At 37.1% G+C, this 72,089-nt stretch overlaps 1 protein-coding gene across 9 annotated transcripts; it reads left to right on the top strand.

Moving 5' to 3' along the window:
- Positions 1–18,168: 18,168 nt before the first annotated feature.
- On the top strand, positions 18,169–71,325 carry PSPC1 (paraspeckle component 1). 9 transcript variants are annotated; one of them, XR_009728617.1, is made up of 10 exons: positions 18,477–19,024; positions 20,892–21,193; positions 23,992–24,087; positions 25,063–25,259; positions 28,757–28,841; positions 29,867–29,975; positions 45,649–45,706; positions 49,745–49,914; positions 70,517–71,069; positions 71,130–71,316. XR_009728617.1 is itself a non-coding variant. In XM_061374396.1 (9 exons), the coding sequence occupies exons 1-9, from the start codon at positions 18,392–18,394 to the stop codon at positions 53,521–53,523; spliced, it is 1,836 nt and encodes a 611-aa protein (XP_061230380.1). In that variant the 5' UTR covers positions 18,169–18,391; the 3' UTR covers positions 53,524–53,810. The 9 variants fall into 9 exon arrangements, 4 of the variants coding, with proteins under 4 accessions (XP_061230380.1, XP_061230381.1, XP_061230383.1 ...); XM_061374396.1 differs by lacking the exons at positions 70,517–71,069; positions 71,130–71,316 and adding an exon at positions 53,338–53,810 and having other exon boundaries at positions 18,169–19,024; XR_009728619.1 differs by lacking the exon at positions 45,649–45,706 and having other exon boundaries at positions 18,489–19,024; positions 71,130–71,318.
- Positions 71,326–72,089: the final 764 nt, after the last annotated feature.

The following is a 72,089-nucleotide window of genomic DNA, read 5'->3' as shown; positions in this document are numbered from 1 at the left end:
AAAATAGTCTTAAGTGTTCTAAACAAAGAACTAGAAATAGCGAAATTATAAGGCCCATGAACAAGAATTCCCTTAACAGACCATAATTGACAATGGCTCAGTTCACATATGAAGAGTTCCAGCTGCTTTTCAGGGAAATGGTATCAAAGTGACACATCAGCCTCTTACCCTCCTGACATGAATGGATTAGTGAAATGATTCATTCAGCTATTTGAGAAAGCAATCTGTGCTCCATTCCTGCATGGCATTAAGCTAGCTAGGCTCAAGCTAGTTAACAACACAATAATCTTCTGTCTCTGGAAAAACACTCTACCACTACTCTTTATATGACTTAATTTAAGACCTCACCAGGATGTCCTAATCCTTAATGTACAGAAGGACACTGAAAATAAATATTATGACTGAAGAGTCACAGCTAAAATCATCTGAGCAAGCAGTTTTAGTGTTTAAAAAAAGAAACATACTTCTGGGGCAATTTGGAAAGGTGCAGTAATTAGGACAAAGACTGGTCCTCTGCTTCACTAAGCTGAAGTCTCACAGAACTAACTAGGTTGTGGAGAAGACATGGAATGCTTAGGCTGAAAGGGATCTCTCAGCTCATGTAGCCCATCACTTTATCCCAATGCAAAATGAATTACATCTTTGTCATTCCTGACTTGCTCTTTAAAACTTCAGTTAGCTTGTTTTAAAGCAACCTCTAATTCTTAACTAATCTGAGCTTAACTTGAATAATATATTAAGACTTAAAGTCATTTTAAACACAGTCATTTAGAATAGTTGTATTTAAGTGGAGGGGTGAGGCAAGGGGGTGTTCATCTTATAAGCATCAGGTGAAGACTGAAGATTCATGACTGCATATACTAACCATAAAGGTGAAAGGCTTCTGGTTATTTTAAGATATTCTCATCATCCTGGAAGTTCCTATACTGCAAAGACCCAGAGGCTTCCCTACTCCTTTTTATTCTAGAGTGTGTATCAGCAAGTTCTCAGCCTCAAAGGCCTGTCTGACAAATCCCAAAGCCATACATTTTTTTGGCATTTTCTGGTAGCCCTTGAAGTAGCCTATGGACTCAGGTATGGGTCTCCCATTGGCTTTGCTGTGGCTACCTTCCTGCCATCCTGGCAAGAACAACGACAGACTCTTATCTACTCCCAGAAAGGCCTCAGGGGATGACTCCTCTCAGGAACAATGAAGTGACTACAGGAATCCCCATCTCCCTGCAGAAAAAAATCAGGTGCAGGAAGAGGTATGCATAGATAGTACTTCGAAGTAGCCAAGATATGCATGTCTGAGTGTGAAAGAAGCTATCTGAGACTTCCTTTGCCTGTTCACAATGTTCTTCACAATGTGGTATTTGCCGCTTACTTACTAGGAGATTAAACACCTCAATCAGTCCTACTTGATTTATGACTGCAGTATTTCTTCCACAACCAGTAAACTAGAAATTTGCTTTTTAAGTTTTAAATACAAGTCATAGATTTTTATTTAAATACACTCTTCCAGGAGGCAGACAGCAGGCTCAGGGATATAATATCTATGCTTTAATCCTACCATGTTATTTGGTAGGCTAAGAATGGTATAGTAAGATAGATATTGAATAAGCAGCTGTATTTTCAGAAATGACACCTGATAGTTCCTAACAGGTAGCTGTTCATTACTATTGCCCTAAATCAAACTATGTATTTAGAAAATTAAACATGGGCAGAAGATACTAATTTTAGATCTCCATTAGAAAACCAACACAATTTTAAGGATCTATAATGTAACTGTACAATCAGTTTACAGCACACCAAAAAAAAGTCTCCTGCACAATGAAATTAAACAATGGACTTTCTATGTGACACATTCTATTGTGAGAATGACAATTTACCTGAAACTGTCACTATTTAAGTGATTTTCACAGTGTGCTAGCTCAGAATTCTTCTTGTTAACAATCTTTATGCAGTGCAGCTGGAATTGTACTCAGGTGCTTTAATAAATAAAATAATAAATCCTGTAGTTGTTTTACGAAGACATGCTTCCTCTGCTTGATTGATAGGAACAGACTATAAGGCCATAGTTGCACAAGGCTGTCAGCCTCTTCTGGTATATCTAGTAGTATTGGATCAAAAATATTGCAGCCACGTGAGGCAAAGTCCTGAGCTCATACAAACTCACCATGTAACTTCAAGTGTATGTAAAAAATTAGAAGGTTAACTCAGCCCTAGAGGATGTGGTATTGGATCAGGTATTATCTCACCACAGTACTTTAGACTTCTTGCTGAATCAAGCATCTTTTGTCCTCCTGTAGACAGTATGAAAAAGGATAGCCACTGTTAAAAGAGGCATAAACACTGTCTGAAGCGTATCACACTGGTAGTGTGATGGAAATACAGTGCTGTATTCATTCTTGATCTAGATTAAATCTGTACTGAAAGGTGATCCAGCATGTACAAATTTGGAACCAGATCCTGAGGCTTCTCCTGATCAGGAGAGGTATTCCAGTAAATGTCCAGGATGCTTACTGCACTCATCATTCCGTACAGTTTTACTTAATTACAGGCTCTGTTCAGGTAAAACATCCCATTCATTATTTTTCCAGGAGTTTTAAGAGTGGAAGGCAAGGTAAGATAGAAATAGATCATTGTGAACTAGTGGATATTGAGATCCAGATTCTACAAGGTATTTCCCTATCAGATTATAGTGGTTATAGTTCTATGTAACTCGAATATTTTGGGTTAAAGCAATTTTAAAACACGTATCAATGTTGCACAGCACAAGGATTTTTTTATCCATCATCTGGAATTCAGAGCTAGTCTGTCCAACTCTTCAAGTAAAACAAATTTACTAAAATAAAACAATAAAGGACTAAAACCAGAATTTAGATGGAAGCTTAATTATGCTGACAACAGTTCTACAACTGTACCAGTACCATTTCTATACGTAAGATTGAACTAATCGAGTTGCTATTTGACTACAGTAAACCCCAATGTATTCTAGTGAAATAATAAACAGGAAATCGGGAGCCATGTCCCAGCTTCAGCTGCGTAAATGGAGATTTAATATTCTGCCATTTAACAGTCAATTAAGTAACCACAGTTACTTAATTCAGTCAAGCTCTAGGAGGTGAGTAGAACTGGATCTGTAACAGTAACTGAGAATAAATGTGAAACTTTGAAAACCACATTGTCTGGAACACCAGGTATTTGTGATACTAGGTAGTATACCAGACTGTCTTTGTGGGTAGTTTTGTGACTAGTTCTCAAGGGGATCCACACAGATCTTTAAACCTGCTTTTAACCTGCTGAATAGAGACAAACACAGTCAGGACACATACTCCCATAAAAACGTCATTTGGCAGCAGCTCTGGTTTCCAAGAGCAGCAGTTAAGCGGGCTGATGGATATTCTTCCTTCATCATTATTTCACTGTGTAGCACAACTAGCTGACTCTGTAGTGATGATCTCTGAACCACCTTTCATTTTAATCCCTGTCATTCTACATCAAATAACTGTGCATATCAAGAAGACCTATGTAATCTGTGAAGGTATTTCCTCACTGAGACTTCATTCAAACTTGATGTCTCTGTACTATTCATCCATTTGTTTAGGCTACCTGGAGAGCAACTTCTGCAGTTCTCTCTTTCCACAAGTTTAGAAGAAGAAAAGTAGTTGCCTTTGATGGCCTTACTGAACTCTTTGTATGATGTGAGCCTTTTCCTGACTTCTACAATGTGCTTTGTTTTCCTTTTTGTACTATTTCTTCCTCTGATCCTCAAACATTTGTTGGAAGGAAGAGATTCATACCAGAATATGGAATATATATTTTTAATTCTTAACCAAAAATTTTATCACACTCTCAAAACAATTTGCATCTGAGGATGCTAGGGTAGTCTTCCCTGAAGTAATTCTGAAATATACAAAGAATGTTTTATAACAGTAAATACAGTGCTTCTCACAGGCAGCTCTTCTCTAGGTTAAACATTCGCACTGTCTGGATGGACCTCACTCTGTGTTCACAGATTTATGTGTGTTTTTCAAATACAGTATCACCCATTTTGCACAGTATGGTCTTCTGAAAGTTCACTTGGCAAGGAACAGTTCTTGCTAAGTATGAAGTGTGAAATCTGGCAATAAAATTTTAAATTAAACCCAGCACTTTCCAGCCTACATTCTGGCAACTGCTGTCTTTCTAAAAAAGTAGCAATTTCTAGCCAGTATTATATGTAGTGGTGTAAGGGGGTGTAACTGAATGCTCATGCTTCTGCATTGCGTAATACAAAATATTGTTTAATAAGTTATAAGATCTCATAATGCAATCTTCAGTACTGGTGTTTTTAATATATAATTCCAATGGTATCGTGAATTACTTAATGTAATGGTTTACACTGAATATCACTTAACATTGTCACTTAGTCCTACTGTCTCAATGACTTCATAAACATCTTAATACCTGTTCCAAACTGTTTACATTTTAAGACAGTACAGTTTAACTTTATTCAGTCTTTTAATGCACTAATTAATATTGGGCTTAAAATGAGTTTCACGACATCAGTACATCAATCTATATCTACTGTAAAATATATTGTAATTACTGTTTTAAATTATATATAGAAAGTGTATAAAAGAGTGTATATTCACCTAATATATGATTGATTAGACTTCAGAAAGAAGCAATTAGTTGAGGATATATATATCCTGAGGATATATACACCTGATGGTGTATATATATATATATGTAAAAAAAATACATACACACATATACACATACATAAGGATATATAAATACCTGAGGGTGTATATCTACCCAAAACATTCCACGTAGCTTTTCCAGCATACACATTGCTTTTCTCCTCTGCTTTCAGAATTAGCTTGAAGCAATCTTAAAAAAACCAACCAACCAACCCAATAGCATAAAGTTAGCTATTTGGATAAATACTTCTACAGAACATTTAATATATTTCTTTACAGGTTATTTAAAAAATCAGTTTGTGCTATAATAATTTTTGAAGATAGGTAGTATTTTTTTATCTATCCCTTACTTCACCCAAATAGTCTCATTAGCTAAAAACTAATGAAGTGGTGAACATCTAGCACATCAGAACTCATACTGTCTTTGAAACTTCAGAAATTTGATTAGCTTGCATTATCTTCTACTTTTAAAATTGTGGTAGAATTTATGCAAGTATTTTGACAAATAAGGCTATAAACACAAGCCATTCTGTTGGGTCACATTAGTAAGTGGAACCTAAAAACTGTAATAGCTGAAGGTCCAAACTGCAAGTGCCCTTATTGATTATAAACTTGATAATATATTTTCCTTTGTAAGTTGTTCTGGTGAGTTGCACTTTAAAAAAAATCAACAGGGTACTTCCAAGCGGTATCATTAAATTAATAAACCCAAATTACTTGCTTAACCCTTCTACGAGGCACCTGGCCTTAGAGCCACTTCCACCACCTCTTATTCAGAACAACATACGGGCACTGAGCTACCGGGTATGACAACACAACCATGGATGGGTGAGGTTGCAACACCTCTGTTAAGGTTATGTTGAATGTTCCCTGTAATAAAAGTTAAATTGAAACAGGGAGATGACACTACCTTTCAAATGTATTGGCCATTAGAGAAAGATCCTAAGAGTAAATACACATTGGGGCGTCCCAGCCAAGACACCATGAAGGCAAGTGATGCTCAGTCCTGTGGGCAGAGGGGATCCCATGTGGGGAGACAGCCCTCAGCCCTGATGTGTCCAGGCAGGAACAGATTTATTAGTGCAGAGTTAAACTTCCTCACCGTATCGATAAAATCAAAATACACTTCTGAAGATTTGTGTCCTCTCTTCTTGAATACAGATGACTCTCTAAATGAATTTCATAGCCTAGAAGTTAAAACGGATTGTAGCTAAAGTTTTCTATTCTGTGTACAGACTTACTCTCCTAATTTTTGTCCTCCTATGGAAACAAGGCAGATTTTTACGATTCCTGCACTGTTGAGACCTACCAGGACCCCCAGAATCGCATCCCTACAGTGTTAACTCGGGGCTGTGCTTTGTTTAGTATCATTCATTTTCCTGTATTCCCAAACGCAAAGGCTCACCCTCTGCGAAGGCCGATGCCGCCGGACACGCCGCAACCAGAGCCCTCTTTAAAAATGGCGGCCAGTGCACACAATTCTCAAGAGGAGCGACGCCATCATCGCCCCCAGGCCGCCATTTTGAGCGCGGCGGCGGCTTTCTGACCAGCGGGTGGGACGGGCCTTCCGGGGCGGCCAGGGCAGTGGGGCGGTGAGCTCAGCCAACAACAGAAACCGGCTGAGAAGTGGCAGAAAAACCCGCACCGGCCCCACTGGGAGGAATGGGAGGTGCTGGCACTGTGGAAAGGATCAGTTATTCATGAGATTCCTCACAGACGGCTCTATGTGCCAGCCTCTGCTGAATGCTGCTGAATAGGGGGAAAAAGTAATAATTAAAAAAGAAATTAGATCATTAGATCATCAGTGCTAAATAAGCATTTTTTAAAGACAGACAATCTACGGTAGATCAGTTACTAAAACGATGGTAAGAGATTAGAGTAAGAAACATGCAATGCTCTTCAAAGCTACATGGATGTAGAATAAAGGAGAGAATTACCATATACATAACAAAAAGTGTGTTTGTAGTACACAGAGTACTGCATGTAAGCAATTCACACTTGGAAAACCTAAGTAGTCCTTATAGCAGTGCAGTTAGATCTATTGCTGTTTGCCTAGCCCAGCTCCATCTCCAAGCTCGCTCTGCTGCCCACACTAATGGCACCTCCAATTTTTGTGCTGATTGCAACGTATTTTCCTTTTAACACTGTTAATCCTTCTGTCTTTTATGGGAACATTCACTGCTTTCTGGGGTGGCAGGTACTAGTGTACAGCCCATGCCAGAGATAGTAGCTTCATTCCTGAGTGTATTTTGATATTTTTAGTGTCTCCTTATCCTCTAAGCACTCTGTCTTCGTCATCTCCCACTAGCAGCAGAAACACAAAGAAGTGAGGGTGATGTTGCCCTCCTGTCAGATGAAGACTTTTCATCCTTTAAGTGCACTTGCTCTGCCAGCTGATAGATGTTTGTTCCGTGCATTGGTCATGCACCTTCCTTATTCTTTCCTTCCGCATCAGGGCAGATTACATTGCATTTGGTTCTCTGTCATGCATGTTCTAGACTTGGCCTTACCTGTGTTCTCCAGTTACATGCCTTTAGTTCTGCATTTTGTCCCTATTAGTGACCTGTATCTATGTCTTCCTCCAAGGATAGGTATGACAATGCAGCTTCGACACATGACTTTTGACACTCTTCAATGTAACAAAGTGATGGTTTGACTCACCAAATGCTTAATTGTGTGTAATAACTTTAGGTCTTTGACTATAGCAGAGAGTCTCCTTTGTCTTATCTTCTTTTAATTCAAATGTCTTCATGGTTCTTTTGCTGTCTTATTGAATATAGAGAATCAATTCTCTAGTCAATCCACTGGTTACCAAATCAAAGCTAATGCTTAGTCCCTGAAAGGATGCATCTTGATAGTACAAAATGCCCTAACAGTGCTCCAGTTCTCTGCTTAACTTTTGATACTCAGTTTTGCAGCTGTCTTTATGGCCAATTTTGCCTGTTCTGAAATTCTGTTTGGTGTAAAATCATTTAAATTCTGCTGCAATGCATGGTAGTACCTTGCCCGAGTGTGGCCACTAGCCAGGTTTAAGACTTCACTGAAGCTTGACGTGTCTTAGAAGGTGTGTGCACATGTCTGAGGAGGCTTTCCTCGCTGTGTTTTGCATCCCATCACACGCAGCATAGTATGTTAGGATGGGGCTAGTTTGAGAAGAAGTATCTCTGATGTTCTGGTCACGGTTCTTCCTTGAGTATCCACTACGTAAGTCCATCTCCAAAAAGCTGAATTAGTGACTTTTTGTGACTATATAGTTTCACTTTATTTTGACTATGTCCAAAGGAATTGGACACAGGACTTTGAAGGTTCCAGGACCCTGGAATGTCACTGGGCTCCAGGTGCTTGTGCATTGTCATGTTTTTTTCAAAGCTCACACTTTTTCCCATACACACTGACCAAGGCATTCATCCCTAGCTTGCAGGCACATACCCTTAGCTGTGCTAAAGCACGTGTGTGTCCCACACTGCAAACACTGCTGCTGGTTGGTTTTGCATGTGGGCTGCTTTGTACAGCAGGATGCCACTTTGTGAGACATGAGACGATCACATGAGCTGATTTTCAGAGGTGAAGTAGGAGTATCTGGTGCCCTTTTTTTTTTTTAATTTTATTTTTTATTTTATCTTTTCCAGTCCTGTTCCTACAAGCAGTACACTCATCTTTTGCCTGATAAAAAAAAAATGACCAGCGTCCCAGTTTGTCTCAGAACTGAACACCTAATGAACATCTCTTGCTTTGGGGATTTGTCCTGCTCACATTTTTGCCATAAGTGGGATTCTGTGTGTGATAATATGCTATTAATCCTTGGAATTTATACTTGAGGAATTCCTTACATTTGAGGATTCATAGTGTTTAAAAGTTAATTCATATTACATTACCCTTGTGAGACAAGTAAACATTTCCCCCAGTGCATAAATTGAGATATTAAGATAAAAGACTTTGTAGAATGTATGTTTCATAGTACCTCTATAAAAATGGCCTTGTTTCTGAAGATAGTAAGTACTTACAGCTTCCACTGATTTTAGCATCTAGCTTTTGTCACCTGCTTTTTGAAAATACTGACTTAAATAAATGGGCCTGGGTCACAGGATGACGTGTTAAATGTGTTCACGGGAAGTATCTGCCTGACATTCAAACAGACATCTGGTCTGACATTCAAACAGAAACCCTATTGTAGTTCCCTTTACAGTCTTTAATATTAGGAAAAACATACCAGTCTTATCTAGAAGCTGGCAAGATGCAATGTTCTATGTTAAATAAATTTCTGTGTGAGAGTACAATTCCTAATGGATTTCTTCATTGCTGGGCAACAAAGCAATCTTGCTATGATGCTACAGATTTAACTAGTGACTTGCAGTAACTGTCATAGAGTATAAATACTGCCATAAGGACATGTAGGAGCATCTTAATCTGCCCTATAACTAATAAATCACTGATGCAAGGAAGTGCTCAGGGCAATAGTTCCTTGCTACTGGGATTAAATGGGATCCCAACAGAAGTAGGATCTGCCTGGCTACATGAGGGTTGTCTTTTAAGTGTAAGAGGCTTTCTTTGGGACCAGGCTATCACTGCAAGGCTGCCTGACCTTCAGGCATGTAAAACAGTTTATTGTATTTATTTGTTGAATGAGCTAAACTGCCCTTTCATTTATTTTGGGATTAAATCTTGCTTGAGGGATTACCTAGGGAGCCTGTAACCTTCTTTATTCTGGTCTGAAAAGGGATAAAATGGACTATACTGGACTATTACATGGACTATAACTTTTGGGGAAAAAGTGGGTCTACATTTAACGTTTTCACTAGGCTACAAGTTTATGGTTTATTTTACTATCATGATTCAGTGTGTTACATGCCTGCCTGGTAGCTGAGCTATGTCCTTGCCAAGATAACTTCACCTTAATCTCAAGAAGAGCTGGGAGTAAGAAATAATGTGCTCATGTCTCATTTACTCCAGTTCAGCCTACTATTTTAGCTCAAGTTCACTTTGATAAGCAGTGTACCAGAAACCTGGCAAGACTTTGAAGAGAGATGGCTGCCACAGGGATAGAACAATTTTAAACTGCACCAAGATCTGCTAGGTTCCTCCTCAAATTTCTCATGTGTGGTTATTACAGGGAGAAACTCTTTGTCATGATCACACAGATGGATACCTCCAAATTCCAGATATCAAAGGAGACAGTAGTTTAGGGACTGTTTCTTCCCTCCCCTCAGGGAAGATGAAGCTTCTAACAGATGCTCTTTGAGACCAGGATGAAATGTGATACCACATTTACCAGTGCTTGTTTAAAAAACCCTTCACTTGCTCTTCTTTTCCCGCTCCTTTGTTCTTTTATCTGGATTAATTCGGCCATCCTGCAGCTGAGTAATGCGTTAGAAAAAACCCTGCAGTAAGAAATAAGACAGGGACAGTAAGAAATGTCAAGGGAAAGAATGGAGCAGAGGCTCTACATGCCAGTGTAAGCGGTGCTGCCTGGCTTAGCCACACTCACAAGATTCCCAGAGTTTTGAAAAATAATAAAAATAGATCAAACGTTTGAAATGTGATCTGTGTGTGGTATAATTGTAGACATGCACCTGAATTAACAACTATTGAATAGCAACTATAGCAAGTTGAAAACAGCTTAATACCACATTACATAACGTGAAATGAAACAATTTTCTGATAGCAATTGTAATTTAGCAACTTTAAGATTACACAACTTGCCTTTTTTTTTTTTTTTTACATTAAAACTGTACATCTGCTACCTGTATCTACTTTCTAGACAGGTCAGCATGGTTCTCTTAAACATCTGGCATCAAATACCTGCCAAAGACAGTACAATGAAATAGACAGGCTTCAAGGTTTCTGTTATGGCAGTTCCTGAATTTCTGTGTGCTACACCACAGACATATCACATCCTACTTTAAAAATAATTAAATAAAAATCAAAATTAAATATTAAAATAAGTCTCAAACCAATGTTTCAATTGACCTAGTTTGTTAATTATTTGATAATTTTGATTAGGTAAAATTTTTAAGTTACTCAGTTTTCAGGTTGCTAAAATATTTTGACCTATAGAAAATGCTTAAAGACTGTAAGTACTATTTCTTGTCTAGCTGTAAGAGTAATTGACAGATATGAGTTAAATCAAAGAGGTTTAGGTAGAAGTATTAGATAAACTACTGAAAATTGAGTTTACACATACCTAATTCTGTTTAAACTCCTTCCCTTGCCAAACACAAAACCAAATCCTAGACCTGGAAAGCAAAAATACAGACCAAGGAGAAATATCTCATGCTTTTCTAGATCACAGTCTATTGCAAGAGTTCTTAAATTGTTCAGATTATAGAATATTTTCAGCTGCAGTGGCATTGTGAAAGAGAAGTCAGTTCACAGAGAAACAGCCTTATGCCCCAATCTGAGAGGAAAATCAGAAGAAGAAATTCCTGTACAAAGATGAATCATGTAAGAATATTCAGGAACGACATTAGCCTAATAGGAGAAGATACAAATAGTCAAGTGCAAGAAATACATTTCCCCCCAGACTGTAAAAGAGATCATCCGGAGTAAAAGACAACCACCCATTGGCCATCTGTCGCACCCTACTGGGCATCAAGTGAATTGTCCCTTGAATCCTTTAAAAGCCAGAATTCTCTCTGTAGTGATACTGGCTCTTCAGAATTTTAAATTCTCCTGTTAAAAGCCTTTCATGGAATAGGTAGATTTTTTTCACCTCTTCCAGAATGGGTGAATAATAAGTTATAAGTATTTGTACATTTCACTACAGGTTTTATGAGTTAAAACCAGTATTCTACTGCACTTGTTTTAGTAAGATGCTTACCCTTAGCAGAGAATATCTGATTTGTATAACACAAACTCTTCCACTTATGTATTTCACAATGAAAATCTCTGCTTTAGAGACAGGGTTAAATATGTGCTCTTTTGAATTTTGTCATACTAATAGGTTTGCATGAAAAACATATGGCTACCAAAACTGTACAGGTCACTTTTACTTCTATGGGTGCATGTTTAGTCAACCAAACCCTTAACAAGTGCTTAGTTATGCAACCCTGTAGGAAGCAATGCTATGTGTAATAAATATTTAAAGCCATATACAATTACTTATATAGAATTATTTTTCAAGGTTTCTCTGTCTAAATTCTCTTACAAGAGTCAAGATGTCAGTATAATAACCTAGAACGTTCTAGATATTGGAGCTTTTTGGGAATTGTGTGAATGGTATCTATCAATGGAGTTTCAGAGGTCAAGGATCTCTGATAAGGGAGAGGTAAACTGAAGAAGTTGAGTCTGGTGTTACATTTGAACTAGAAATCTCTACCTCTTAGATAGGTTTGGAGCAGGTTTAGATAACATTAATAATGATTTTAAAATACAGTATTGTTGCCAAATAATTGTCATACAAAAATATATTTTTTGCCCTGGTTTCCAGGTGATATCAAGGCATGCTTGTCCCCTGCTCTGGCAGGATGCAGGCCTTCCCTGGTACCATAGCCATCCAGGCTTCAGCCTCCACTGCTCATTCTAAACCAAAGTTGACAAATGGTGAAGTTCTGTAATGGCTGAAACCGAAACATCAACTCTTATGTCATTCACCTTCTCCCTGCTGTTGGCCACTTACACATGCTCACCCTTGTGTTGGATCAGGTGCTCATCAGACCCTTTTTTTAGCTGATTCAATTTACTAATCCAGCAGAAAATTAGTTCAGTAGAGAAGTGTAGAGTTTTCTGTTGGTTAATGAGCTAACTGGATTATGGAAAGGTCTGCTGAGCATGGAAGCCAGCACAAGGAGAGGGACACTCTATGGCCAAGGCTGAGAGGAAAGTAAGGGAGAAGCAGTAGAGGAGGGAAGGGAGCATGTTTACCCATTTTGGTGACAATGAGCTATTAGATCAGCTTAGTTGCTTGTGCACCCTGTGTGCAGACTATGAATCCATCACTTTAATATGGGAAACAATTCATAGGAAACTCATTCAAACTTCAGCTTCTTTCTTGCCTGCTAATGCAGTGGAATCTCTTGCTCAAAATCAGTACAACAGAGAACTGAAAAGCACTGCCCACTAGAGAAGCAATAGAGAAGAATAGAGAAGCAACAGAGAAGCATTGAAAAGAATTGCCCACTATCTCCCAAAAAGTCTTCAAAAAAGAAACTGAGATAGCCAGTGCTTGGAACTCCATTACCTCCATTATCAGTGATCCAATTGCCAGGCATGTCTCCTGTTTATCTAGCTCTCAAGAATTACATGTTAACAGCATCTTCAGCCTGTTTCACACATTTACTATGATACTTATCTTTTGGACCAATGGCTGTTTATCACATCTTGTTAGTGTGATGACACAGCCTTCTCCTACTTTCTGAATCTACACTCTAGATGTGGCAGGTTAGCGCTTCCCTACTCCCTGTACATGAATTCACAGTGTAACCGAGGAGAGGTGTCAGCTCTGCATCAGGACCTGTGCTATTTAATAGAGTTTGTCCTCAACGGTTGGTAGCCTGCTCATCTTCAAATCTGTGCTCTTCCCTTACTCATGTGATCCCAACAACAAATTCTTCCTGCATCATAAATGGTGTCACTAGTACTGAGGAAGAAAATACCTGATGGGTGTAGGGTTAAGTACTTTGAAGTCTCTTAGTACTGTATTGATGGTATGGCTCAATTCTGAGCAATTGCACTGCAAAGATAGTTTCCCTGACCTTAGTGTGTGGTTATTTGGATGGTAGCTGCTGTGTAGAGGCCATAACCACAAAGAGACTGGTGGTAGATCATTTTCATGGTGTGAAAAAATGTAATGAAGAATAGCAGGCAGCTCTGTGATTTCGTAGTGCAGTTTTTATCAGCTCATATCAGGGTTAAAGCACTAGAGACCGGTTAAAGTTTGTTCACATGCATCGTGTAACATTAGGACTTCAGAGGAAGAGAGAGGCTTCATGGGGCTAGAGAAAGACAAGTACACCCAATGAAGACTGCAAATGAGGCGGCCTATGGGTCCTGTGGGCTATTTTGGTTGGGCTAATTGTCCAGCTTGATGGCAAATTGCAACTACAAACTGAGTTTGTGTTAAACTGCTTGGAAGCAAATGGCCTGAATAAAACATGTTTGTGGCACTACTTACTTTCAGGGCTAGGAGCTCAGCCCTTCTGAGTCTCTCCCAGTCACTTTAACTGTTCCACACAAACTGCTGCTTCCTTCTAACCTAACCCCAGGCTGTAACTGCCTGTCAGGAAGCTCTACTGTCTGATGTGCTGACAGTACACCAAAGGGTTCTTTGGAGATAAATTAAGGACTGAATATATTTGGGGAATGCTTTTTTAAGGCTTTAACTTCCAGCTTGCCTTAGTAGTTAACAGTCACTCTTTTAAAGAACAGGCAAAGACAGTATGCTGAAAAATATTAAAAATGAAGTGTATTGTATGCATTGGTTATATTTGTGGGGAAAGTAATTTTGGAAAAGTTAGGTTAACTTCTGTCAAGCCTAAATGCCCATCTGACAAGTATACTTTCACAAATACATTCTCATGCTTTCAGTCCTTGTTTCCTTGAGATTATTGTTGTTTTAAAGAACACTGACTTCTCATACTTGGTTAATATAATTAAAAAAATCTATACCAGGCATGTAGGTGAATGTGTATTAGGTTAGGTTTTACAGATTATTTTACAAATGTGATTCATATACATTTCTCTCCATGTAAAAACAATGACTCTATCTTATTGGATTAGGATAATATTGAGGAGACTAGAGAAAAGAACCTTGCCCACCAGGTTTAAAAGTAGAAAATCCAAGCCATTCTGTCCATCTGGGACCAGAGAAATAATTCTATTGTAGGTTTTCTGTCTTTATTTTCACTTGATTTATTCTATTAAATTCTAGTGATAATTCTAGTATTTATCACCAGATGGCACTGCAATGACATTATCTTCTTACCATTCGTAACGCCCAAGTAGTAGCATAATGAGGTCATCCTCAGACAATGACAAAGTATGCATCACTGCTTCGGATTGCATTAAGCACCTACTTCTCCACACCGTGATGTCTGTACCGTCAGGGTTGCTGGCACAGCTATGACAGCTAGTGCTTTGAATACTCTTTGCCAATTTAACCTTGTAAGAAAAGAGAGACCAAAACCTATTCTAAATTTAATTTGTCCAGACACTGCCATTAGTAATACTGCCAGCAAATGCTGTCAGGAGATGAAGAGCAGCAGCAGCTCCCACCTGTGTCAGATCCTGCAAAGAGGTGTGCCTCAGTTCCCTGGCTTTGCATTTCTTAATAGGATCCCAGCCTCAGGCCATCAGCCACTGCCTACTGCATTCCCTTTTTCAGTGAGGAATTTCATGCTTTCCCATATGGCAATTCTCATCCGAAATGGAACATTCCCCTCCATCCTTACTTAATGCTAGTTTTAGTGCTTCCTGGTATATTCTGTCATGATCTACCACTGTAGCTTGTTACAAGTACTGATCCTAACTGTGATTCATTGCAGATTCTAGGAAGGCAAATAAACCTGGGAGTCCAAAGACGTCTTGAGCGGTAAACTACAATTGCCTATGCTGAGAAGCTGACTTCAGCACTAATACAACTGTTACCCTGAGAGTGCTGTTATCCAAGCAATCACTTTGAAGTTCTTCAAGGGCAAACACAAATAGTTCAGGATTTTTATTTGCAGATCAAGAGGTGTACTGTTTACAAGTCTGAAGCACAAAAAAGCTGTCATGACTTAAAGGTCTGAGGCCTCCCTGATTTTAAGCAGCATCCTGTTATTTGGTATGGAAGTAATGCTGTGATACAGAAAATAACTAGAGCAGTTGCTTCTGACTGTGTCTCATACGGCACAAGGTTGGGTGGTGTATGCTTTGGAAGTACACCCAAATTTCTTGGTAGTGCTAGCACTTTGGCATACACCAAACAGAACCTTTCTCTGTAGCTGACAAAAATGAAAAATACTAGTGTCTTTTACAGTTCTGCTCCTCTTTTCTGCGACTAAAGTGTTCTTGTCCTTACGCGAATAGTGATTGTACTACAGACAACCATGAATGTGCAGAATACTGTATTTATGAATATTGTATTTAAAGACACCACCACTTGCAAGATCATTAATCCAAGGCTACATGAGTCAAAAAAGGGAGTCTAGTAACACACATGAGGGTGGTATACTACTAATACAAGAAGTTGTGACCCCTTCAAGGTCTTAAAATAAATTCCAGGCCAAACCAAACTTTGTTAGTATAAAATTAGGGTTGTCCATTGCAGCCTTTTGAATATCAAGTTTAATAAATTCAGGCTTCCAAAGAAAAACCTTCAAGAATTAAGAGTAAAACCAAATCACTATGTGATCATAACTATTATTCCCCCAGTCTTCTGAAATTGCTTTCATGTAGTTCAACTGCAAACGAAGTATTAAACATAATACTAAACCCATGGAGAATGGCTGGAACAGTCTAGCAGAACTCTTCCCATGAATGTAAGTTGCAATTAGCAAGTCATAAAAATTTAAGTGCATGTTTATAACAGAAGGAAAGCATTGGAACAAGAACTTCAAGCAGCTCATTTTGTCTCCTTTCAAAATGTTTAGTTTGTTATTTGGTGTCAGTGGCAAGCTGTAGCAATCATCAGGCCACTAAGACTCCCAGCAGTTAGGCAGGAGATGAACTGCCTGGTGGTGTTCTGATGAATGAGTAAAATGTGAAATGATATATTGTGATTGGAAGTTATATTGGAAGTGATTTACAATAGCAGGTATTAGGGGATTTTTGTACATTACCCTAAAATGTTTGACTGTGGTGCATCTGCAAATAGCTCCTGCTCAACAAAGTTTAAAACCAGGGCAAGTATGTGCATTATGGCTATACTGTGAGTATAACTAACGAAGGTAAGCTATAGATGCATAAACATGCAGAATATTTTGTTTATTTTCTTCAGATATACTAATAATTTTCTCATTTCTGGAAGTTGGAATTTTATTAATCTCTTTTACTGGACTATCATTTACTACTGAAATGCTGCTACAACAAAGGAAAGGTAAAAATAATATGGAATTTGTAAACACTCCTTGCTCCTCCTATTGATTATTTTATACTACACAGGAAATCATGGTTGTATATTTAAATGGTTGTAGCTTTTATTTCTAACCTGATTTAAACTGTGTCGGAAAACCATAGCAATTTTATTACACAGCACTGGAAATACATTGACTACTACTATTGATCTCCTTTTTCCCATCTACTGAGGTTCACTCTACAGTGTATAGTCACATGATTGCTAACATATACTGCACTCCAGTTACATGCTTTCCAGTTTAAAAAATCTATTGGTTTGCTGTAAATTGTTGATTCATTTTTTTTGTCTTAACAGCAGTTACTGAATCCTAAATATACTACAACTCATAGCTCTTGGGCAGTTGAGGTGATTAAGCTTTAGTGGTCCCATACTGCTGCTCTAGTACCTCCCTCGTGTTCCTACACTGCCTGAATTCTTGCCTTTGCTGGGAGTAAATACCCCTCCGCTACCAGCTGTATTTTGTGATTTTCAGCAATTTAAATCTCGGTTTAGTTTGATGCCTTACACGCAGGAGTGTGTTGGGAAAGGGGTGGCTGATAAAGTAATTAATGCTGTCTGGGAACTTAACGTTTTCTCCATTCTGGTACAAACTCAGAATCAGGACAAAAGGGACCGAGATTTTTCTTGTGCCTCAGGTGGAAAAACAAGACAGAAGGACAGAGCAACCTAAAATATTCCCCAGTGGACAAGGAAATCCCTGAGCAGTGGATTCACCCGTTGTAGGAACAACCTTTTCCTGAGAAACCATGAGAGTGGACTTTTTCAGTGTTGTATAAGAAAACAGTAATTTTCTCCTGAAGCCTTGCTCTATTGTCCAGAAGTTCTGCTGTGTAATGCAAAGCTACATGGGCTCCTGAGGCCCTCAGACTACTATAGCAGTAACAGACGAACCGATTATCCGTTTTCTCCCTTCTCGAAGGGAGGAGGGGGAAGGGGGATTCTATGAGGCCTCAGGCAGACTGATGAGCTCTTTGTCTGAGAAACCATGTGCCAGTTGAATTGCTGGTTGAAGCACAGAGATCAAAACAACGAACTGGGCGTCTAGCAGGCAAGAGAGAAAACATAGTCTTATGCTGCAGATAAGACATGTGGTCCAACATACAAGAAGGGGTGCCCAAGGAAGGAAATGTTTGACTTTGCACCTCTAAGAAGAAAGTAATCACCTTCATAGTGAAAGCTGTTGCCGTGTAAGAAATTGTTCTGTGAGTAGCAGATGTAACAAGGTCTCTCCCCACTCAGCTGTATCTCCATATCTCACTCGGTGAACGATCTCCCCGTTCTGCCTGCAGGTCCTTCCTCCACTCCCGTGCCATTCCGCAGACCTCAGGCCTTCCCCATCCGCCCTCCAGCAGCCGCCTCAGCCGACCAGAACCAGACACTGCACCAGGGACTTGCCACTCGTCAGGTCGCACCGCCTGGGGACGAACTGTGGCAAACCTTGCGGGACCCGAACACTTCCGAGAACTCTAATACAATATAGCTGCGGGAGGGCCAACCACCGACGGAGTCGAGCTACCAGGGTGCAGCAGGGGATCTTCTGGGCGGGTTATCCGCTCAAGCAGTGCAGCTCACTGGTACGCGACAGATAGGCCGATCTCTCCCGGCTTGAAGCAGGGCGGCCTCTATGCCAGAACCGAAGGAGATCACCACCTGACAAACGCCAGACGCCATGGGAACCCACTGCGGCCCCGCGGCCGCACAAAACAACACATGCACACACCCCTCCCCACGCCAGCAGCGAGCCGCGGCAGGGAGAGCAACGCGCACGGCAGTGGGCGGGGCGTGCCTCAGGGACGTTACAACTCGCCGAGGTTGGCGGCGGCGCCATTTTGAACTGGCTGAGGGTCGGGGGCGGTGGTGGCTGGAGGGAGCTCCGCGTTCCCCGAGAAAGCCAGCGAGGAGGGAGCGAGTTCTGAATATGGCAGCGAACAGGAACTTGAAGCAAGTGCGGATCGAGAATAGCTCCCCAGCGGCGCCGCTGGGCATGGTGGGGGGCGGTGGTGGCGGCAGCGGCAACCTGAAGGGATTGCGGGGCCTAGAAACAGAAAGTGAGGCAGCGGCGGCCATGGCGCTAGTGCCGAGCAAAGAAGGTGGAGATGAAGAGCAGGAGGTTGGGTTCACCATCGACATCAAAAGCTTCCTCAAACCTGGTGAGAAGAGCTACACGCAACGCTGCAGGCTTTTCGTGGGGAATCTGCCTACCGATATCACAGAGGAAGATTTCAAGCGCCTCTTCGAACGCTATGGGGAGCCTAGCGAGGTCTTCATCAACAGGGACCGTGGCTTTGGCTTCATTCGCCTGGTGAGGATTCGCGTGAGCCGCTATGGCTTCCCCGTAACCCAGGGGCTGCCTTTGCAAGTGGGAGAATTCTGCCCGTTATTCCCCCTTCCTACACCCCCCAACCACTCCCCGCCTTTCCTTGGCGGACGGCTTTAAAAAAAAAAAAAAGCAAGGGTCCTTCATTTTCTCTCCTTGCTGCTAGAGCCGTTTCCTCGCCTCCTCTTCCTTCTCCCCCTCCCCTATTTGCCTCCGTATATTCAAGCTTGAGGCCTGCATTGCTAGCAGCCTTCCCAGCCCCTCGGGTTCGGGTCCCCACCTCACTGCGTGGTATCCGGCTGGTTTAAGGGCTCCTCCGCCGGTTACCGTTTACGTGCTGCTACGCGGGTATGCACTCCTGCAGCTTCTGCTTCTCCAGTGGATGGAAGACGTGGCTGCGCGATCTGCTTTGGTCTTGTAATACCTGCATAAAGACTTCCCTAATTTAACTGGGAGAACTTAACATACTTTCGAACTAGGGAAAAAAAAATAAAATCCTTCTTAATGCAGAAGCACATTTCAGCCTCTGCAGTTCATTATGAATGTAGGTTTTGTTTATGAAAACAGTCAATTTTAAAGGTTTGTTTCGAAATACCACTGCTCACACATGAAATCAGAACATGTAATCTCAGAATTGCAAAGAAATGAGACCTTGAGTTGTTTGAATTACTTGGTCTAGATAAGATTTTTTTAAGGGTAATAAAATGTTTAATCGCTATGCTCAAGCATGCAAAAAAGGAATCATGTGAAAAGCTTATTTAGTGTGCAAGATCAGTCTTTTTCGTGTCTGCCGTGTCTAGAATGCGCTTACATCATCCTGGGAATAGCTTTAGAGTGCTTTGGGTGTCTACTTAGGATTTTTCTGTATATTTTACTGGTTAGGATATTTTTTCTTCTTGGTCGTCTGAAAGATAAGTGCTTGTGGAGTTTTGCCATACATCTTTTAAACTAAGAATCCCCCATCCTGAAATAGCAATTTTCTGGAGGAAGTGTGATATATTTACATGTCACTACTCACTTCGGATGTAATATAGGGTAGTTACAGCTTCTATATACGCAGCTTTTCCATTGTGTTTAGGGAATATGTTATTTTACAACAGTTTAGTCAGCTGAATTCTGGAGAAAATTGCTAGGATCTAAAGAATAACTTAAATGTAAGGAGTTGCAAGTTCAAGCTACCTACAAATCTCTGAAATGAGAAAAAAGGCAATTACTGATGCAGACTGTGTCTTGGATGTGGGTGCAGAAAACCCATAAATGTGAGAATAATGAATACATGAGCAAAGGAAATTTCATCATTTGTTGAATTTTGAAATTGGACATCCGTTGAGAGTTCATCTCACAGTTGTAATAAGCAAGTGTCATACTTTTGTTATTTAAAAACAAAACAAAAACCCAAACAAAAAACACCTTAGATCCTGTAGTCTGATCTTTGAAAATGTTGTTTCCTACTGTGTAGAGGCAGGGATGCAGAATATCAACATTTGAGTGTGTAAATATGAAAAATCATCAGGCTTTCAACTCTACGGAAAGCCTTTACGGAGCAGCACAAACGTATCCATCATAATGAGAATTTAAGTCTAACACGCTGTTGACAACAATTTGTGCCTATGGTGTGTGTGGGGTTTTTTTGTTCGTTTTTTCTAAAGAATAAATCCCAGGGGCTTTTTTTAACATCAGTGAACAGCGACTCCGCCTTTCTCTTGGTGGGTGGGGGAAGTTGAACGACCCTGATGCTAGTTAAGGAAAAAAAACCCTGCTTTTCAGATGTAGGGGATGGGTCACTGACACAAAAGCCTTATCTGTTTTGTTAGAAAATACTTGATGTATTTTATTTTCAATCTTGAAAAAGGAATCTAGGACACTGGCTGAAATAGCAAAGGCGGAACTTGATGGTACTATTTTGAAGAGCAGACCACTTCGAATTCGATTTGCTACACATGGAGCTGCCCTAACAGTCAAGAATCTGTCACCTGTGGTTTCTAATGAGCTGCTGGAACAAGCATTCTCTCAATTTGGGCCAGTGGAAAGAGCTGTTGTTGTAGTAGATGATCGTGGCAGAGCTACAGGAAAAGGTTTCGTAGAGTTTGCAGCAAAACCTCCAGCGCGAAAAGCTCTAGAAAGATGCAGTGATGGGGCATTCTTGCTAACAACGTAAGTTCACAGGATTTTATTTGAATTTGTGTATTTCTGATGTGAAAGAAAACCATTCATGGCTATCCCCTAGCTCTTAATTTTCAGTTATGAAAGCTGTGAGGTGAAAAATTAAGCTATTTTACATGAATATACCAAATGCGCCTGTTTGGTTTTGTTTTTTTTTTTTTTTGCGGGTGGTGGGTTTGTTTTTTGTTTCTGGTAGGGAAAACCATCTTTTGCTGCTTACTGTTTTTAGGACTTGTAATTACAAGAATCCGATAGCAAAGTTTTCCTTTTCCTTTATGTACAGTATTATTTCTCTGTATACTAGGGCTTTTTCTAGTAAAACTTATTTTCATTGATTGCACTCTTCCTGATCCTAGTAACTAGCTGCTGAACAGCACACTCACTACGTTGCTGATACTTCCTTAAACTCAGGGAGCTGTTCCTGCATTTATTTCTATATCAAAAGTTTTATTTGTGGCTTGAAAGGCAGAAGTACACTGATGTTTTTTTGTTGTTTTCTTTCTTTTTTTTTTTTTGATAAATGAAGACTTAGATTGAAGCCTTAGATTATGCAGGAGTTTATGGCAGTGATGATCTCTGGGAAACTGTATTTCAAGGGCAAGCAAGCTTGCAAATTACAGCACTTTTCTTGCATCTTCTATTTCTGTACATGAGCCAGAGAGAGTTGTTAACTCCTATGCTTTAACACATTCATTTGTGACATTTTTAACTGCTTTCTTAAAGATTGTGTGAAATGGTACACTCAGGATTTTAAAAAGAAAATATTTTCTGATTCTCATTTTGGAAAATAAAGCTTTAGTTTCACAGGATGGAAGCTTGCTGCCATCAAACGAAGCCTTGGGTGGCATGGTTTAGTGTGAGGTGTCCCTGCCCATGGCAGGGGGGTTGGAACTAAGATGATCTTAAGGTCCTTTCCAACCCTAACTATTCTATGATTCTGTGATCAAACTAGGGAACTTTTAGTTCAGCTTCTTTTCTTGCCCTGGCTGTGCTGTTGATCTCTCATCCACTTAGAACTCTTTGATACTTCCATAAGCCACTTGTGCTTGCTGAAACAACAGAAAAGTATTCAGCTGGTTTTGTCGGGTTCATTTTTGTATATAAAGGTGCTTGCTAACACGGGTGCTGTCAGGTCCAGCAGAGGATAGGGCAGGAGAAAATGTTGCCAGGATACCTCAGGTGGGGAAAGTGTCTGAAACTCCTCTTTCTCATGATAACCTCCTAAATCTTCAGTGTGCCACTGAACTGACCTGGTGGCTACATGGTAAATTTAGTCTGAATATGCCTTTGCTCTTATCAGTAGGTGCCAGCAATTTGTTCTTATCCCCTGGGTTTTCTTTGGCATTAGTATTTGTATAGAAGCATGGTGAGCCAAACAAGGGAACTGATCTAGTTGAGAGTTACATGAATGCTATTCTTGGCATGAGAGATGGGGCAGGGAGAAAGAAGCTAGGATATGAAGAATGGTATTCTTCTTTTAACAACTGTATAGATTTCTTGGATTGAAATAACCATCTTAACAGTGGCCTGGGTGAATAAAAAGCGCTTGATCTTTCCCTTGCTTAGGTGGCTGACATGTTCCGGATGGCGCAGTTGCAAAGACAATTAGCATGAATCTGCTGCCATGATACTTTGATGTTTTGCTTCAGAATCTAAAACTACATTTTTAGCTGAAAGCTCTTTGGCTGATCGTAAGAAAATACTTAAATTCTAAATACGGTCTAAAAAATGGTCTAAATATATCAAAGCTAGGCATTGGAAACATTAGAGATTCAAAATTCTTTTTTTACATCATAACTCATTAACACCACAGTTGAGTTGCATTTAAGTAACAACTGCCAGCAATTGCCATGCAGATAAAACATCAGGAAAAACAGTTGCTGACTTGTGTTTTGTGAATCCAGGCTTAATCTTTTAAAACTGCATGCTATTCCCAAAGTTTTCTTTGTCAGGTGTTAATGTTCTAAAAACATACTGATTCTTTTTTTTCTGCAAGAAGATCTTCAAAGTGAAATAAAGGTGTGGAACACAATAAATAAGCACTGGCATTTTGAAAATAGTGTCCTTAGTTCTTACATTAGGTTATAGGCTATGCTCCCAAGACTGATGCAGAGATGTTTTGCACAATTCAGGATCCTTATACTGCTGTCCTTGGCAGTACTGCTAATACTTGCCTCTGATTGCTACAGATAGTAAGAATTCAAGGAAGGTATTTTCATAGATAAATTAAGTTCTGATTTGTGAGAGTATGATTGTTCAAAGAATGGTTTTTGAATAACTTAAGCAGAAATAGTTTGCTCATTATCACTGAAATATTAACGCCAGATTATCAGTCTTGTTTCAGTTGTAGAGTAACTTAAAAATGTAATTTTTAATATTCTGTGGAAATAAGAATAGGTTTTGTTGCTCTCTTCTGGGTTTGTTTGGTGCTTTCCTAACATGATCATGGCCCATGTGTTGCCTCGGTGATGAAAACAAAAAGGTAGTTCCTTCCTAAATATCTTGTAATTGTTTGTAAGTGGTTTTGAGATTTTTAAAAAAATCTTAACTTTTAAGCAAACAGCAAGTAAATTGCAATTTCTAGGCAGAAGAGCTGGTTTTGGGCATAGAAACAATCCTTTTAAAAGATTATTCTTAAAATCAGGATTAATTTAAATTCTGTGATATAAGAGTTTGGAAGCCAAGAATTACAGGTAACATACTAGCTTTCTGAAGTGTTTTCCTAAAAATACTAAAATAACTAACTTCCTCATCTATGATTCAATTATTAAATTGAAAATGTCTTCCAGAACACCTCGACCTGTTGTTGTAGAGCCAATGGAGCAATTTGATGATGAAGATGGGCTCCCAGAGAAGCTAATGCAAAAAACACAACAGTATCACAAGTAAGTTGTGTTTAGCTTTGTTTTATAAAATGTGATTGATGTATTTAACTATCATGGTAAACAGATGCTAATTTCTAGTATTGAGTTTGTGTAGCGGGAATATGTTGTGCTGTTTTGTATCAAATGATTAAATAGGATTTTGCCAGTATTTTCTAATCATTAAGACTTGTTGATTTAACATTCTGTGCATTTACTAAAGTAGATACAATCCTAGCCTACACTGAAATCAGTTGGAGCTTCTCAGCAAAGCAAGAAGTCCTTTATGGATTAGGGCTGTGGTCTTATCCTCCAGAGATTTGTATACACACAAATTGAATAGCTCTGAATAGCCCCTTAGCTGTTTATAGAGTCAGTGGAGCATAAATCCTGGAAGCTTCCACAGTTCAGATAAAACTTTTGAGTATGGTATGAGGAAGTTAGTCTAGATCATTGGGTGACTTAACATCCACCTCGTGATAATTCTTAATACTGAAGTTTGATTAGAGTTTAGAAGTTGTGTTGCTTGAAGCTAAAAAGCTATTTTGGTGAGGCTGTAGAATACCACTTTTAAAAAATGGTTGTCACCGTTCATTGCAATATTAGTGTTAGAATGTGAAATAAAATGTTGACACCTTTTAATAGTTAGAGATCCTGGCTAATACTCTGAGCTGCCTAGTAAGCTTTATGTACATAAATGATTTTATGAATTGACTGGTTTCTTTAGAAAGCCGAACACAGTTAATCTAGTGTTACACCTTAGTATTTTGTGCTGATGCAGACATGAATTTTTACCTTAAAACTGCATAAATTGAACAGATCTTTATTTGGAAAATTCCAGCTGAATTAAACTTTTTCCTGGTTTAGAATGTAGTCATCTGACAGGTTGATTTAAAGTCAGACCTGCACTTGAAGTGATTGTTTATAGATTCTTTGGCTGTTACAGCTGTTGATCTAAATGTGTCCTTCTGTACATTTTAACTGCAAAATTTTTATTAGGGAAAGAGAACAGCCTCCACGTTTTGCTCAGCCTGGAACATTTGAGTTTGAGTATGCTTCACGGTGGAAGGCTCTTGATGAGATGGAAAAGCAACAGCGTGAACAGGTTGACAGGAACATTAGAGAAGCCAAAGAGAAACTAGAGGCAGAAATGGAAGCAGCTAGACATGAGCATCAGCTAATGCTGATGAGGCAAGGTAAAATCAGATATCTACTAGTATTTTGTTTTGTCACAGCTTTTCTTTGTGTAGTATATGGAGCTGTATGTTAAACTTACGTATTTTGTCAGATGGTCTTTTATTAAATGCATTGAACTGAGAAAAAGGAAGTTGTATATCTCCTTGCACATATTCCTTGATGATTTATAGACATGGGTTAGGAAACTGAGTAAGAGGCAATTGTCTAGGTCTATTCTTAAATTTATGTATTGTTAAGTAGTTTAAAGAAACTGAATGGTAGTTTCGCACCTATCAGTAAAATTACATTTTTGGTGTTGCTAGGTAGGACCAAGTACTGTTTATGGGCTATGTGCAGGAAAAAGTAAAATGATAGCTCATACTTCTTTTGGCTCTTCTGTGCATCTCAGGTATAATTTCTGATCTTCTAGTAGCTAATGCTGTTTCTTTTTCCCTTAGAGACCCAGCTGAAAAGTCTGGTGTGTGCATAATATTATATGTATGTAACAACTTAAAATAGCTCACAGTTGCCATGAATTTCAGTCGTTCTTGAAATTTTAAGATCATATATCCCCTCTTTTGTAATTGTTTGGGCATCTTGCCTTCTGCTAGTGTTGTCAGGGAAGAAGTTTTCTAGGAATTGCTTTCAAGCCCTGCCTTTAAGAATGGAGCTGGGTGGAGCTTGTGTTTCTTGGGCAGAGTAACAGGGCAAGTTATCTGCTCTTTTGTTCTTGTTAACCTTCTGCCCAAAGCACATTTTTCCTGAAATGCTGTGGATGTGCAAGCACAGATTTCCAGTTCAAGAAATACAGAACTACTACTTGATTTTTAGTTCCCTCTGTAGGATTGCTAAATTGCAAGACTCGAGCAATAAAGTTTAAATACATTGCAGATGTATCAGGAAGGATCTCAAGGTTTGCTGCATGAATGAAACACTGAAGGTTTGTGGTGTGGAGGGGCTTTTTGTGTGTGTGTGTTTTTTTTTGTGTTTGGTTTTGTTTTTTGTTCTTAATTTAAGGGAGGTCATGACTACCAAAAAAAAAATCTTGCCCCTAAAGTGTTAGATCGTAAGACAGCAATTGGCTTGATAGCCTGAATAGAAGTCCCTTGTCATTATGAAGGATTTGAATTTGTAGTGGATGCTTTTCAAAACCTAAACCCAGGTAACTCATACAAGCTGCCTGCTGCAATTACTTGGTTTTAATGCTTACTCTTAAGAAATGACATTTTTGTTGGTAGTACAACTTCCCCATGTGGGAATGATTTATCATAATTTTTTCTGCTGACTTGAATGTCATGTTGAAAAACTCTCAATGAGCTGGATTAGGGTATTTACTAGGTTGGTGGCATTTAAGAACCTAAATGCTGCGATATAGTGAATGTAAACACAGTCCTTTTAAAATCTCCTTTAAAACATTGTCATAACTGGAGAAGAAATGAAAAGGAGGAATTTCTTTTTTTATGTAGTATTCTTAAATCTATGGCAACTTCAAGTTGTCATGAGGAGAAAGTTAGCCTGGTTTTCTGAAACAGGCATGCTTGCTTTTAGTGTGTTAAAAAAGATCTTATGTAAAGACAAAATATACCGCATAGTAAAATGAAAAACTGTTTTGAAATGCTAAATAGTTATTGCAGCACCTGAAATGGCAACTGTCAAGTTGCTTCTTGGACTATTTTCCAAGCAAAAAATGTTTATTGGCTTGCATGTTAAGGATAGTTATATCTTACAGGTGGTGAATATGGATGTTAATGTGATAGAACAAAAATGCCTATAATACACAGTAAAGGCCCCCTCCCTTTGTATTTGACACATTTAAAATTTTGGTCATAAGTTTGATACTGGAAAAGATGCCTCAGTGCTGAAAATACAGGTTGGGTAAATGTAGTGGTAGAGAGAAAGTAAGAGATCCTGTGCCACTCTATTAATCCAAGAAAAAGGGAGAGCTGCATGAATGTGAAAGTACAAAGAACCAGAAATGAAATGTTTTTTTTTCCCTGAAGGGACAAAATTGAGCATAGATTGGGTCAGTTTTTGGTCTCAGTGATACCCTGAGACAACCTAAAGGTTAATTTTAAAAGAGCATAGTGCACTTATACTCTGAAATAATCTAAAGATTACTTAAAAACAAACAAAACCACCACCACCAAAAAAAAACCAACAAAAAACCCCAAAACAAACAACCCAAACAAAAACCACAAAACCAAAAAATCCCACAAACCCACACAATCACCGAAACAAACGTGCTTGTGGCGCTTGTGTCAGGATAACAGTGGCGAAGCCTTCTTAGGCAAGCACAGTTAGAATGAAGCTGCCCTTGGACTTTGTGATTCAAATTAATCTCCAATGTAATCATATTCTGTTGAAGTGTGAAATGCATTAATTTTGCAGAAGAGATTGGAAAAAAAAGCCTGCAAAATGTGCTTGAGGAAGGACTTCTAATGGCACGAAGAGTGCTGTGAGAGTAAAAATCTGATAGTCCTCATTAGTAGAAAAGAAAACAAATCCATGTCATTTTGATGAAATGTACTGGTCATTGTAGTTGTTTTGGGTATTAAAGTAAAAAGCTAAGTTATAATATGTAAGTAATAATACATGCTGGTGGAAGTTTGAGGAAAGCAATCTGAATAGCTATAAAATGATGGTTTAATTAATACAGTGAAGAAATGCATGGAGAAATGCGTGAATAATTCAATTGAATAAAGGCATAAAATAGGTGGTATAGGTGAATGTTTCTCTTGGTGTCTATAAATAAAGTTATGTGGCCTATATCCTATGAAATAGAAAAGGCAAGCACCTGCTTTCTAACAAAAGGTACAATTAATATTCATTGAATAAAACACATATTTCCAGGTTGAAATCAGTAATGTGACTGGGCAGAAACCAGTACAGAAAAAGTAATGACTATTAATTGCACCCTGTTTTATATGTGTATTTTAAGTGTTTTTGAATTTTGAGGAGGATACAGCTGTTCCTTTCTGATAGTGTTAAAAGATTAGTCCTTTATAAATTGCTCTCAGCAGTCATGCAAAGCTTGTATTACATGCACCTGAAGTCCATATAATTTCTTTCTGATGCATGTCATACAGTGGTCTACAGTAGGTAGTGGAGAGTGTAAGCCCATATATATTTACTAGTTTTCTTGTTAGTGTGACTTTAGTGGTACACAGCATTGTGAGAAAATTGATTCCTTGCTCTAGATGTGAAACCAGGATGCGATTAAGAGATTTAAAGTTTTTTCTCCTTTTCTTTGTTTGAGGACTTCAGATTTCTGTTTCTGCAACCTGTTTTGTAGGCTTTGCCAGTCCTGTACCTTTTTGTGTTTGTGAGCTATGCATGCAGTGTGGTTTTTTCATGTACTACTAGACTTAGCTTTATGGGAAGAAGCTAGTTGAATGTCTTGAGAAATTGCTTTAAAATGGAATGTTAGAACTGGAATCCAACAGTATTAGCAATTTTTATGTTTTGCCACATTGTTTATTGGTAGCTTTTATCTTTATTGCGTTTTTAATCATGTTAGATCTTATGCGACGTCAAGAAGAATTGAGGCGTTTGGAAGAACTTCGAAATCAAGAACTTCAAAAACGCAAGCAGATCCAATTGAGGTATTTTCTCTTCTACTGTGCAAAGGTGTGGGATGCAGCTGCTGTAGGCTTGCATGAATTTAGATCCTCTAGCTTGTAGAGCCTGCTTTTGATGTCAGATAAAAATGTTTCTCCTGCTAAAAAGCTACTTTTGGAAAGCATAGTACGTGATGATTCTTTCAATATTCTTGAAAAGTGATCACTTTGACTAATATAAAAGAATGGTTTCAAGTATTTCTGAAGTTTTAAATTTATTTTCAGCTCTACTAGTTCTGTTGTAAATTTTTGAGCTTTATAAATAGTGGTGAAATAATGCGTTTGTTTTTTTATTGCTTGTTTATTTGGTGTGGGGTTGTTTTTTTTTTTGTTCCATCGTGTTTACTTTAACCTTGTGATTGAATCATAGCTATAATAGATAAAAACATGCTTCTGAGATTTATGAGCATGTGGAATAACAGCACTGCAAATTTAAAGTCTGTAATGAGACAGACTTTGGGGTATTTTCACTTGGTATTATGGTATATTAAGGGAACATAACATTCTGGTACGTTGCAAACAATTTTTTCTTCAAGATCTGTTCATACAAATACTTGCTTTCATGCCTCTGCTAAAGTTAAAGAAAATAGGCATAGTATCATCGTGTTGATGGAGTTTACATTTTTTACATTAAATATCACAAGAAATGTAGATGAGAAAAAAGACAAAGCACAAACACCTCTTGAGTTAAAAATATGTTTTTGGCAGTACTGAAATGTTTTAATCCATAGGTATTTGTTATAGACTGGAATATTTTAACCTGCCATCCAGTATGTTGCCAGAACAACAGGTATAGAATGTACTGGTATTTGCTGATATTCCAGTTAAAAAAGATAAAACACTTCAATAGTATTCAAACTCATCAGGTGGAGTAGGCTAGTGCCTTACACTGTCTTAAAAAAATAAATGTCCAGTTTTGTTTATATGGTCGATGTTAACCTCCTGAGGCTGAGTACAAACCTGAAGAGGTCAAGAGTCTAAGTTGACATAGTTTTTAAAAACTCTTCTAGACATGAGGAAGAACATCGACGTCGTGAAGAAGAGATGATGCGGCAGAGAGAACAGGAGGAATTACGACGACAGCAGGAGGGAGGATTCAAACCAAATTTCATGGACAATGTAAGTAAAGTTCTGTGGCAAGAGTGTGAATTGTTAAAAGAATTTTTAAAACTTGTCAGATTTTTATGTAGTAGCTGTTGAGTTGCCACCTTCTTGTTTACTTTTTTCCTTCAGTATTCCCTTGTTCTCCTGAGTGAAGTGCTACAAATTTAGTAATTATCTTTCCTACAAGCTGTTATTTTTCCTACAAGCTGGTGATATAACACTTCTTCACTAGGGTTCACATAATAAATTCCCTTTTTTATTTGAGAAAATAATTTTTCCAGTGAAGCACATAATTTTTCTAGATGGGAAGTCATGGGAGTAAATGATGTTTCTGTGAAGACATGCCCTACTTTGACTAAAGGTTTAAATTTTAAACCAGTTCAGGCTGTTAAGCATAAACCAAAACAAGTAATTCACACAAGCTTAATTTAAGAATAGTGTACTTCAGAAACAAAATGGGCAGTGTTAACTTCGTATGGAGCCTAAAATCAGTGTCTCCTAAGATTCTACTCTAAAATTGGATGAGTAAAACCTCAAAATCTTTACTAAAGGAGACCAAAAGACTAGAAATGTGGAGGAAAAAAAAACCACAAAAATTGCCCTCTGCTATAATTTCTACATTATTTTTATTAGTATTCTAGGTGTGTTCTGCTTCTGAAGACTCACCTCGCAGAACTAGTGAAGTCTTGGTGTCAGAGGAGTCAGCTTCTAAATTTTCATGATCTCTTTTGGTCAAGGGTATGATTTTTTTAATCACACCCACCCAACCCGCCCCCCTCCAACTAAAGCAGTTAAATGAACACAGACTGTATGGTCAATGCTTTAGTTTCATATGAGAAGAATATCTTTTACTGTTACAGCTATTCTTAGTGAGGAAGCAATAAGTCATCCATGCAGTGTTCTCTTATAACAGAGAACATTGTAGTCTGCAGGAGGCAGTTTTGCTCCCTTTCACAGGTACAGCTTGGTACATAAAAATAAACTGTTGGTTTCTCAGCTACTTTCTAATTTTGTGTTTTGAGGAAGAAATACCTTCTTTAAATTCTATACCACAACATTTTTTGTAGAGTTGAGATTATTTTCTGAGACAACCTAAGAGAAGTTAAAAAATAAGAGATTTCCTGTTCTCAGCAGGACATCTCCTCCCTGTCCCCTTATCCTCTCCCCTTAGTGTTCTTAGTAAAGGTGAGGGAGAGGAAGCAAAATTGTTCCTTTGACATTACTAACAGCTATCAGTTGATTTTCCTGAAAACAATCTATCATTTATTTCCGTATGTGCTCACACTGTAAAAGAAAACTGCTTTCAATATGTCTTTTCTTTGGTGTGATGAAGATCAAGATTCGTCATGTCCTTCAGTGTGTTCCTACATTATTTTTAAACGTACTCAGTGAATTAGCATGTAACAGTTGTCTGATGTAACTTAGAAATAGCACTTAAGTGGTTGTGGTTTCTCTAGTACCAAATATGAAATTTCATTTGCTGTAATATCTTCACGTAGCATCTTTTGGGGTGGCCTGACTTTGTGACACTATAAGCTACCTGTCTGAAATCTTCTGTGGTTGATCTGTGAGACTCCATGCTACTTGCTACACAGAGAGCTGCGTAAGGGGGAAGTGAGGGAACAAACCCACAGGCTTGAGATGGCAGTAGCTCCCTCAGATGCTGTTGCTGTTAGGAGATGATGGCCTCTATTGTGCAGCTTTTGGTGCTGGGGAAAGCTAGAAAATGTTGGCCACAGCAGTCTACTGGCTTTCTTCTTGCAGCTGCCTGGAGGTAATGTTACTTAGCTTCTGCGCTTGAATTACTTGCCACAGTTGGCCATCCTTGTGCTTATGTGCATCTCTGAATGCCAAACTGAATAGAAACTTGGTGGTGCTAGACATGGCAAAAATTCCGTTTAAGAAGGGAAGAGGAATGGTTCAAATGGAAAGCACTTCAAACAATATGTATAATTTTTGTGACTTATGTGGTGAAATTCTTTTTGGGAAGGGTGAAGGTGGAAGAATGTTTTGAGAGAATGTAGCTTTCTGTCCTGGGTTTACATTACTGGAATTGTGTGTTAATCTGGAACTAATGATTACACTGCAAAAATACATAGATGTAGCTCTGCAGTGCCAACCCGACCAAAATTGTTACAAGTTATATAAGGAAATACGGTACAGGTGTTTTTTAATGTCATGTGAAGTTGAAGTGTCATATACAGTGATTTAAAACTGAAAGTTTCCTCTAGTCCTCAGACTAGTCCTTGGTGTTCTGGTATTGTGTTGACTCGAATTTTACTTCTCACGTCCTTTGAACTTCCAAAGGGGAAGAATTGAAAACAAAATTGGAACTGATGTATTTACTTTCTTTAGCAACTGTTTCTAATAAGGTCAACTATGTAACTCCAAACATGGCTTATCAATTTTATAGGTGTTTATTATAATTATATTTAATTGTATAGTGTGAATGGGAGTTGAGAAAGGCTTTGCATTTTGCAGCAGAGGATTATAAACCACTTCTGGAGACTGCAAAAGGAAACATCAGTTATTTTTTCAATTTAGTAGAATTTCTTATACAACTATTATTTTTAATTTGTTCTCACTAATACTTGTTTACTGTGAATAGACTATCTGTAATTGCTCTAGTCTCAGATTACCATTGTACATACACTGAAAAATTCTATGTTTTAAGTGTTCAAAAGTTGCTTCTTGGTGAAAATTGCTTTTTTTTCTGATACTGGTGGATAGTTTTTACTATTTCAGGCCTTGATAAACTGTTACATAATCCTTGTAACATATGAAAGTCTTCTGGCAACCATATATTTAGAAGGAAAATAATAATTGTTTCTAATCCTTGTTTTTGTTTCTTAAAAGCTTTGAAAACTAAGCTTCCTTCACTTATCCCTTTTTACTGTTCAGTTTAAAAGAAGGACATAAATGGTAAGTGCAGCAACAACCAACTGGAACTTCTCATATAAGGCTGAAGGGCTTTCCTGTTTAAATTTTCTGTCTGTATCTTTTCTTGTTAAGCTTTGATTTTTCAGTATAACTACTTCTGAAAAACATATTGCAATAATTTCATGCAGTTACCATTTACTTGGTTTAGTTACAGTTGTTAATGTTTTCTGTGTGGGGGTTTCTTTTCCTGAAGCATACTTGTTCATGGTGATCTTGTACCTTAAAAATTTGATTTCATTGATTACTAATCTGATGGGCAGCCCAGTGATACCTGAGCAGTTTATTAATCTAGTTGTGTGGTCTCTAGTACATAAGTTACTCATAAATGCTTTCATATGGGCTAGGGTTTTTCCCTTGCTTTGTGAAAGTCAGTTGAAATCTGCTGTTACAGCTCAATGTATATACTGATTTCACAGTGGCTTAACTAGGAAACTTATTTTCCTACAATGTTTTGCTGATTTTTATTTTGCATGCATACTTGCTGAAAGAGGAGCTTGCTAATGGAGAGTGGAAGCAGTATTTTACTTTTAAGCAGCTTGAATACTAAAAAAATACTTCTGAGTGCTAGTAATACGTTAGTAATTCAAACTGTGCAGTGGTTACTATCCAGTTGTGAATGGCTTATGTAGGTTTACATTGTTAGATCTTGATCAGAGCCTTTTTACCACATAATTCCAGCTTCAGGAAAGACTTTTATGCACCTGTATTTTAGTCATCTATTCACTTTTATTCACATACTTTATTATGTCACCAGCTTAAAAGGGTGAAAAGAGAGTGATTTGGATTTAGTTTATTAAAATAGTTTTCATGTATTCATAATGGTTTTCATTACAAAAATGTGTGAGTTGCAGTCTTAGTTTTATGGTTCACAGATTCAATTCTGTAGTAACACTGAAAATAGTGTCAGGTGGATATTTTACTTAATGAAACAATAGCTGTGATACTGGCCTGTAGCTTACAGCTCTTCTTACTGATGGTATAAAGAGGGAGTTGAGATCTTTGGATATCCTTGTCCTCTTACCTCCCAGGGAACCCCTCCTTTTCAAGTGTAATTCGCATATATATGTAAGGAACTGTTCCTCGTGAGTTCATCCATTTCAGCTTCTGAATGCTTAATGTTCTTTCATGTTCGACTTTGTGAAGTACTTAACTTTTCTATCTCCTAATCTTTTAAAGAACTGTTTCTAGGTGTTGTTCTGGTTTCCTTTAGTTTTTCTTACACAGAAGCACTGCTGCTGAAGTATCACTTACTTGTGGAAGTATCAGCATAGTGACAGCCACAAAAGCAGTGGAAATTTCCTCAATAGCAGAGATTGCAGTTTACTTGGATCAAAAGCTATAAGACAGATGAGAACAAGGGACTAAAACAGCACATCCCAAAAAACATCGATGTTCATAACTTCAGGAATGCCAGAAAATTCATGTGGGGTGGAGTTTTTCCTCCCCCAAACACCAAAACAAAACTAAAAACCCTAGGTATGTTTATTCTGTCTTCTAAGAGTTTTGTCCTTTGGAACACCTCATAAATTTAGCTTCCCATTTCTTTATTTATATGGAGCTTACTGAGTCATACCTTGTTCCTCACCTCTGCATTTGCTTGCAAGCTAAGTAATAGATGTTTTTGAAACAAGACTATCGGATTTCTGTGGACTTACGTAATTTAGGAATAGTTTTTTGCGCTTGGCTTTTAAGTGACTGGATTTTTTTTTTTTTGTTCTGTTTTGTTTTCTTGTTCCATGATGCTCACTAGCCCTTGTTCTGTAAGAAGTTTGACTTCTCACTGAATGCAGAATACCTTATTCAAAACTAAACTAATCTAAGGCAGATTTTCAATAATAAATTAATAAACATTTCCAAGGATTTTTTTCAAATTTGGTCTGTTTTCTACTACGAATAAAAGTATTTTAACTTGACAGCCTAGCCAGTGTAGTATGTGATGAAGCTGATGGGGGTGAAATTTTTTGAGGTTGTATGAATAAAGTCTCTGTTGCTTAACAAACTGCTATAAAGCTAAGCTGCTTTATTAAAGCTCTTCTACAGAGCTTGGATAGGAGAGGAATTATCTCTTTATTGCAATCCAGCATACATACACATGGAAGTAGTTAATGTTTGACACTTTAAAAGTCTTTTAAGGTAAAGCTAGCTTGCAGAAAGGCAGAGCGTTAAATGTAGAACTAAAAAAGAAAAATAACCCACAAAACCCACCTGACAGAATGTTCCTGCTTTCTTGGCAGTGGTTTTACTTCAGTGATCAAGTTTCTTCCCATGCATAAAGCAACATAGACTAAGCCTTTGAGCAAGCAGTTTATAAATACACAGTTTGTGGCTTTCTGGGTGGTCTTAGTTAGGCAGTAGCACTAATATTTTTAATTTTTGCAGGGTTGCAGTGGTCTTTATCAGTAGCCACATACTTAAATCTTGCACTTCTTGTGCTCCTCAGTGTTTTAGATACTATATTTTGTGCTTTAGGCAAGAATAACAATTCCTTAACAGGCGTTAGAATATTCACGTTGTATTTTCAGAAACTGAATTAATTATTTTTAGCCTTTAATTACATTGCCGTTTACAAAAACCATTATAAATGTCATATCTGCTTTTAGTACGAAAAGACATTGCATAAAAATCAGTGCAGAACTTATGCCATCTTTTTGTAGCATGTTATGTGTTTGTATATGTAAACCAAAACTTTGTGGAATAAGATATTTTTGCATTGTAAATATTTATTTTGTGACAATTTTAGGATTATGTTTTTATATGTATCAAGGATGCTACTTCGGGTAATTTTTCAGTAACGGAACAAATAGTCATTATAATGTTACATTTAATTTCTGACTTTTATTTTGATATGTGTGAACTGTAAATATTTAGGGTAATGTGATGTTTTTCTTATGTTACAGATTTTTAGGAGATTTAAGTATTTTACTCTGCCATCATCTTCTAAATTTTTGCACAATGTACTTTAGTACATGCTAATATTTCATGTGAACTTGCAAACATAACAAGTGACTATTCATAAGTAATTTTTGTCCCTTACTGTGCTGTCAGACATGCATAAATCTCCAGTACGAATTTAGGTGTTGTGCTACTGCTTGTAAGCATTCCCACATTTATTCTCTTCTGCAGTAATTAATAAGGATTTTTTTGTCTGTGTTCCTTGCATTATCTGTTTATTTGATAACTTAATTTTTTTCCAGTAAGACTGATAAGAAGGCAAAAGCACTTTTCAGATGCTTCATATGCAAGGGCAAAATGACATCGGTTTTTGTCTTAGTGTTTCAGGAGGCCTCAGACCTAGCAGATGCAGTTTTTGTTCAAGTATTAATGGAAAAACAAAATGGTGTGCTTCTCTATACAATACTCTGCATACTTAGCTTCTCCCCTTTCATGGGTTTAACAGGTAGTAATGAAAAAGTCTATTAAAGAGCAGGTTTAACAAGTCTACATTTCATATTTTTAATACAATTTCTGAAAATTGTTACTGCTCACAAGTTAAAATATCTGCTTACCTAACCTAAGTTTCTCAAATACTGAGTTCTTCTGTTTTTTATCTTCTGACAAGTAAGAATGAGGCTTTTATAAATAATTTAGAAAAATCCTTTGCTAATGTGTTTGATAAATGCCCTACATATTTTGAAGAAGCTAAAATTGATGTTTGCCTTAATAATTTTCGTTTTTTCTTCCTCAGCTACTGGAGTTAAAGTTTGACTTGAAGTTTGTACACCTATTTACCCAGGCTAAGAAGAAACTTTCAGTTTCAGTTGTCTGCTTGGTGCCTATTTTGAACTCACCCACCTGTCTAAATCCTGAGATCCTGGTGGCATTGAGACTTGCAATAAGTTCCGCCTCTTAGAAGAGCTTGTATTTATTTAAAGGGTCTGTGTTTAAAGCAAGAGTAAAACACTGCAGCAGCAGTAAGTGTAGATTTCTGTAGCAACAGTATGCTTTAATGTGAGAAAATCTGTTAATGGATTTGTTGCTTAATGTGGGGAAAGCTTATTTATGGATCTGGTTTGTCTCTCAAGAGGCAGTGCCTTCTGAGTAGCTTTTTTCTTGGTGTGAGCAGTAAGCCTTTGACCTTTTGCTTCAGTAGCTCTCATGGACCCCTCTGGGCAATTTCTTCCAGGGTTTCACCACCCTTACTGTAAAAAAGTTCTTCCTTATATCTAGTCTGAATCATCCCTCTTTTAGTTTAAAGCCACTACCTCTTGTCCTATCACAAGAGGCCCTACTAAAAGTCTGTTCCTACTTTTTTCCTACAGTGGCTAGTGGCTCGCTGATTTCGGCTAAGTATTGTATAGGGTGAAAGAGTATTTCTGTTAGTTTGGTTTTTGTATGTGACGCGAAACACACTGCTTCTGCTAGTGTTGCTGAATGCAGTTTTATTTATACACTTGTGACAGGTTAGCCGGTAAGTGTCTCTTCTAAATCTGTTAGTACAGAAGATGTGACAGTGTAATATCAAAATTAGGTTCTTCAGGCTTTGTTTCTTTTCTGTATATAGTGCTGATTTTATAATAATTTCAAAATTTTATTTACTGATGGAGTGTTTGTGTTTATTTCCTTCCTCCCGCATCCCACTGCCCTTTCTGAATTATTAAACTCTTGTTTGTTTATATGGTAGCTTATATGTTCTTTAGGTAAGAACCAGCTATTCTTGTTTGTCCCTATTCATTGTGATGCCCAGTGTGTCCCTAACATGATTCTGACTTTTGGTTCTATAGTATGTTAAAACAGTAGGTTTTTTTTTTTAGTTATCTTTTGATGAAAGCAGGTGCTGTAGCTTAAGAGTTACTGTGGGTAGACTTGGGTCAGGGGATTTAACTAGAAAACAATCTTTTTTAATCCTTTTGGATTTGTTCAGATTACCAGTTTCTTAAATTTTGGATTAGAATACTAGATGCCTGGTACAATGTATATTGTTTTCCTTAGCCAGAAGTCTTATTTTAAATGATCAGCATCTTCATTCAAGTCTGCCTCATCTTGCTCCAGTTTTACAGTAAATGACCTCCAGGTTGTATAACAGTACTAGCTGTAAAATTACGGAGCTGGCTACATGCCAGGAGCCTTCATTGATATCTCCTTGTTAGTTTTGTATACTTAAGTGCAGTGTATGTGGGCAGGTCAGAACTTTGTTGGGGAAATGTTAAACACTGAACTATTCTGATCGTAAGCAATATTCATAACATGTATGAAAGAATGTGTTTGTTAGATGTTTTTCCTACAGAACTTCTTTGTAGCAATGAAAAACTTTGGCTTTCAGCTTCCTTTTGTCAAATACTTGCATATTCTACTTATTTGGCAATTCAGGTCACTTACGGAATAGCAACTGTGGACTTCCGTTGTTGTTACAATTTAGCATATATAGTATCTACTTAGGAAAAATTGTTAATATAGAAATCTGACAAAGTCATATTTAGTGCACTGTGACTACTTAGTGCTGCTTTTCAAGTGTTCAAAGTTAATTTTGCAAATTTATATTATACTTTCTAACCAAGTAGTAGTAAGATTTTTTTTCATAAGCACTTCATTATATAGCTGGTTAATTTTTATTCCAGGTAAATATGCATGACTTCCATCTTGAATCTTGCAGTTGGGGAAGATTGTTGTTTTGAATTGGTCCAGTATTTACTCTGTTTTAATATTTACCTAGATTTCTTTCCTGTGAAAGAAAAGAAAGAAAAACTTAACATTTGGGAAATGTAAAACACAGCATTTGTTTATAACACACAATTTTCAGTTAAATATTTTAGTCTATTTCTGCATGATGGTACAGTTAGCCCAGACTTTGTTACCAGTTAAACAGCCCTTCAGCTCCATACCTGTCAGGGTGAATTATGGAGTGCATTTGAAATCAAATTATTTGCAACTTACTCTGTGGAAGTAAGGTATTCTCCATGCTCCTGTGAATGCCTGTTCTGATGTTTAATTGTTATAATGCCATTTCTTTAGCTAAAATAAATCCAGAATAGTTTGAAGCTGCAGCATAAAATGCCTCTGAAGATGTGAATATGTTGTGAATGTAATGTAATCATTACGTCTGTAAGTAGTGAACTTGGTGATACGGTGGATATTGCTTTCAGAAAGTAGTTTTGCAGGTAAGTAAATAGTTAAATGCCTTAAATTGATTACAGATTAAAAAGAACTGTATTATGTTCAGCTGCTGAACTGAGTCTTAATTAGCTTTTAATGTCATTACTCTTAATTCAAAAAAACAATGGCTCTTGTCTCTGTCAGAATCCAGTTCCAAGGCAGAATGCTGTAATGAGGAAGTTGCTATTAAGAGAGTTAATATATAGATACCTTCATATTTTCATTTTTATTTTTTATAAAGGGTAGCCAGATCTGGTAAAGAAGTTACATTCTCTAAGCACTGTTGTGAAAAATGATTTCTGATTTTTACCTTACAATATTTGAGAAGCAGATTGCATTAATAAGATTTTGCAGCTGCTATAGGTGACAGTCTTTGAGTACTGACGTGTACAACGAGATTTATGTTGCAGTTTCTGGGAGCCTCCTCTCTCCTTCATGCTCATAAATTTGAGGGATCTCCAGGTGATCTTTGGCCTTACCTCATTTAGGTTAGCTTAGTAGCTCTCTCTTCTGTATGAAATAGTATTTTTTTTCATGGGATAACTGAATGCTGCTTGTTAGTGAGTTGTCCCCAGAATGTCTTTGTGGGCAGTATCTGTGCAATTAAAATGCTTCCTTTTCCAAAACTATCAGGGTAGACCTGACTTAAACAATGTATGAGGACTGATGTATGGGTTGATGGTGAGAATTGAAAGGAAGTCAGCTTTTCTTCAGAATGGGTTTTGCATCCAGCTGTAGGAGGACAACAAAATCCCAAAGCATGGGAGGATCACAGTTATTTAATGCTACTTCCCCCCCCCCCCCCAATAAACCTGCAAAACCCATTAACTTGCATGTTTTGGAAGGTAGAATCTAGTTTTACCTAAAAAAAAAGGAAGATCTTAAATTGTCTTCCATGTTGTAAAGATCAGAATTGGCTGGTATTAAAGGTGAATTTGAGAGAATATGTAACTTTCTTTTTAAAAACAGCTTTTTCTAAATCTGTGGGAAGTGTTGAGTGTGTGTACATTCTCTTGCACATAAAATCGCAATTCATTTCTACCTTTGCCAGTGTTAATGTGTGTTATTTGATGCACTGAGAAGCTTTTCAATACTTGTTTGTTCCCAAAACAGAAAGCATAGACATAGTGCATGGAGGTTTTTTCCAAATACACTCCTATACTTTTGCTGTTAATTAGCTTTAGAAGAAATTCCCCTGTTTTAATAGCATTGATACTTCCTTTACAATCTTACTGAAATGAGGAACGTAGTAAATGGAGTGGACTAAAATAAATCTTTTTTCTATAAGGGAAATCAGATTATTTTCTTTTAAACTGCTATAATTATCCCTGGTTTACTACCATTAGGAATGCCTTTCCAACTTGTAGCATTTACTGGAATATATGTATCTGTATTATTTTTTTATGCAATGCTTACTGCTTTTTTTCCTAATGTGCTGGGTTTTTTTTTAATGTTCAGGATTTTAATGGTGTAGCTTAGTTATTTCCATCAACTTTATTCAAGACTTGAGTCACCAAGGAGGAGATGGGCTTTAACTCGCTGCTTTAGCCATGTTAGAATGTTTTTCTCAAAGATTTGAGTCCTGTTGATGGCTATTAAACCTAGTAAAAATTCATTTAATTAGACTTTCTAATTAAAACAGGGCTTTGTAGTTTCCTGTATGCTACATGTTTTATATCTACATTTACTGTAGTTGTTATCTAGTTTCATATATTTGCTTGTCTAATTTGGGGTGAGGTAAAAGCTTTTTTTTCCCCCAAATTCCTGGGTTCATAGAATTCTTGAGTAGTTTAGGCTGGAAGAAATCTAGAATGATGCCCAGCTCAGAGGAGGGATTAGCTCTGGATTTAGGTTGCAGTGCATGTGATTGAATAAACTGAACTGGAATATTGTAACTTTCGGATCTTACAAATAGATCTTGATGAATAAACCAAAGAGGTAAAGGTGACAAGAGGGCTGGGTGGAAGGCTTCTGTTACTTCAACTCTGCAGGCAGTTCTGGTGAGCTAGTCATTGGAACTAAATAGAATATTCTTAGGAAATGAGAAATAATGCACAATCAGAAGTATCCCATAAATGCTAGTTTTGCCATTCCAAGCTAGCAGTTCGAACCACTTGTATGATTTGTCTTTAAGATATAGGTTTCTTACACAAAATTTCAATTTTGTGCAAGGTTTAAAGCCATATGCCAGTTTCTTCTCTATTCTTCTCTGGAGAAGCCTTTGAAAATTTTCTTTTCTAGAAAGAAATTTATGAAATAAACCACTCTAGAAAGGAATAATGATTTCTGGGAGGGGTTACAGAAGTGTCATACCTGTTTTGAAAATGTCTGCTAGGAAATAGAATGCAGTTCCATCTTAATGGAAACAGGTGAGCATTAACAGCACTGTGAATTACATTTTGCTCTAAACACACAATCTAGATAAAGCGCTAATTAAGTTACTGATTTTAATGTACAAGTTTATGTGTTAAGTGTTCTTTTTCTGATTAGACAAATTCTTGATGCCATGTCTTGGCGTTATTTTGGTCACTATTCCTTAGCTGAAAGGTGAGTGAATAGTTCTGTGTTAATTGGGAAGCAAATTTCTTGTCCACAAACACTTTGAGAAAAACTGTGATCTGGTAATATTTCTGTTGCTACATTGCTTTTTGCTGGTCTAGAACACTGTATGACGTATTTATTCCATGGCATAATTTTCTTGAGAGTTTTTTACCATCATTTGGAGACAAGATTTTTAATTTTTGTCAGGCTGCTGCAATTGCAAGGCCTGCTTGTGGGAGTACCAAATAGTATTGGTTTGTCAGTTAAAAAAATACCAACTTTTATGGCTCCTTCTATTTTTGTTTTCAGTATGACAAGTGAATTGCATCTGATATATTCTCCTATATCAGTTCTTAGGTGTCTTTTCAAAACTCTTAGTTTCATGGATTTAGAGACTGAATAAAAAAAAAATCCTAATATATTTAGGAAACCCCCATATTAAAAAATAACCAACAACCAGCAGAATCATCTTGGCAGTTCTCTGTATACTTAAACTATTGATATCAATAGTGATTGAGGTGTAAGAACAGTGTGCATTATATATCTCAGCTTTTTAAGAAGTCGTTTCTAGTACTTGTGAAAAAGGTACAATATAGATGTAATTTGAAAACTGTAAAGTTTTTATGTAGATTACTTTTTACAGTTGATGTTAAAATGAGTTGAAGTTGTAAGGCAATCTCATTTTTAATGTAATTAGCAAGTGTAATGCAGTAATTGCCATCATAGCAGTTTTTCTAAAAGCAGAGTACTTGGATGAATCAGACCTTCTCGAGGGTTGTTTTCATTAGTGAGTTCTGAAGTATTTGACAAGAATCCTGGACTAGAATTATTTTGGAAAGCTTTCTTTTGATACGTGTTAGACAATTAGCTTTTTACAAAAGAATCTTATTCTTTATTTGCTTCTGTCTTTTTGGTTTGGTTTTGTTTGTGAGTTGGGTTTGGTTTTGTTTTTAATCTCTCAAAAGTTAAATTACACTTTGTTGCACATTCTCTGTCTTATGGCTTTCTGTTTACCAATGTCCATATCATCAATTTTTCTTGTTCTCTTTCAGTTTAAGTTGTTTTCCCAGGTACCGGGTGACTTCAGAACTATTAATTGCTTCCCTATATTTCTCTAGTATATGTTTAGTCCTCTCTTGCTGCTCAGCTTCCCCCTGTTATAGTTAGTTATGAATGCCTTCAGAGAAGGGACTGAAACCAGGCTGCTACTCAACAGAAGAACGGGCAGTCGCATACTGAGGAAAAAGAAGCACTGAAAAGATAATGCTGTTGTTGTCTTCTGCAAAGGGCTTGAGTATCAACCAGCATTGGTTCTACTACTCTGTCCTAACTGTTGGTATTCCTTCCTCTGTCATACTGTGGATAATACCCATGGAATGGTTGACCTAACCTACCTGCAATAACTTGTTTTTGTTCACATAATAAATAGTTACCTAGGACATGATTATGTCATATCCTGGATGGGGGGATCGGACTGAATTTTTGTGATCATCTGGACTCCTGCAAATACAGGTTTTGGCAAATTATCTAAAGACATGTTTTTATAGTTAGTATGTTAGGCATTTAATTACATTAATATTATATGCTGTCAACTAACATTTGAAATTGAGTATTTTCTCTGTCAGGGGATTTAGCTTATATTTGTTAATTCCATATTCCCTGTGCTGAAAATTCAAAGAACATAAGTATTGAATATGCAGCAGTAGGAATAATAGTAATTCTTGCAGGCACGTTAATAGATAAAAGGCAGCAGAGACTGTAAGGTGTGTTTGTGGATCATGACTCTATAGCTGAATGTTTTTTATATAGTAATGATTCAATACCAAAGTTAAAGCTACAAAATAGTGAATAATTACTTTGGGTTTTGTAACAGGTTTGACTAGACTAAAAAAAGTAAAAATTGCAGGTTTTACCCCTCACTTGTAAAGCCTACTGTTAATTAAAGACTGGTAACATTTCAGGATGGGAAAAGATCTGGTTTATTGCTTTTTCTAAAAAAGTATGTTACAGCTTGCCAATGCTTCTATCCTTTGCAAAGAAAATGAGTTAAGTTCTAATAATTAGTACAGCTTTATAGCTCTCTACTCAAAATCCTTATCTAGCTGCCATTGCACTTGGCCCTGCCTTATATGGCACCTTTGATACTTTAAAAAAATCCCAACAAACTCAGACTTACAGTTGAACCTGAGATGCATCTAGTAAGTTCTATGCAGTAATTTAAAATAAGGTGCTTTCCCTTGTTAGCTGAAGAGTATCTCTTAGCTGTTTGTGGCCTGTCCTGTTTTCACATATGCACGTGTGTGCATGCACAGTCTCAATGTAAACTTACAGCCATGGTGTTTTTCTACCACGTTGGACTAGGTTTTGACATTAGAGATGAAACACTGCTTTCCGTTCTGTGTCTTCATGTCAGGGCTGAAGTAAAAGCAGACAATGTTGACAAAAGTTGTATGCTGATTTTGTGACTTTACTCATTCGTATCAATTTGTGGGTATGATTGATCCTAATAAGGCTGCCGATTTTATTTAAAATGTCTGTTGGCATTACTGTGAAGGGTCCGACAAAGTTAGTTGCATGTCCATTTTTAAAGTTTTAACATGGCTTCTAGGGTCACAAGAAGGGTTCCTTCTTGGTGTTTAACAACAGCCTTTCATAGCTGGACCTTTAAACCTGTTTGTGTCTTCTGGTTACGAAGCCTTATTTTGCTTCACAGTAAGCCATGCTCTTTTGAAGATAATGTATAATCTTATTGTAAGTACATTTTCTAGGTAAATATTAGCTACCAGAAACAAAGTTATGGACCTGAATCTTACGTCATTTATCATATGAGAATTTCCCATACCAGAATATTTTACAAAGCTGTTGACTGTCAGATGTTGGTGTCTGCTACTTTAATTGTATGAAGATAGATACTTTTAAGTGTGAGAATGTGACTGAACGAAAAGGAGTTCATGAAACTGTAAAAATACTGTAAATATGTTTTTATTAATATTTCCATGTAAAGGTTGCTTATACCAAGACTTAAACAATTGCCTAGTATATGGCATTATTTCTAAAGCACATCTGAACTATTAATACTCTTAAATCATAAGTGCAGTGATTTTTCTGATAACTTTTTTGGATATGCTTATTCTCGGCACACTTGTGTTCACTTGAGTGGAATACACTTCAACATTCTTCCAGAAAATTAAGAAGGATTTTGGTATAAGTTTCATTAGTTTTTATGTTGAACTGGAAATTTGTTCCTATTTCCTCCTTCTGTTGTTAACTGTAATACTAATATCCCTTAGAAATATTTGTGATAGTGTACTTTTCTTTCCCCAAAGTAATGATTTTTGCTACTCTGCGCACTGCCTTTTCAGTATTGCTTCACAACAGGCCATGGTTCGCTATCACTAATGTCAGAACTATTTGTTGTTGGATGACTGACCATCAAATGAATTTGGCATGTTACTTATTTGTTTAATATAAATGCATGTTGTAGAGTTTATGTTGATACTGCATTTTTATTCTGGTTTAAAAAGGATGGTCAGTGTTTGAGCTAATGTATAAATAGCATGATAAACCTCAGCAAAAATGTACTGTCACCAAGTTAAGTTAAAACTATTTGAACAAAAATAACTGTCAGGTTGAATTTAAATACCATAATTTAACACATCAGAGCTTGGTTTCCAGTCAATAAAAGAATTTGTGAGTCATGAAACCAGACTGACTTATTATTGAACCATGGCCTGTAAGCAATACTGTAATTAAAAAACCTTTATTTACAGTTAAAAGGTAAATATTATTAATGAAAAATACTTCACTGTGTGAAAATGGATTCATTTGCAGTTGATAACATAACTGTTTAGGAGTATTAGACTGCTGTGTCTGATAAATGAAACTTGTGATATTTAACCTTTAACATTACGCAGAAATGTACAGCATTGCTACATTGATCTTATTATTCCATTTCATCTTATAAGAACAGTGGAGTATAGTTAATTTTATTCCTTGTACATTTTTGTAATCAATGGAAACTTTTGAAACTTGAATTTTTTTTATTTTCATGGAGTAACTAGGAATGTTTTAAGTTGTAAGAATGACAGGTTGACATGAAAACTATGTTTACTTTCAGAGAGAACAGGAAATGAGAATGGGTGATATGGGTCCTCGTGGAGCAATAAACATGGGAGGTAGGGATCTGAAGGAAAAAGGCTTCTGTAATGTAAACCTTCCTTTTCTTTGGGACTGTACATGTTACTCAAGCACTACTATTTAGTGACAAGTACTCGTAAAAAGGAGTAAACAGTATCAGGAAAAAAGAAGCAACACATACTTAGCTTCCAGATAGCTGTTTTTCCCCCCCAAGGTGTATCTTCAAGTACCTGTGGGGGAAAAATACCATGTTCAAGTTGAGAAACAAAAAGGCAGGGAAAGGTGATATTCTAGAAATTATCTGATAGAAATTGACTGATCTGTTCAGAAAGTATTTGGCATTCTTTTGGTGGACAGCCTGTTCAGAGAAGCTGGGACTGCAATTCCATGCAATGAAATGGTGCAGAGCTCAAAATTGGTAAGCTTTTGTTGGTGTATCTGACAAAAGCTTAACAAATAACATCGTTGGTGGTGGTGTACTAGTCTGTGCAGGCCTATATTTGCAAATATCCTCAGTACGCCTTTGTGACTTAAAATATTGTCACTTCCAAAAACTTACTGTGAAGTCTAGAAAAGTACATTCTTAATAATTGGTGTTTGCTTTGTATATGCAGACTGAAACTATGGAATCTTGCTTAATCAGAATATCTGCTTTTAAACAAGAGTGAAACTTCGAATATTTATTTAAAACCCCAAATCTTACTAAACTCTATTAACTGTCAATATGTGTTCCCTTGGAAACTTCCTGATGTTCATTTGGAATAAATTAAGATGATAATTAAAAGAAAAGTCAATACTATTCTTGTGTAATTTAAATTTCCAAGTACGTACAAACCTTGGTAAATGTTGTTGCTTGACCTTTTGAGTAATGTGTATTTATAGATGAGTGCATCTGATCCAGGTATTAGAGTACATTATTTACCATTTCCTTGTATTTATTGGGACACATTTATCAATACAGGCTTGCTTTTTTGTTTTCTTTTTTTTTCTTCGATGAAGATGAAGGCTTTTAAAAATAACTCTAAAGGAAGAGTGAACTTAAATACAAATAATAAGCTGAAGAATAAATTTGGACTAAGCTTTTTATATAGTTTTACTTCTGCAGATCATTGCAATCTACTTGAAAATTCCATTTAATTAGGTTACTTTGTAAATATTGATGCTGAAGTCCAGATCTTTATTTGTCCACATCCACAAGATAGACTTTTTACATACAGATTGTAAATATGCATTTCTATCAGTCAGTTCACAGACACTTTCTTGCAAGGTTTTAATGCTTAAGAGTGATGTTCATAGTTTTGCTTTGTAAGCTTTGTGCTATGATTTGATTTTACACTTCATACAAATGCTCTTAGAAATAAATGTGTAGTTCCAAAAGAAGTCACAGTAACAGTGAACTGCTGTTTTAAAAAGGGAAAATAACCCTGGCAAATAGGTAAAAAGATAATGTTTGTTTCAATAGTATCTCGATTTTAGGTTAGATTGTTATAGAGGGCTTTTTTTGTCCAGCACATTAACCCCACCACTACAACCAAAAGACCTGACCCGAAAAATGTGCAGTAGACCCTTAAATAGTAGACCTTTAATTGTTGATCTTTGCATCCTTTCTCAACATTTCTGTTGAAATTATAACTTTATTTTTAACTGGCCTTTACCTGTGCCATCTGTGATTTATTCATCATGTGGGACAGTGGGGAGCTGGACTAGATTCATTAATGGAAATACCTTCAGCATAGTGCATTACAAAGCAAGTTACCCTTGTGACAGACTTAGTTGGTGTTGGGCTGACTTGTGCAGGACTAGTAATTTTTACATTGATTTTTGCAGCAAACAAGTTCTGAGAGAATCTGTATGCCTTGGTGTAGCATTTAACTGGATTTATAATGCTAAGTGCTGCTCATAAACTTTTCCATATGGAAAAATAAAGGAATATTTTTAAATATGTCTACATGATGAGGATTGATTATTGCTTTTTGGCAGCTGTGGTATAGACCTTGTCATGTGCAGTTCAGGTGGAGTGTACATTTTCAGCCCTTCAGGTTGCAGAAAGACTTTTATCATCTCTGACATTATGGTATGAGCGCTGGTGTCTGCTTTCCATCTGTTGCTGAACCAGGTCTGGTGAATTAACTGCTAACATCAGTGTCCTACCAAAAAGAACAGGCCAATTAAGTGATTAGCTCATAGGGTCTGCTTTGGAGCCAGGAGAACTTCAGAGGTATTGCTGAAGTGCCACTGTAGCCTCTTGCTGACACCATGCAGGGCCCCACTCTCTCCTTGCATTACGTTCTGTAGTTGTACTGTCAGAGCTGACTCTGCCTCAAACTGGCTTAATACTATAGAGGCTTTATAGATACATCATCCTGGAAGCAAAATGGATGTATTTGTGTGATACAGAGGATAAACCCTTGTTACAGTTGAAGGATAAATGAATGCTCCCTGTGTGTGGCCAGCTGGCTGAATTTAATTAGGCTGGAAAGCAAGCCAGTGGCATGTAATAGAGCACTGACTGCTTTTAGGTAATGGCGCTACTACCAGCACGAAGCACTGCCATCATGATAGTCCTGCAGAGTACTTCTAGCCTCTGAAAACAAAGGTTTAGCCATGTATTGAAAGTTTAAATGTCTCCTTTTCCTTCTATATTTAGTCATTGAATGATGCTAAAAATCAGTTTTAGGGTATATTTAAGTGTAATTCTCTTAAATTTTAACAGTCTTCTACCTGCTACATTAACATGCTTGTGGGTAGGACAGAAGCATCCGTCTTGTGTATACCTTCGTTTTGGCTTAGTATCATAGAGAGAGGTCCTGGAGTTTCTCATTATTAAGATCAAATGAGTTCTGCGTTTCAAAATTGCAGGGTTTTTCTCTATTGCTTCTAATAATCTTGTTTAGCACTTTACATGTGCTACTGTATTGCATGGATTGTTTTTGCTAAGGAGCTTGCAGTTGGCATAATATATGTGATCCAGCTGAGGTCAGCAATTATAACAGCAATATCTTGGGTGCAGTGTTTTCACTGACTGCTGTGGTATTTGTACTCGGGGCAAGTAATAAAGATGCAGTTTTGCATAGCTGGAAATACTACTACTCTATCTGTGGTAAATGGCCTGCTTACAATGATTAACATTTATAAGTTCGTACTAAAGGAAGTACAGTTGTGAAGAGATGTGAGAGGGTGACTTTTGAAATAAAAATTAAGAAGTTTATTAGACTAGCAACATGTCACATTTCTTGTTATTTTTGTATGTTGTCATGACTTAAAATGTAGGCTGGTTTCGGAGGCTTGTCATTTTCCATTCTCAAATTTTGGATGCACAAAAGCTTTCGGTGCTGAGAAGGGTGGATTGTTGTTGGGGGCAGGGGGAAACAACAGTGCATCAGCACGGGTCCTGAAGTTGTTTGTATTTCTTACATCTTTAAGCAGATGTAAACAATGTATATAATCAGACTTTTTTTCCTTTTTTTAACATGACAAAATGCTGTGAAGGCAATTTTACAAACCTGTTGAGTTTGATAATGGGTACTGGCAAGAATGGCGTTTCCTAGCATGTGTTATCATATAAATGGTCTCCTCAGAAGATGTTTTTAAGCTTTTTTTTCTGTCTCTTACTGTGAATCAGAATTTTGGAGGAGACTGATGTTGAGTACCATCTCTAGTGTTGCTTTTAGACCTTAGACTAATGTAATATATATACAGTTACCATAATACCCTAAAGAGCCAAATTGCCTTATACAGCTGCCAGTTACTGCAAAATCATTTGGTATTTTTGCTTGTGGTGCGTATATATGCTATATGAACACTTCAGTTCCTGCACAGAAACCGTACAGCTATGTTTAGCTCTAAAGTTCAGGATTCTCAAATACGTGAGGCAGATTGTGCAATGCAAGATACCAGAGATTAACAAAAATCTGTTTAAAAGCAGATGATTGAAATAAATGTACAGTCTCAAAGAATTTTTTTTGTATTACTTCAAGTATTGGAAGTCTTGTACATTTGGCTTTTTAAATATTGTAAATTGTTTATTATTGTAAAATTCAGATAGGACAGCTCTAAGTATAGATTGTTTTGCATAGATGCGTTTAGCCCAGCACCTGCTGGTAACCAAGGCCCTCCTCCAATGATGGGTATGAATATGAACAACAGAGGAACTTTACCTGGCCCTGCAATGGGTCCTGGTCCTTCCATGGGACCAGAAGGAGCTGCAAATATGGGAACACCAATGATGCCAGATAATGGAACAGTGGTAACGTATCACAAATTTAATTACTTTGAATAGCTGTCATGTCTCATGGCCAATTTTTGTTACCAGAGATATTTTCACACTGAGTAAGCACGTTACATATTTTGAAACTGTTAAAAGCACTTGATAAAACTTGTTCATGTAAATGACTAGAACAGAAAAGGAAATCTTTATTTGATATTACTATGAAAATCCTACTTAGGAGCAAGGTGAATTCCTTGATCAGTAACTAGACTTTAAATTGAGATTAGAATGTATAGCACACATGGGAGAATTTTACCTATGACCTGTTAAGAACACTCATTTCTGTGAAATGAAGAAGGAACAACATATCAGAGTAATATGTAAATTTAGGCATTGGCTGTTTCTGTGAAACTAAATTCAGTGTATTAGCTTGTTGAGTTTTTCGATGAGCAGTTCAATGTCAGAAGCTGTGTAGTGTGAAGATATCTTTGTGTAAACTGTTTAATTTCTTAAAGCAGCTTTAGTGGGTTTTGAATTTCCTTTCTAACACCGTTGAAAGCATGAGATTATGACAGTAATTATGCCACTTAGAAAATAAGTGTGCCAGCAGCTGTTAGGGATAACTGTCATATCAGTAGAGGAAATCCAGTATTGCCCAGTAGCCAAGAGTGATAGGGAATGTCTTGTATACATCTGGTATTTTTTTATTAACAGCAGGTATGCCATTGGGATGCAGTTAAACCACTAGCCATTTTTGCTCTGTTCTCATAGCCAGCACTTTTCCTAGCTGTAATGTCTTAATGTAGAGAAACAACAGTATAATTTTTAATCTGTTTTTTACACATTTTTCAGTATTATTCTGTAAATAGATACTGGGATGTTCTAGTGGTGGTGTGATATAAATGAGTATAAACAGCAGTCGCCTTATAGTTTTATTGGAACACAAGCATTTTGTAGCATATATTTTTTATATATGCCTTTTCAGCAGTACCTGTCTGCAGTTGAGTAATCTGTATAATGAAGTTTGGACAAAGCTCTTTGTTCCTTACAGGAAAATTAGGTTTTGATTAAGCAAATAAAAAATATGTATTGTTACACATAACAAGCCTGATCTTTACCAGTTGAAGGAGAAGATCTCACTTCACATCATAAGCGAGCTCATTTTATTAGTTGTACCAGTAGAGCAGGGGGGAGGGGAAGGGGGATACTTTTCACAAAATACTGTTTTCAGAAATGCTTTTTCTGGAGACCACTGTGCACTGGTCTCCTGGAACATTGTCTTGTGACTATACAGGCATGGGAAAAGAGGTATAAGGAAAAGAAACGTTATCTTAAATCATGGTATCTATCTCAAACTGTTGTTTTTCTACATAAAGTCATTCCAGGTATGGAAATGTAGGGAATATACTGACAACTCAAAAGTGCATGTTTAAATTTTTTTAATACCATTTTCTTCTGCATGCTACTGAAGGACAAATAAGATACTTGGTTTGTGTTGGGTTTTGTTTGTTTGTTTTGTGGGATTTTGTTTTTGTTTGGGGGATTGTGTTTTGGGTTGTTTGGGTGGAATTTTTGTTTGTTTTCAGTTGTTTTCAGTTTGGACTTTTGGACATCTTTAATTTGAGGAGCAGGCCCCTAATGAAAGGCACGGCCAAAAGGTCTTTTTGCTGTTGTTGGCAAGACACTAAAGATTCCTTAAGGGCTGTCTACTAAGTAAGCCCTGTAAGAGTTTAACTTCAGTTTCCACTGAGGGAAATGGAGAATATGCTTTATAGAGCAGAAATACAGTTTATAATTTTTTTTAATTTCAATTTTATGTTCTTCAGAAGTCTTTTAGGGGAAGGTTGGAGCAATCTTGGTTTTGTTCCACTGCAGTCTTTTGAAACATAGTCTTTGAAAATAACATTTGAAGAATAGCTCTTCCTCCTGCACCCCCCCTTTTTGTTGTAGGTAAACAGTAGGTAAACGTCTGGCGAGAGGGGTCTTTGGTGGAAAGAGGACTTGACATTTTGTCCACAAGTCAAATGGTAAAAATTATTAGGAGTATGTCATAAGCTCCTATTTGCTGAAGTTCAGCTCCATCACTAACAAGCTGGCATGAGTTAAAGATAACATTTTAAATAATTTTTAACCAGTGCTACAGGTTTTAAGGTACCTGTGGCTGTAGTAGATATTTATGCAGCTGTTGAAGTTAACATTTTTAGTATTCAAAGTCAACTTTCAAACATTGCACATGTACACAAGCATGATTTAAGTTGCATTTGTTTTTATATAGATATAACGCTGTTTTAAAATTTTATATATATATATGAATTAGCAGACTCTAGAACTGTTGAGATCTGTTACTGGAGTTAGACTTTCAGAAGAATTCTTCTCTGATTCAGGCATATCAAGTGCTAGTGTTGAATATTTGTGTTGAACTCTGAATACCTGGGTGGTTAAGGTAGATCTCTGTACAAAAGGAATTTCTTCTGAAAGCATAACGGTCTTCAACCAGGTGAATGATGAATTATTTCAAGATGTGATTGTACCGTATATCAGTGCCTTTAATGGTTTCTTTGTTGGGTTAGTGTTTTGAATTTTATCATGTGGGGTTCTGTTTTTAAATACTTTCATAAATACTGAACTGTAAGTGCTCAGATGCATGTTTTCTGGTTTAGCTCTCAATTGCTATAGCCAAATACATGTGTGTAAGCACATATACATTTATTGGTATTAGGCACAGATCAAAGGGAACTAAATGTTGAACATTAACTGGATTTTCATCTTGTATTGATACCTCACATTAAGCTTTAGATACATATCATTTTTTTTGAAAACTAAGCATAGTCCAGTTATGGATTTTGTCACTAGTTGTGCCAGTTTATTTGGACTGTGTTTTAAAAGTCTAACTGAAGATTCCTAAAGTGGCATAGAAAACGATGGCTAGTATGGCTGGAAATACCCACAGGTGTCTGGGTATATATGCATATATTAATATTGAAAGAATAAACATGCAGTCTCTAGAAATACAAAAAATAAATACAAAAGCTGAGTGGGGTGATTTTTGTTTTGTTTTGTTTTTGTAGTTTGACAATGTTTCCGTGTCTGATGTATTCAAGCGGAAGTGTTGTGGTTTGTATGAAAGGCAGAACAGGGCTCAGGTATACAGTTACTGTTTGCTGTCTCTTATTACATAGAGAATATGTGTTGCTTCAGATATGCTTGAAAGGATGAAGTTACATTTGACACCAGAGTTGGTCTTAAGTTTTTAACTTTTTAATTGACTTTACAAATTTGGAGCGTAACATAAGCACTCTTAATTTCCAGTTCTTTTTCCATAATAACTAATTGAATTGCTCCTTTCTTCCCTTTATGTGTGATCCTGATTCTGCTGGACTGTCTGCTGAACTTCATGACAACATCACTTGTGGTTTTTGTTGTAACTCACATTTGGCATGGTTCCAAATGGACTTGTATTAGCATAATGAGAGATTCCCTCAAGGAGGTCCATCACAGATGGGTTCACCTCTGGTTAGTAGAACGGGCTCTGAAACTCCTCAGCCGCCAATGAGTGGTGTAGGTGCCGTGAGTGGTGGACCTGGTGGCTTTGGTAGAGGAAACCCAGGGGGCAACTTTGAAGGACCTAACAAGCGTCGCAGATACTAAAACTTACTTCATTCCTTACTGTTTAGAATTCCAGTAAAACTATACAGTGATATGCCTTTACAGATTTAGCTGTTATCTGGAAACGGTTTTATTGTTATTGTAGTCTTTAAGAAAACCCCAACAGTTTCTTTTGTAAAACTTTTTTTGTATTCAGTCATAGGCTTTGTAGTATAGAGCAGAAATGATGCGGATCATTATGTAAGGCAATGTGTTTGTTAGCAAAATACAATGTGTGACTATGTGTAAACTGTGCAGTTATCTGATTGCAATAAAATATAAAAATGAAAGGATTTTGGGAATGTTATTACTAATACTGGGTGAGAATAATTTTACGCTTAATTATAAGTGGCATCATTTTCATTCTTAGGTAGTTTCTACTATGTATCAAAGTTCTTTTGTTAATTAGTGAATCTGTTTAGCTAAACTGCATGTTGCAGTACATACCATGAGCAATTTATAACACAAATGCATTTGTTTGAAGAGCATCAGATTTTATATGAAGTGTTTTTAAGGGTACTGTGTCCTTGCATCTCAGTCTCCCTTTGCAAACTTAGTCACAAGAAGCTTATCAATGGAGTATATCTGTTAACCCACATTACTAGAATAACTTGGGGTGGGAACACTTCGGAAAAGGAATCTGTACGTATGTATATTTTATTCATAACAGTATGAATGAGTTTACCTAAACCATAGTTCTACAGAAGAAAAAATGTTGTGACATCTGTGTGTTCTACTGATTGTTGATTGCCATTGCAAAGAAGGAGACATTTGTGCAAGCTGGTTTAAAGCCTTTCACTGTGTAATGCATCATTATAGGTATGTTTCCACCAATGTGGTTTGAATAGAAATAAGTGTTACCAATGATTAACTATTTTAATTAGGAGGCAAGTATGTGTTGTCCAGTTAAAATAATTGTTTACTTATAGTAGAGTAATATGCATTTAAAAGGATTGCACATGAGTATTCTTGATATTTTACAGAATGATGAATCTGAAAAATTCCCATTGCCAATATGTCTCAGGCTAGATTTGCTGGTTGAGTTTTAAGATAAAGCTGATGAGGCTGTCAAGAAGCTTGTTATGATTCAGATTTTGTAAATCATGGAAGATGATGGAAAAGACCTATTGGTTCTATTCCTGTACTGGCAAGACAGTAGGGATATTTTTGGTTATTACTGCCTTTTTTTTTTCCTGTGCGCGGTAGTTGTGAGATTAGTGTTCTGTTTTTATCAGTTCACTCATGTTCACTCAGAAATAGAAATTACTTAAATTCATCTGCATGAATTGTGACACTAAACTGTTTAAAACTGATCTGAGATAACCTGGTGCCCTAGTTACATTGAAATGGTATGTACATAGCTCAAATCATGGGATGCAAGCAGCAGAGAGCATATGTGTGTTACTGCTTAGTGAATATTGCAGTGGTGATCCTGGTGAATTGAATTGTGAGCAAATGGGTGACAGTAAAACTGTGGCATTGCTGGCATTTTGGAAGTAGTTATTTAAATTGCCAGTGTTATACAGGTTTGATTGTTTTCATATGGTTCAGGAGTTATAAACTGTGTAAGTCCTCACTTGTGACACCTGTAACTGCTAAGCATTTTTGTTCTAGCCTGTCTTTAATGCTGCCCTTTTTTGCTTGACTTGAGATGCCACACTTTATAGTTTGTAATGCAGTAGTGAGTAAGGTTTGAAGGCTGAAATACTCTTTTCTCTCTTTGATATATATGCCATGTTACAGCACTTGTTCTTCCAAAATAACTCCAACCCTGCAACTTAACACATTTTTCCGAAAACTCTGTAATTGGGAAAATTGTCTTCCTCCCTTAGATGTAAACTAGTGTTTGTATATAGCAACTGCATAAGGTCTCTGCTTTGGCATACTGCATTCACTTGAAAATGTAGTTTACATTGGTGTCTAGTAAGGTGTTTAAATATTAGATTACTATTGTCTCAAATTTTCTGCTCTTTTTGAGGGAGTTGAGAAAGTACAGGAGTGGGTAGTTCTAAACTGTCAAGCTGTAAGGGGAAAATGTTTGAAACATAACTTTCAACTAGATTCAAGATGTTTCTTCAGCTTTTCAAAGGAAAAGGCTGTGGCATTCGGGCCTTTTGGCTAACTCTTACATATTTGTTTAGGTATGTACACCCTCATTCTTGTAATATGTCAGTATGCTTCAGAAGTATATTAGACATACCAAACCTTCAAGAAGCGGTTCATTCTTGCCTTGCCAGCCTTGCGCTATTTTAAGTACATGTTGCATTTTTTGCTAGTATGTCTGTATTTGAAAGTTACTGTAGAGCTTAATTAATATTTGTGATTTTCATTCCATAGTTGTGAGCTACCCTGTAGAACTCGGCTCTGCTGCATAGTAGCAGTGGGTTTGTTTGCTTTCCTTATTGCAGAAAATCACCTAGTCTCTTTAAATATCCATTAACCAAGCTTATAAGTCCTAAAGAATAAATACTGAAATACTGAATTTGGGTGCACTTTCAAGATTCACTGCAGAATGCCTTTTGTAGCTGGTTACAGGCTGACAAATTCTGCTCTTAATAAAAGCTTCCTTAGGGCTGCCTGGCAATATTGATTGTATACAGCTCAACTATAAAGGCAGTGACTTTCGTTTTGCCATAATTGGCAGTAACTGACTCTAGCTATGCGATAAACATATAATTTGGTTAAGAAAGGAACGATCCCAGTTTGTTTCTTAAAAATGGTATCTAGATGCAATCAGGCAGCATTTTTCCTTGAAGGTACTGCCCGTGTGCTGGAAGTGATCAATATTTCTTGTTCCTCATCTGGCCAGTCAGTTCAGCATTTTTTCTGTGTACAAATATACTGAAGTTCTTAACTGTGGTCACTTTGACTAAAAAGGACAACAGAGTTCTGACTTTCTGCTACATGCTGTGGGAAAACAAGTAAGCTTGGAAAGGATGTGACATTGCCAACTACAATGCACTTACTTTTGAATGTGACTTTTGGTTGAACTGATAGAGATTTTTACATCACTCCTGAAATTTCAATCTAAACTGCTTGATTTTCATGTGAAACGCAGTTTTAACACTTAAATATAGCAAAGCATTACTATTACATTTGAAGGGAGAATATTCTTTGAAGTGAGATGTTCAACGAACGAGTGGTGTGCTCCTTGGCATGAAGCTCAGTTTACTTAAGCATGTTGTAGGAGCTAAGTTTTTTGCAAACTTAATTTACAAGTTCTTGCATAAAAGGTCAGATTTTGACTTTTTCTTTCCCAGTGACAAGTCAAAATAAACTGTAACTGCACTATTAGAACAGCAGGGAATGCTCTGTAGCAAGTGGTGGAGTCAGTTTACGTTGGACTGCAGTTGTGAAGGGATTCTCAATTCCATTCGTGAGGCTTGAAGTGGTGTTTGTTCATAGGTGACTTTATGGAGCCTGCATCCAGCATCTCTTGTGTATGGGGAATTATCCCCCCAAAATTTGCTTCCTTAAAAATTAATGAAATGTGAGGAGGAGTGACTAAAATTTTCAGTACCTGATGTCAGGTATGATTTTTCCCATTCACTGGTGTTTTGTTGCCCTTTGGGATATACTGTAGAATATATTTAGTCTTAGTAGGTGGTCTCTCCAGTTTGGCATTTTGCTGTTATGAAGAAATGTGGTGTTTTGGGGTTTTCCCAGTTAAAATATTTTGAAATTCATAGCACTTGGTATTTCAGGTTTTTTATGGTAATCCATGAAATAGGGGAGTTTATAAAAATTACCTGTTTTCAAAATGTAGGTTGTAGCATAGATAAACTGAATATTAAATTTTCATTAAAACAATACTTCAGGTTATTTAAAATGTGTGGAAACAAACCCTTACTGTGTTCATTTTCAGTGGGATAGATTTAATAGGTCTTTTCCATCTCGAACTTCCTTAAACTGAAACTTGGACATAGTCATATTAATGACCTCAGTCTGTCTTCTAAAAGCAACAAGGTTTCTTCAGAAGAGCATCTTAGAACAGCAACCATTCCTTCCTAATTTGAAGGAACAATTCAGAAAAGCTTGGAGTTCACAAATAAGCATAGTATACTTACCAGTAAAATCATTTAAAAAATGCTTTCATATAGTGATTATTTTATACCCACATCACATTAAAAGAAAAAAAACGCATCTTTATGTGAGTATGTAAGTGTGGGTAAGAACTAACTTGATTTCTATGGATTCCCCCAAATAGAGGACAAAATGCTCATAATGAGGTATGAGATTCAAAAGGAACTTAACTGTGTTACTGCATACACTTGTTGATAAGGTTTTTCTATTTTTTTTGGTGAATGGTTTGTCTAGAGCTTGTGTTGTTTCCAGTTTTACTAGTGTGCTTTTATGTCTTAATTTCTGTAGAGTAACGCCTAGCTGTATAATTGGATTGAATTACATGCTAACTGTATGCGGGACGTGAAGTGCTTGACTTGAAAGAAGCGCAGTGAGAATAAAGATAATGTTATTGCCTTGAATTTCTCAGTAAAAAAAATTGTGTAGAACCTTAAGAATAAGTGTGAAGGGTCTTGTATGTAAATGGAAAAAAGATGGGGAGGGGGAAAAAAGTAATAAAAATGGCTTACTTTTCTATCTCCAGTAGCTTCACAAAAATAAAGCTTGTTATACATGAAAACCATTAACTAATTTTTAATGGAAAATACAGAAGTACCAGTTACATGAATGTCTTGGGTGTTTTAAACGTTGAGTTTAGTGGGGTGCAGATGGCCAAGGACAAAAAAAACTGAAATGAAGTAATATTCTAAAAATATTTTAGTTTTCCTGGGTTGTAAGGTGGGGTCACTGTAGTTGGATGTTTCTTCTATGGTGGTGGTGTGAAATCATTCTGTAGAACTTGATTTTTGTGACTGAATACAGTAGCTGTATGCAACATACACACCTCATGTTGTCATAAGTACAAAGCAACAGATTTTAACATTGTTAGCTGTTCATCAAATCTGAGACAATCCAGTCTTGCATTTACATCTCATAGCCAGAGAAGCACCAAACAGAAATTGTTTAGTAATTGTGTGATAGGCTTAAGGTATTTTCATTAGGTTTTTCCCTTAATTTTGCTGTATTTATTTATGTGAAAGCGAGAAAAAATTTATTTTCAGTGACTATTTGGGGAAAAAAGCCAACACAAAACAAAAAACCTCGCAAAAAAAACCCAACAAACCAAAAAACAACTAACCAACAAAACACTCCTCCCTAAATGGACCCCCCCCATTGCCAACCTCTGCCAAGCAAAATGGATTTTCCTTCATTAAATAACCACATATACTTAAGCAGGGTAGGTAACCACAAATATGTAAGCAATTTGGAAGAGGAAATGTAATAAATCTAAAAAGATGTAAACCCCACGATGATTTATTGTGACTTTCTTTGCAGCTGTTTGCTTTTAGTGTTTGTGGCGTTTTAATGTTTCTTAAAAAAAAAAAGGGGTTTACCATTCATTTGCTGTAAAATGATTTATTTTGCAGTGCTTTTACTAAGTTTTACATATTTAGTGAAAATTGCAGGAAAGAAACCTGCATAAATCAGCTGTCATAGTACTGTAGAATGCAGCTGTGAACTGCTTGCAGGAGGTGGTCTTTCCAGTTGCTTACGCGTTATTTAATGTATGTTAAATGGAAAAGTTGAAACCTTTTTTTGTAAAATAATCAGTACATGCATTCCTGCGGACAGGCATAGCTCTTTGCCCTCATTGCTGCTTGGTCGTGCTTCCTGCCTGCTTTGTGCAACCCTTGCATCTCTGTGCCCATGCAGTGAGCAGGGTAAAAAAATCCCAGTGAAAATTATGCTCTATTCGGCTCATTTCATTGTGGAAGGAAAGAACACCAAGGAGTGGGCAGTACAGCAAGACTTTTCTTGGCTGTGTGGATTTAGGTTATTTTGGGCTGACTCTACATGCCATGTAGAGTGTAGTTGCACGTATTTTCTCATGAAGTGAGTTTGGATGACTTTTCAATACTTCTTAGAAATACATAATTTAGAACAAATAGAGAAGAACTGTGCTGAGGGCTTTAAGATGTCTGAAGAGCAGAGTTATGTTTTACATTCTTAGTGATGACCCAAGGGAACAATTATTTGAAGTAATGAAGAAAACCCCACACACTAAAATGTTGAGCCAAGTTACATGTGAGCTTGATCTGTCTCTTCACTTTCTGCAGTTGCCGAGAAGGTTGCATGCAAGCCAGTAAAATACGGAAAATAGTGTTCTTCACGATTTCTCCAGGACAGATGATATACGCAGTTGCTTTAGAGAAGCATGTTCAAGTATACTTTTTCTTGGAAAAAAACATGTACCACAATTACAAGATGGAAAATACTGTCTTTTAATGTGCTAACTTTCTCATTCTTTGATACAGTAGCACTGCGTTGTTCCATATATTATGCTCCACTTTTAAGGGACAGAGCATATGAAAGGTAAGCTGCAGCTCCAGTTTTAATCATCTTCATGTCAAAAGCCTTTTCCAGAAGGCACAGAAGGAAAAAAATTAATAAACAGTAGTTCATCTGCAGTTTTGTTTTAGTGTGGAATGTTGTGCTTCTACAAATTCCAGCATTTTATCAGTAGCAGTTTCACATCTGACATTTTCAGGACCAGAGCTGTGCCAAATAATGCGAATGAAGTTTCTGCCTTAGTTTGTGAAGAATGTAACTACTACATTTCAAGACCTGAATGTTCAGATTTTTGAAAGGAAATGTATGAAATAATTGTCTTGTTGAATTACTGGTTTAAAAATGAAAACATGTCACCTTGGCAGTTGGGATGGTTGTGCTTTTATACCCATTTTGATGTATGTGCTGGTTTATCATTCCCATGTTATACTTTGTATAGTTTTTGTAATACCACTTCATGCATGTTCCACGTCATTCTTGCATCGTAGCTGTGTACAGTTTCATATTTTATTCACACTGCTGAATGTGAATGTCTGTAGAAGGGGGTACTAGAGCATTTGTTTGGTATTGTGTAAACTGGGGGGGGGTGGGGGGGGGGTGTTAGTTGCTGAGCTTGCTTTCTGTTTTGTGTTCACTCTGCATGTCTAGTGCAATCTATGCTTTTTCGATTACAAATGGGGGGAAAAGTAGCAAGTTATGAAGACGTACTTCTTAGGAAAGTCAACATAAGTCCGAGATACCTCTTACAGCTTCCAAAATGACAGCTGGCTCAGGAGAATAAAATCACTTTATATACTTTCGTGTATGATTACTTTGAGATTTTTTTACCGGCTTATGGCCCACTTCAGTATTAATGGTAAAGATAAAAAAATAGTTCAGTTTCCATGGATAATCTGGTTTTAATCACAAGTATGTGTACAAGACAGTAAATTAATCACAAATGACTTGATGTTTGCTCTGAATAGTATTGTAACTCCCCAAGTTGTATTAAACATTAAGAAAAAAATAGTTTGAGTTTCATCATTTTTGAAGTGAAGCTTTAAAAATTATAGAGTATTGAAAGCCAGACCACAGGAGGGTGGTGTGGGGGGATGTGTGGGAGGGGTGGAGGGAAATGCAAATCATGCTCTTCTGAGCTGCATTATGTTACTGGGCATGCATCTTTTTAAACTGGGGCTACTGTGCAAAACATTGCTATGAACACTTAACAAGAAATGTTGTCTTATTTTACCCAGTTACAAATTTCAATTCACTGTTGGCATCTTAGAGTTGGTTAGGTTAGGCAGATGTACTTTACTGTGGTTATTGGTGTGTATTAAAGAATCATCAGAAATAGGATAATTTGAATGATGGTAGTTACTGAAGACTGAATACATTGTGCCTTTAAGCCTAGCTGTATAAAAGCTGAGCTTTAGCATTATTCTTACTATGTTGGAAATGAATTATTTCATGTATCTTTTTCTTCTTCCAGATAACCACAGTCCTGAATTTCCTAAGTGTCTGATAGTTTTGGAAAATATGGATTTTAAAACTATGCCTAGAATCGTAATACTACATTTACACTTCTGCTTTATTGCTGTAGTAGTGACAGAAGTACTAAGGGTTTGATGGTCTTCATCTGGATTTTGGGGGGGGATGGTAAGGGTTTGATTATTCCATGCTGCTTAATTCTTGAGGCCTCAGGTAGGAAAACTGGTAATGTAGAATCTTCATATTGATGTAAAAAAATCAAAACTGTTAAAAAAAAATCTCGTATCTTTGAAACTGCTCACTCTCAAGGAAGCTGAATGGTATATCTTTGAAAGAAGGTGGGAAAGCTTTATTTTACTAGAGGTGTTACATATTTATGAAGTATTTGAACTCTAAACCTTTCACTGGTTTCATATTGAGGGCATTGTGACCCAACCCTAAATTTGTTAGCATTATGGTGACAATTCTGCAAGCTTCTGCAAAGCTTCAGAAGTTATGTGAGTAAGACATACTGAATATAGGATTGGATCAGATCATTCATCTTTGAAGACTCTTTCTAGCCTGCTCCTGGGTATCCTTATCCCATTTAGGTCTTTGTTTCCTGTTCTGTATTCCAGGTTTTCTTAAACGTTTCCTGATGATGTGGAAGATGCAGCTTTATCTGGGGGTTGTAATACTAAGCATGATGGAAGTAGGTTAAAGGAAATGATCATATGCCCAGGAACAGTAAAAACAAAAACCAGTTCTTCATATAATTTGGCAAGTCATTGCATACCTCTCCATATGTGTTTTGATGGTACATGAATATCACGTATATATTCTTAACCTGATGTGTTGCTGAAAAGATTTATGGCTCTTCCTGAGGGGAAGAAAGAAAACATCGGTCTGGATTAATTTAATACTAAAATTTGTATAAATTAGTTTACAGTAATTGACAGAATACACAACAACTTAAAATAATAGACGGGTACCTTTCCGTGACTCAGGTGTGTAGAAATACTAATACGGAAAAGTAAAAGTGGATGAGTACTTTTCATGTATTTACAGATAGGGGAGGTAGTAATGTGGGAAAGAATGAAGATGTGGTTCGACCTCATCTTTCAGTCTCTTCTAAAAATCTGGAGGCTGCCATAGGATTAAAACCCTCCAGTATGACTTGATAAACTTACCTAGATAAAAAATCATCTAAAATTCTTAAATGTTCTTTCAGAGTTCTGCTATAAATGAATTTTAATGTAAACATGCAAATAATACATGCTTTAGTAGGCAAAAGAAGTCTAAAAGCCTGTGTTTCATTAAGATCAGGAGAAGAGTAATGTTATTGGGGAATTACCTATATTTTCTAATTTTTTTTTTTTGTCTCCATAACCTGAAAGGAACAGAGGTGGGACATTAAATGACATGCAGGGAAAGGCTAAGTATATGAGTCAAGTTGTGCTGGGAAAGAACTGCAGCTCAAATATGTATAACATAGTGTGCCAGTAAAGGCTTCCAGTAGAGGCCTTCTGCCAGGATTCAAGAGCTCCTGGGTAAATGTAATTGCTGGCAAAAACATGGTTCTGCACTAATTGCAGGAAAATGACATCTTTGCCTTGATTGTGACATAGATCTGAGTGGTTGATTGTGAGATAGATCTCAGTAGTTGAACACTTGGTGTCTGAGGTTGCTTGTCTGCTGATAAGGTACATGTACAGGTCCAGGACTGTCAGCCTTCCCAGGACTTGGAATATTATAGTGCCTTTGGTTATTCTGGCAGTTGCTTTACCTGCCTCAGTTAATCAAGTTCCTTTATGGCTACAAAGGTGCTTTTCAAAGTCTTCATCTCTTCTCCTCACCTAATTTCAGTTGCACAGTGGTAGCTGCTGCAGTTGGGGTTTGAGGGTGGTCTGGTCATAGAGCACTTAAATCAGCATTTGCTCTTGCCAGGTACAGTGGTCTTAGTTTACTCCTTTTCTGTTATTGCAGTGCACTCCCAAACATTAATTTTCCTGAATTACAGATGTGGTATTCTCAGCCAGGTATTGATCTGAGCAAAGGCTTAAGAAATAGTATAAACAAGTTTTAAAAAAAAAAAATACAAACTGGTTACACCCAGATTCCTTTGATAATTCAGGATTTGTTATGGAAAGTGAATGTTGGATGATTATTTCAGTCTGATTCCCTCATTTTGTAATAAAGAAGGAAAGACCTGGTTTTACCTCAATGTGCTGAGGTTCATCTTTAAGCTACTTGGATATCTGCATTTATTTTAGTTTGCACATGGTGTAAAATAGAATCACTCAAAATTCATGCATAAATATACCCTGTCAGAGCATACTCAGCAATCAGATGATGATCAGATGCAAATTTTGCAGAACTCTGTGAAAGTAAGTTGGTAGAAAGTTGTAAGATGGAATTGAAGAGAAGGCAAGAACAAGGTTGAGCAGAATAGGAGAGCAGACTGAGCTCTTTTTAAAATGATCTGTAAAAAGTAGTGAAAGAATCTGGTAACATGTAACTGTTCTCTTAACCTTGCAAAGAAATTGATACATCAGTCACTATACAGAACTTTGTTTTGAAACGTGGACTTCTTTGGAGAAGCTGCTGCTTGCTTATACAGAGTTTCTTTTTCAAAGTATAGCAAATAATATTTATAGTGTGTTAAGAGTGAGTGGTTTTTCCTTGTGTACATCAAAAGCCACAAACAGGTAACATAAATAACAACTTTGTGTTCATAACTGTTTTCTTATTAATGTGTTGATATTTACAAATTGGACACAACATAATTTTGATAACTTATTTTTAAATGCATATTTTTAATGTGAGAATTGTAGTATGACCTTATATTTTGAAATCTGAATTAAATGCAAAAAATAGTGCCAACAGCCATGACATAATTTGATAACTTATTTTTAAATGCATATTTTTAATGTGAGAATTTTAGTATGACCTTATATTTTGAAATCTGAGTTAAATGCAAAAAATAGTGCCAACAGCCAGTCACTTTGATTTTAAATACTTTAGTCTTGAACGTGATGCCAAGTAATTGTATGTAAGATGATAACAAAAGGAAGTTCACTCTTTCATGCCATGTGGTCTTGGTTTAGTCCTGTGCAAACATGGTTTCATCATTAGGCCTTTGTACTTTGTTCTCAAGTGAAGAAAGTTGTAGTCAAGTGGAGTGTCACATTTGAAGAGGGGGTAGGTGGTGGAAGAGTTAATTTTAGTAGTATTCCTAACACACACTGAGATGCCTGATAGTTAAATCTGTTATTCAAACTTGAAATTATTCCTAATATTGTGCTTTTTTGTCCTCTTCATTACATGTTGGCAGGTGCTTCCTTAGCTGTGCAGGTATAAGAGCTGAGGCTTAATGCTTTTTTAAATGCTTGATATTTACTTAGCTGTTTCACTTCAGGTAGGAATAACAGGTTTATCTTGCAGGTAGTAGCCACTTTCTGTAAAATAAGGAATGTAAAATGGTACAGGGAAGTTGAGATAAATCTTGGTGCAGTATCAACAATATGTCCAGTTGATCAAGGAAAGGACAAAAAAGCAATGTTTGAATCCCAGCTTGCCAGGCAATGAAGTTTGTACAACAGTAGCAAGTAGAGAACCTGTGCTCTTTGGTTTTGTGCAGTTCAGCTCACCACGTATTCTGCCTTAAAAATTCTCACAAGTTTCTTGGTGGCATTATGCATAACTTCTAGCCCAGGTCTGAATAGTAACCTGCTTAGACTGGGCAAGTGCATGCTTGGTTTGCTGCCAGGGCTAGTTATGTCATACTGAAACATCTGTAAATGCCTTCATCTCTATAAATCACAAGTTTTCATGAAAAATGGTACCTTTATTGAACATGGCTTTATGTTTTGGTGGTTGTTTTTTTGTTAAACAGGTAAGTATGTTAGTGGACTGATGTGTGATAGCATTTGCAGGATACCCTGCAGTTTATTCATGCTGTTCTGTTGGTTTTATGCTGAAATAGCTTCAATTTTCTGTGTGTTTCAAATCTAATAATCTAAGATTATTTTTTTTTCCAACAAATATGGCTTTGTTATAGTGGAAGGTTAGAACTTGGTATTAGTTTTGTCATGAAGTAATCAGAGCTAAAAATTGTCACCTAGCAGAGTTAGTACAGGAAGGAAATTGCTGGACTGCACAATGAATGACTGAATCTTTTAAGAGGACCAGAGGCAATGGTCAAACTGAAGCACAGGAGTCTCTGTCTGAACATCAGGAAACAAGTTTTTAATATGAGGGTGACCAACCACTGGCTCAGATTGGCCAGGGACATTGTGGAGTCTCCATCCTTGTAGATACCAGAAGCTGGCTGGACATGGTCCTGGGTGATCCTGGGCATCAGCTATGAGTGGCCCTGCTTGAGCAGGGAGTTGGACCAGGTGATCTCTAGAGGCCCCTTCCAATATTAACCCTTCTATTGTTCTGTTACGTAAATAAAGCTTTAACTTTATTGAACTGCGTATGAGTTCACATTAAAGTTCTGTGATATGCTTAGGTATTTGAATGCTTCCTTACTCGGTTTCATTTCAACATAGATGTATCTATTGCTTAGTGCTGTTAAATTTTACATTTTCAAATGAAGCACTTCAAAGATGAAAGCTCTTTGAGTGAATCTTGAGTTGTTGCTCTTTATAAGGACCATGTGACCACAGCTTGCCCTGCCCTTTCCCCCAGCACAGTCTTATGGCTTCAGAGATTTTAGTCCCACAAAGATAATCAATTCAGCTGTCATGATTTTGGAAGAGGAGGTTAGGACACTGGCCTAACTTGGCATCTGCTTCAAAAATAACAGGTAAGGAATCCTACCAGGAGGGAATGGGGAGCATTGTGTAAAGTTGGGTAAAGCAGCATTGGTAACACCTTAGAAGTAAATGCACAGTGTTTTAGTTTCGCAATTCCTTAGGAATGTTGGTTTGTTTTTTCAATTGGACAAAGTTTGGATTATGCATAATCCAGGGAAGTTTCCCTTGAAAGTAGATTTTCCCCCCTAGTTTTTAGAAGATCTATAATATCCTCAAACTAGTTAGGTCATTACTCGTCAGCTATATATGTGTTTTTCTATAATAGAAACTTTATGCTGATATTCTGTAGTCTTAAAACTAAAATCTCGTAAAACTCTTGGGCTTTGCCTAAACACATTTTTGCTACTTAAAAACAATTTTAAAAATATGTTGAAATCAGACTAAGAGGCTATTGATGAAACTATGCCTATTTAATTGTGTCTAAAATTTTCTTTGTAGTTCTCTCAGATTGCACAGTTGTAAACTTGTTTGCACAGCGTGCAGTGCAATGACGTCTGGTGTCTTGGCTTTCCTTAAAGCACTAGAGCAGTACTGCTACTGCATAACTCTTTGCTAGCTGTCCTGGTTTAACCATATCTGCTGTAAATCAGCAGATTCTCTAAATCTGTTTCAAACTCAGTACATAAACAAGCCATACGTTTCTGTGGTAGGTGAATTCACCCAATTTCTAGAATCTGACAAATCAAGCTCATGAAATTTTAACTGACTTCTGTAACTTCCACTGCTGAGTGGTAGAGCAGTTTCGTATGCTTTTCATCTATCAGGTTTCTTAAGTTTTCTTTGTTAATTGGTGAAGTCACACCTATACATTGTCAGTTCTAGATGAAAGATGTGAGGGTTAAAGGTTAGTCCCTTGCTGCTTCAATGGTTTTGTACTATTTAGTTTTTCTATTATAGAAGGTTCAAGAACTTCACACTTGTGTAACAGGACATACGAGTGCTGAGAAAATAATACTGTTAACTCAGATATTTTTCCAAGCTGGTTGGCATGAACAAAATTAATAGAAATGTGAACATCTGAAGACATTGCTGCTGCATTAAAGACAGCAGATGTAGAATGGATAATTAGGAAAATCACTGATTAACCAGCTGTTCTGGTGTTGCAGGCTGCTCAACATGGGACTGTTAGTGAGCAAGGTAGGGGAGAGGGCTATATTCAAAAGTATGGGATTGAGTTGCTGTTTCATATAGGATTATTTTAATGACTTTGCAGCCTTACAGCTCACAAACTTTGCAAAAATACATATATATTATGAAAATATAACACTTTATACTGTGGAGTAGAATCCTCAGTGATGTTAAGAAGTTAAAGACTTCACTCCCTTCTGATCAAATCCAAACTGCTTTGAAGTGGTAGGAAATCTTTTTTTTTTTACCCCCAGAAATAGGTCCTCATTTTGTATTAATGCACGGTCTTACATCTGGGAACATAACTTGTAAATAAGCAATTTTGATTAAATTTATGAAATACCAATTTCAGGGTCTTCAAATTCAGACCTTGCTTAAGATACAGGGGTACACAAAAGTCTGTGTCCTTTCTGTGGCAACTTTGAGCTTGTCACATAGCAGTTCCTCATTGAAAAGACGGTAAGTAGAGAGTACTCTGTTAAAGCTGAGTATGTGTTACTTGAGATAGGTTGAAGAGCTGTTTGGTTTTTTTTTTCCAGTTTTCCTTGGTAATGGCTCAGTATATGCACAGTATCACTCAGCTTGTGCATGATGCATGTGTTCATCTCTGAATAGACATGTTTATCATGCTGTTTGCCTTTTAGAATATTTCAGATTAATTTTTCTTGGCACCATACCCACTTTGAGCTTTAATTTAAAGAAAAGCTTTATCATTTTGAGGTCCCTTCCAACCCTTTGGATTCTGTGATTCTGTGTTACTTTGAAAAGAACTGTTCGCTGTGTTCCTGCTCACTCTTGGGAATCCCCTTTTTCAGCACGAGCTGCTAGTATACGTTCAGGTCTAACAAAGTAATTAATCGTATACAGTAGGGTTTATATAGGTTCAAGAGGTTGGAAAGATCTTAATTTCTTGTGGAGAGAGAACCCTGGAGAAGTTGTTACTGGCTGGTTTTAGAGATTGTCTTCAAAGGCATGGTAGATTTATTTGGCTACAGTTATGTCATTAGTATCTACCGGTTGCCAGGATTATGGCTCACTGCTTTCTCTTCAGTAAACCTGGCTGGCCAAGAAAGAAGGTAAATGGAAACAGGACTGCGTTGGGCCTTTGGAGGTTTTAGCCTTACTGGTTTTAGATGGGGGGGGTGGGAGGGAGAAGGAAAGCCTAATTGCTAAGGTCTTTTAATTATTTTTTTTATAATGCTAAAATACTGACAGGTGAGCAGTTTGTAATTGTAGCCTCCCTTTAACATGGGTACATACTTCTCAATAGCTGAATTAGTTGCCCCATGTGGAGGTGATGCCCCAGGAAATGGATATTTGTCCAGATGACAACTCCAGCCTGGTTCCCACAGCTGACAGGCATCACTATGGCTGTGACTTCATTTCACCTGCTAAATTATTTATATACTAGCACTTGAAAAATTACAGCTCTAGTTATAAAGAGTTAAGAGGGCTGTGCTCTTCATATGTGCTTTAGGAATAAAGTATCCGTCTTGTGGAATGTCTGTTATGGATAGAGAACTTTCAAAATCAGATCTGTTGGAAGCTGCACAATGGGGGAAAGGGAATGTGGGATGAAAAGGGAGCATATGAGGGAATTGATGAATTAACAGCACTTTTAATAGGACTCAGACATTAAAACTGTGCCAACTTTGAAATATTTACTGTGAGCTGCTAGCCTCAGCCTTTTTCCAGCTGTATCTGATAAGGTAAATGTTATCTTTATTGTAAATGTCTGTGGTTCTGTGTTGTAATTTGCATGTATGTCACTCTTGAGTTGTTTTTTGGGCCTGTTCCTGGAGCAGAGCTAGCCTGAAAGGTGCAACCTGTGTGTGGCTTTCAAAAGTAATTCTTCTGTAACAAATACTTTACAGGGTATGCTCAGCTTTCTGATCATCAAACAGGACCTCAAGATGTTGATAAATTATTTTAAGAAGTCTTCTTAAAGAAGTGTATCTGAGAACATACAGAATTCTTAATCCCCTTCCACTGCTGTAATCGGGTGCTTTCCAGGCAGCCTTCCTCTCTAGAGCCATTTTTTTAAGGCTCCTTGGCTCTGCAACATGTTTCTGTGTCTGATTCCCTAGACTGAGTAATGGATGGTGTTAAACCTCTTGAACATTGCAGTACTGCCATGCTATTTTAAATCAGAGGTACTTTTGGAGAAGAGGTGATGTGATACAAATTGGGCGAGGGGGGAAGGAATGTGTGTATATGGGTGAGAGCTGTTTTGAAGCCTGAATGGCTGGGGCATGGAGCTATTTGATTTTCAGACACTTTGGATAATTACTATTCATGTAGACTCTAGAAAAAGACATACAGTTCAAGATGGATAACCCTTATTAACAGTTATTATTTGGGCCTTTTTGAATATAATTACAGTAATGTGTGAATTAATAAATGTAATAGGAATAAAATTATACTCTGACTTGCTGTTTGTTCTTCCAACTGCACTTACTGCAAATGCAAGCAAATTTATTCAGTAACTTTTAAAATTACAAAATCTTAAAGTTTTGCATCAGTTCCTAATGCATTCAGTATTAAAATGTAATGAGACTTCTGTGCAGCTCTGTTCTGTGATGTTCTAAAGTAGGACAACATTTTACTCCAGTTCAGTTGTATTATTTTCATATATAGCTTTGCCCTTTTAAGTTGCATTTGTACACAGCAGCCTGCACAACAGGGAGGAGACTGTTCGTGCTTCCATGCCCTCAGTACAGTTACAGTGAGAGCAGTTAGTTGTCAAGGTTCATCAATAACTGTGTTGTAATTATTGTAATGGCAATAATGTGAGAAGGATTAAAGGTCGCTGTGGCCAACATGCACTGACAGTCCTAGAAGACAGTGTTGTGTTTGATATGTTTTAGAAACAGTTGAAAGCTGAATAACTTTGTGCTCTTTGGCACTTAATCTACTCCAAGCAGAAGTATGAAAACCTAGGAACTAGTGAATGTTCTTGGAACAGCTGCTTTTTACCTGCGAGGTAGTAAAAATTAAATGTGAAATCTTTTGAGAAATCTGTTGTAGTACCGAGAGCTAAGAATGTGTAGAGAATAAATGTTTTTTTTTCTGGTAATGTGAAGTTTCATTTCCCTGTGTTATGGGTATTTGAAAAGAGAAGCTTCTATATTTATATATATATATATAGTTTGAAGTGTCAGTTATTTACTGTCTTTATTTTTTAGGTTACTGTTAAAATCTTAAAATGCGGATGAAGACTGGCTCGTGCAGAATCCTTCTGCTATATTACACATACAGCAGGAAATCTAAACGAAGTTTTGTACAAGGTATGTATTAGAGTATTTGGTTTTATTCATCAAGTACTGAAATTATGAACCCTCTTTTTATGTTCATATTTGTGATATGATGTACAGTAATTCTGCTTTTACACTTCAAGTAATACTTGCTTTCAGATAGTGTAATTCTTTACGTAATTCCTGTTACACATTAGCATGTTTTTAAAGGACTTGAAATATACGTACACAGACAGCTCAAAATCTGATTAGCCATCATGTTTCTTACATCTGAAGCCCATAGTGCCACATTAATATGATGCTGTGGCTGACCTGTTGGATATTATTGATGCATTGCATTCAGCATCCAGTTTGTATGATCAGCATTGTAGTTTCTGATTCTGAGCAGTCTTTGGGATTAAGCCAGTAGGCTTTGGTATGGAAGGCTGTGTCCATGTACTCTGTAAAGCCTGAGATAGAGTTCTGTTTCTGTATGTACGAGTAGGTACATACAGTAGTAGGTAGTACATACAGTACTACATACTCATACATACAGTACAAGTAGGTAGTATCACCCACCCTGGGTGCTAAAAGCATCTCTGTGAGACTGACAGATGTGAAGCTTTTAAAGAGTAACTTGATTCTGTATTTCCATAGTTCTGAAATTCTAAAATATCAGTTGCTTTTCTAAAGTAAAAACAATTTAAAATGGTGGGATTCATCTGAGATGTGCAAGTTCTACTGATGCAGCTAGAGGCAGTTGGGTTAGTTCTGTGTGTGTGTTTGGCCTAGTTAAATGTATTCAGAGCTGTCGCTGTAGTTGGGTTAAATAACTAAGTAAATAGAGAATCAGGTATATAAGGAAAAAGCTTTATTGAGGTATTTATTAATGACATGTGAAAAATGTGCGTGGCCATGGCAGAGAATCTTCAGAGGTCCCTTCCAAACCAAACGATTCTGTGATTCTATAGTAGCAGTCTGTATCATTAATTGCTAGTTTATGTATTGCTAATGAGAGGGGTCCTTCTACTGATTTTCAAGTCAGCTGTTAAAAAGTGTGGGAAGCAAGCAGTAAAATTTCAGAGGGTTGCATGGGAAGTATAAACACAATGGGGTCCTTTGTCATTCTGTAAAAAGCATGGGAAGAAATCTTTCTGCATTAACACATCTCAGAATATACTGTGAGTTATAACTAATACTGAAAAATTGCCCATGTGGTGTTTGATTCCCAAAACTGAAATAGTTCTAAAATTTCTACCCAAGACAGGCAGAATCCTATTACACTCTTCACACTGTTACTCTCTTCCTGCTATGCCTTCAGATGGAGAGTCAGAGCTCTGCTCCCCTCCCTACTCTTCAGGCCACCTCAGTTAATGCACTGTTTGCTAGGCAGACTGGTAGTTACCCTTGCTGTTGGAGATAGCCACTCCCCTGGGCCGTGCAGTGCTAACTTGCATCTCACCTTTGCAGCTGAAAATGGGGATGCCTTTCACAGAATCCCAGAATGACTGAGGTTGGAAGGGTG

This window comes from Neopsephotus bourkii, unplaced genomic scaffold (genome assembly GCF_033783945.1).
Source record: "Neopsephotus bourkii isolate Nb327-2 ecotype Australia unplaced genomic scaffold, CSIRO-AGI_Nbou_v1 NB_1638, whole genome shotgun sequence".
Classification (NCBI taxonomy): domain Eukaryota; kingdom Metazoa; phylum Chordata; class Aves; order Psittaciformes; family Psittacidae; genus Neopsephotus; species Neopsephotus bourkii.
This window is presented reverse-complemented; position numbering and strand designations above follow the sequence as displayed.

Bases quoted from the DNA above. Each gene is read 5' to 3' on its own strand.
- PSPC1 (XM_061374396.1), top strand. From the start codon at position 18,392: ATGGGAACCCACTGCGGCCCCGCGGCCGCACAAAACAACACATGCACA. The intron at 24,088-25,062 runs GTAAGTTGTGTT...AATTTTTATTAG, and splicing joins AAAACACAACAGTATCACAA to GGAAAGAGAACAGCCTCCAC. The intron at 49,915-53,337 runs GTAACGTATCAC...GACTTGTATTAG, and splicing joins TGCCAGATAATGGAACAGTG to CATAATGAGAGATTCCCTCA.